We start from the raw sequence: 70096 nt of genomic DNA, 5'->3' as shown, positions 1-70096 counted from the left end.
TGTATTGCATCTAGAGTTGGTAATGGGCCATGACCTAATGCTCTCTTCACAATCCAACTTGACCCTTAATATTTTTAGCTCAAAATTAAATAAGATTAGAGCTTGATTCTTTTATGATCCAGCCTTTAAATTATGTAGGGTAAAAATTAAGGCGATTTGTTATAGGAGGATGAGGAGCTGGGGCTTCTGGTAGGCATGCAATTCTGATCAGTATCGCCGCTCTTGCATTCGCGGTGGCCACGATCCTTCTTCTCATGGCAGGTAATAACAAAAACTAATCTGAATGCAAGGACTTGTATTTCCATGCGTATGTCTACAAAATCACTATGAACTGCTGCTGCACTGCATGCCTGTCTGTCTGTGCGAGTCTCAACAATTGAATTGATCATGAGGATGCTATGCACATTATATTCTGCAGCGCGGATCGGCAATGGGTCTGCTATGACGCTGCCGCTTTCCTCTTGACCTTCTCATCTACCATGCTCTTAATTAGATGCCATGGCAAGAAGGGAGTCCTCTATTTATAGGCCAAGACGGACCGTAGGGTGGTGACTTGTGTCCCCCTTCTAGAGAATTCCTAAATATTAAAGATTTTCTAATTTATTTATTACTAATTCTAGAGTAGTTCATGAAAATATCTTCTTATTGCCTGGTGGAGAATACTCTAGAAGGAAGGTTGCCTTGCATTATTCCAACATGACTTATCTAGATTTGACCGCTATTACGCGAATCTGTACCAAATACTAATGATTCTTATAAGAGTAATTGGAGCTTCCAGTGTGAATGTGATTTTGATCGGTATCACCCTTGTATGTGTGGCGGCCACTAATGTGCTCCTCATGGCATGTTGGACATCGAGGTGGCTAAGAACCTACACCTAAGACACACCAACTTACTATAGAATCTACACCTAATACACACCAACTTCTCTAGAATTGGTTAATCTCTTTGATTTCAGTTACAGTGTACGATGGAGCTGTCTTCTTGGATGATGTCAGTGGCGAGGAGGAGGATCTTATTTGTTACTTCCTTCATTTTGAAAATGTAAAGATGTTTTCATTTTATCCTAAATTAAAAAAATAGGAAAAGCTATCTGTCACTCAGGTGATTTGAAGACTTTGCTCACTCGATTTGCTGTGCGGTCCGATCTCATTCTAATCCAATCTGCGCCCTTTGTTTGTTTTGGTGCCATTTATCTCAGTGATCTGCGGGCCCATGTTGTCAACCTTATTTTTTTTTGATCCTTTCGTCTGCCGCCTGATATTTCTAGCTGCTCTATCCCCATTCTTCTTTTCAGTTCCATTTCGTTTTCTTCTCCCTTGTGAGCTCCGCTCCCTTCCTAGCTCAGCAAGGTGATGCGATTTTCAGGTTGTTGTCGTCTCCTCCCTGATTTCTTTTTGATTTGCTCCCTTGTTTGTGGTTTTTGTTGTTGATTTGATCTGCTGAGGCGTTGCTGCGGGATAGAAGAGATCCCAGCAGGCGGCCGGCGCATGCATCTGATCCGGCCCCTCCCCTTGGATTGGACCCTTCTCTCTCTCTCTCTCTCTCTCTCTCTCTCTCTCTCTCTCTCTCTCTCTCTCTCTGCAGGCATGGCGTGGGCGTGGGTTCCTCCCCAACTGTTGCTGCGTTTGGGGATTGGGATTCCATTGTGCTCGGCCACGGCCAGCTCTAGCTGTTGTCCTCTGAATAGCTAGCCTGCATCTCGCCCTCTCTCAATCGATTTCATTGGCGTCTAAGCTGCATGCGTGTGTTATGTGTTCTCTGCTCTCTCTCTCCACCGAGGCCGCGCGTCCAGCCACCGAGGCCGAGGACGAGGTGGCGCTTGGGAGGGAGCGGTGCCGGGGGGCGTGGTGGTGCTGCTGCTGCTCGCGTCGGCGCCCGCGCCTCTCGTTACTATTTCGTCAGGCTCTATCGCCGCCGTTCTATTTGGTTGTATCTATGACATGTGGACCAGCTCTCCATTTGGTGAATTCCCAGACCGCTTTTGATGTACCTATCGGGTATTCCTGTTTGTTGCTAATCTAATCTATATTAATATGTGACCATATCACTAATATCAGTGCGTTGCTTTGCTGAATCTTCTTTAGCTACTATATGTACCTGATTCAAAGCATCCATGTTTTTCTGTTTATTTCATTTTAATGTGCATTCTGTCACTAACTAATTCAATTTCCTTCGGTACTAAAATATTTTTTTAAGTTACTGACAGTGTTCCTAAGTCTTATTTACAGTGTTCATTACACTGTCATTTCAATGTTAGGTCATTGTAATTGTAGTGGTTGACTTGATTTTAGATGCAGTAACCTCTGCTTCCTGATTTGACTGATTCTATTGCATATATTTACTTTTGTACCTTTGAGAACCATATAAATTTGATTGGTTCCAGTGCATTGATTTACTTTTGTACTTTTGAGAACTATGGAATTATCTGAAATACCTTTTTCATGTTCACGCAATTTGTTAGTCATAATGTATAAATCTAATTCATTTATTTCATCAGTTGATTCAAGTAAAAGGAGTTTGCTGTGACCAAACCAGGGCAAAATTTGAAGTATGGGAGGCCTCGAAAAGGTATTGTGATTTTGCCTTTCCATGCATGTTCTCTTATATTCCTAATAGTTAGCTTGATGTTTAGGTATATGTATTCATGTTGTATTATTAAATTAAATTCCTCTTGGGATGATTCCTATATTGATGTTTATGTGTGCCCTTTCTGAACTGTAAGTTGCAATTTGTATTGACAGCTTTCTGTGAATGTTTACGTGTGTCTTGTATGAACTGTAAGTTACCATCACTTTTAATTATATTGACAGTGCTTTTCTTATAAAATTACAGTGGATATTATACTGTAAGTTACACATGTAGCGGGTGTAATTTTGTAGAATCTGACATTTGTATAATCTGAAAGTTTGCATTTGCATTTGTGGGATTATACAATGTGCCCCATAATTTCTGAAATTATGTATTCCATAGAAATATTTTGAGAACTTTGTATAATCTGACAGTTTGCATTTGCATTTGTGGGATTACACAGTGTGCACCTAATTTCTGAAATTTTGTAATACATAAAAAATATTTGAGAATTTTGTAATTTGGCATCTTTGCATTTGCATATGTGGGATTACACTAGGTGCCCCATAATTTTTGGAATTTTGTAATCCATAGAAATTTTTTGAGAATTTTGTAATCTGACATCTTTGCATTTACATCTATGGGATTACACTGGGTGCCCCCTAATTTTTGAAATTTTGTAATCATATAGAAAATTTTGTACATTTTGTCTTCTTGTTATTTCTTTTTTTTTGTTTAAGTCAAGGTGCCCCATAATATTTTTGTTTTAGCTCTGTTTGAATTTTGTAATTTGGCATCTTTGCATTTGCATATGTGGGATTACACTAGGTGCCCCATAATATTTGAAATTTTGTAATCCGTAGAATTTTTTTTGAGAATTTTGTAATCTGACATCTTTGCATTTACATCTGTGGGATTACACTGGGTGGCCCCTGATTTTTTAAAATTTGTAATCATATAGAAAAATTTGTACATTTTGTCTTCTTGTTATTTCTTTTTTTGTTTAACTTAGGGTGCCCCATAATATTTTTGTTTCAGCTCTGTTCATTCTAGTTCAATGTGATTAGCTGATTGATTATGTTTTGTTTTTTTTTCCAGTTATTTGCACTTAAGCAGAATGCTTTTAGGAGGGATCTTGTTTCCTGTGTCGGCTACATGCCTTTTCATGAAGATGTGAACCAGCATCCAAGAGTTATGAAGATGATATGAAGTTTTTTGCTATATCTTGAAGAAAGAAGCTAGGCCTTTTGCTGTGCAGTCTTTTGGGAGCAAGTTCTAGGTTATCAGATCAAGTTCTTTTGTCTTTTGTTTTACTCCTTGTTTAATATTGGTTTGTTATTCTTTTTAATACAACTTGTAAGGGATATTAACCTGTTAAAACTCTAAATTATCTTATCTCAATGTTCTATTTATTTGTTCCTATAAAGTTTGATATTTCAACTTCTAAAGTATATTAAGTTGAAGTATATTAAGTTGTTAAAACTCTAAATTTGTTCTTTTATGATTATTCAAACTTATTAATTTTTCATGGTTCCCGTTCTGTAAAATATAAATATTTTAGCTCTTTTTGTGCCTTCTATTGGATCAGACTCACATTTTCAAAATGTGGATTCTGGTGCAATTTTGTTGTAGGCTATATTTCTTATTTTGTTGTATTATTTATTTTTTATCAAAATCTTGTTTTTGAGTGTCATCTATACCAAGAATCACTCAGTTGTTGTTTGTCTGCTATATTCGAGTGATTTGATGGGCTTCCTCACTCGGGTGACAGAGTCTTCTGTTTCACTCAGTTTTCTTTTTGGTTTTGATTCGTGTGATTTGCTTTGTCTTTTCACTCGAGTGTAGATGCCCCCCAAATCACCCAAGCAGGCTATAGACAGACCCAAAATGCGTCGACGGCCATCTACGGGATCGACGGCCATGGGCATGGGCAGCTGCGTCGTTCGCGGCGAGAACTCCGGCCACTGCTTCAGCTCCACGACGTGCTCCCTCCTCCACCCCTCCGCGCTATTGCTCCATACCGACAGCGTCTCCGTGTTCGCAGACGTGTGCGCGGCGCACAGCTTCCCCGCGAGCTCCGCTAAGATCACCGCGTCGCCGCCGCCGGCATCTAGCAGGACGGGCGGCGCCGGCAGTACGACCTCGAAGGTCTCGGTGCAGATGTCGAACGCCAAGATAGCAGCGGTCGATCGGAGCCGCGTCTCTCCGGGCCAGTACATCTTGCCGGTTGCCGCCGACGAGCACCGGCGGCAGGCCGGTCGACCGCCGCAGGGACCGGCGGCGTAGACGCGAGCGTTCTCGGGTGCAGATCTCTCAGCGGCCACACCGTGCACGCCATGGCGTACTCTCCGGTGACGGAACACCCCAGCGTGTAGCCGAGGCACACCACGACCACGACCACGACGTGCTCCTCCCTCAACGGGTCGTACCCGAAGCCGGGGCTTCCGCAGCAGTGGCCGGGCAAGTAGAGGCTCCTCATCTCTCGCGTCACGGGGTTCCACAGGGTGTGGTTCACCGTGAGGATGAGGCCCTGGCACGGCTTGCGGCACACCACCCTGCTCGCGGACGGCGGCCAGCACCGACGAGGCCACCGCCGTGGCACGACTCCAGCGATCGAGACGATGTCCCACGGCCACGGGCCGCCGTAGGAGCGCAGGAATATGACGGAGGCGGGACTGGTCCTTGTCGCCCTGGCGCGCGCGTTGTGCGCGGCCACGAAGCGATCGCTCTCGATCCTGGCGCGCCAGCTCCGGCAGCCGGCGCAGCGACACGGAAAGAGCGCGCGCGGCCGGCGGCGCTGCCCGGCGGGCACGGGGCTCTCCTCGTACGGCGCGAGGAGCAGGAGGCATACAAGACCGGCACAACCTCCTCGAGGGGGTACGTTGCCACCTGGGCGTCGCCGGAGCTCGATCGGGACCCGCACAACACGCCTGCACCACCGTACGTATATGTAGTCCAGTGATGAATCAAACCAAAGCAGCCTGCATGCAGGGGCACAAAATTAACCACCTACCAATAACGGATCCGATCGTTTCAAGGTTCGTGCTGTGTTTATGGCCCCGTTTGGGACGGCGGCTGCAGCGCGTCTGAGCGAAAGAAGCAAAAAAATCCCGCCGAACGGTCTGCGTCCAACGCGCGTTTGCCGGCCGCCCACCACGCAAAACGCGGCCAAATGAACTGTGCGGAGCAAAATCGCAGAAGCGGGCCGGGAGCCGTGCTTATCGCGGTCGCGCTCATCCTTATCGCGGTCCCAAACAGGGCCTATGTGTAGTGTGCTCACGTGGACGATGCCCGCTAAACTAGCATATATAATTATGACGCATGGACGGTCAAAGCCAACTCATCTATAGTCAACAGTACTACGTGGCTTGAATTCATGCATGCATCCAGTGTGCTTGAATTCTTCGGGTACGTAGCTTTGTGTGGTAGGTATTTGAAAGCCAACTCCTTGCGTATTTGAAATTAGATTGGTCTCACGAAGCTTAGAGTTGGGCCAAAGGGAAGTCAGCAGATTATTGCTCCATCTCATGCACTGTCTTAATTAGCCAATAATTATACTCATCTGCGTGAATTAGCCGGCCGGTAATAATGAGGAACAATATAATGTTTCAACAAGAGGAAGATGTTGCTGCTAGCTAAAGTCAATAATTAAGTTGTAAAAACTAATGGGCCTGGACAGATAAGTGATAGTGGATTATATTTATTCAGGCATTGGAAGCAATAATGGTACAGGTAGCCAAAGTTATCCTCGGCAGTTTGAAGATAATGGTACAGGAGCTGAGAGGATGTTTACTGGTGGTAGACCAGACCGGCCAGAATCCAAGTGTTGAAAGAAGAAGACCAATCTTTTCAAAAAAAAAAAACAGAAGAAGATCAAGCGCGTGTTTGAGCGAGCGAGATTATTGTGTAATAATACTGCTTTAATTTGTCCAAAATATATATGTTTGCTTCGTTTGTTTTGTATCAACTTACTAGTGAATTATTAGGGTCACCATTTTAAAGCATGCATGTACTTGGATTGGAAAACTGATCTTTATCCTAGCTACGTACCCTATTTTTATGTATTTCTGGCAACTGTAGCTGTTTTAATCCGTCCTTTAGTATGTATATATATATATATATTTATTTCTTAGCAAATCTGCGTTTAAATGCAATGCAAGCAACGTCCAGCCTGTATTTTCACAAGCTCAGACTACACCTGCCTTTGTTTCTTCTCCAGGCAGCCCACCGTCGAGTCACGGAGACCCGGCACCGCGCGTAGCCGTCCTCGTCAACCGTTCGTGCAGCGATGGCTGCGGACGTCGATGGAGCCATCCTTGTAGCGGCGGAGCCAGCACCAGCACCTGGAGGGGCTCATTCCTCTTCCTTCCTCTTCTTCTTCCTCCTTTCCCTTATCTCCTCCTCCTTCCTCTTTGCCTTCAATGAAGTTCTCACACTGGCTCCGCCCCTGCATCCTTGGTGTACGCGTCTTTGTACTTGGCACCTTCCTTTTCTGCCATTTCCATGCAAGGCGACGGTCGACCCGTCGATGCATGCATGCAGGCAATGCAAGTTTTGGCCGTCAACAATCTTGTGGAATATATATATCATCCGGCGGGTGCAGTGGCACGCTCTCGGCTTCCTTCGTTCGTTCATTCGCTGCCGCCTTCCTCCATTCGAGGCGTTTGGGCGGAGAGGGCGACACCGACACGCTGTTGCGAGGCAACACTTTCTTGCGTGAGTGAGTGTACTCTCTACCTCACTGGCTGCTAAAATTTCACTTCGAGGCTTCGGAGCTACATGCCCATTAAACCGCTGTTCGCTCACACCGGGCAAAGGGTTCTGCCAAAGAGCATGATGAGTTTGTTTTGTATAAACAAAATGTGTTAATCTTTCTTTTGTAATTAAGCATTAAATATAGTTACTTAGACATGATACTGTATTAATTGTTTATCCTTTTGAAGTAATTTAGGAATGTTTACCCTTTTTCCATAATGCAATGTCATTTTGCGCCCAATAGCATGTACCAGGGTAACACTGCTCGCATATCCAAACAACTAGCTAGACAGGCTTCCTTATCAGCCACTCTGTTTGGTATTTCTTCTATGGGCACTGTCCCAAACAAAATCTATGCCATGGCACTTTGCCGGGCGGATATCAGCTCCCCCGCATGCAACTCATGCCTTTCTTCAGCCTTTATCGACGCGCAACAGTTGTGCCCCTACTTCATGGATGCAGCTGTCTACTACAAGACATGCTTCGTCCATTTCTCCGATGTCGACTTCACTTCCAACCAGAACGATGACGGAGAGCTTATAGTCCAAGGTGAACATGAGTACAACTTGATCAAGCCGGCAAGTTCTTTTGATGCCACTGTCGGCGTCATTCTCAATGCAACACCGGGCTGCGCATTGGCGAACAAGTCAAGGTTGTTTGCCACAGGCGAGATCGTTGATCACAATATCAATACCTCTACATTTACCTTAATCCAGTGCATATACCGGGTTTACCCCTGCCCGACTGCCGAAACTGCCTTCGAGACCTACTTCAAGTTACCCCGCGGATTCTTAGCGGAAGCCCAAGTGGTTGGATCCAAGGGGCGAGGTGCAATGTGCAGTACGCAGGAACTCAGTTCTTTTCTGGAAGGATAGATGTGCGATTTCAAGTGCCGCTGGCACTCACTCCCGCTCCACTCCCACCAACACGAGGTCAGTACTCACTCATGATCAGCTGATTCTTTTTGGTTCTATTCTATGAAAGTTTGTGCGAGTTGTACTGGCCTTATATCGGTAAAGATGTGTGTGATCTTTTTTGGTTATATATGTCATCACCTAGGATCCATGTAAAAAGATATTAAAACACTAGTACAATTTTGAGAGAGGAAGTCCCAATCCTCTGGTAATCCAGGGAAGATAGCTACCCTAACAAACAAATAATCTCCACTGCTTTCAATCTGAACACGTGTAGCCTGTTTACAGGACCCAAGAATATCAAGTGGCGGGGATTGTAATAGCAGTTATATCTGCTATACTTGTATTATTGATGGGTATCACGTTGGCATACTTCTGTTTCATGAAGAAAAAACCAGGTTAGTTTCATTGACATGGCAATATAGTGTTGACGCAGAATTGGCCAACACACAAGCTCTAAAACGAGCAGGATCGCAACGATCAAAACCTGACGAAGCTCGCCGGCGACCGGTTAGACCGGTCGCGCCAACCGGTCAGACCGGTCGGACGCAGAGAGGCTTCGCGAAGACCTAAAACCACGAGCTCGGGAGGGACCTCGTCGGAGCTCGCAGATCTAGGGTTGTCTTGAGATCGGCAGGCCACTCAAGACGCTCTTGAACACCGTAGAGACGAGCAAAGAACAGCACGAGATTGGAAAAATTAGGGTTTGGAGAAAAATAGAAAAATAATAGATTGATTGATTCGATTGGGTAGAAGGACCTCAATCGGCCGTTGCCTTTATATTTATAGGCCGGAGAAGACGTACCCCTTCCAAATTGAGTTACAAACGGATTCCAAATTACAATCCCTAACTCTACTCGGACTGTACAGGCCCAGACCAGTCTGACCGGTCGGCCTCGGTGTTTGCTAATTTTGGCCTCCAACATATGCCCCCCTGTCTTTTTAGTGAGCTTTGCAAGCCAAAAAGCAAGTATCAAAATCTAGCCTAATTACATAAATTTGAACAGAAAGTACAAGGCTAAAATAATACAAAGGGCGATACTTTATACCGGCCATCTTCATCTTCAAGCGTCTTGCCACACGCTGGGTAGTATTTCTACAAGTATCTTTCATCAAGTGCCCGTGGAAGATGCTCTCCTTGTATCGTCTCCACCATATAAGAATTCCCGAAGATAACCTTGACGATCTTGTACGGTCCTTCCCAACTTGGCGACCACTTGCCGAACTTATTGCTCTTTGTCCTAAGAGACAATATTGTCTTACAAACCAGCTCACCAACCTGAAAAGATTTTGCTCTTACCTTCTTGTTGTAAGCTCTAGCCACCCAAAGCTTGTCCTTCTCAATTTCCTTCAAAACTTACATCCGCTTGTCGCTTACTTCATCAATATTGTCCATCACCAAGTCATAGTAATCAACAGCGGAAAGATCATTTTGTTTAGCTAATCTATAAGCGTCCAGATTCACCTCAACAAGCAAAACGGCCTCTTGACCATAAACAAGCTCAAAATGAGTTACTTTAGTAGCACCATGTCTAGATATACGATGAGCCCACAATGCCTCAGATAAAACCTCATGCCACCTCCTGGGATTCTCCTCCATCTTCTTCTTGATGAGCTTTATCAAGATCTTATTACTAGACTCGGCCTAACCGTTGGCCTGAGCATAATATGGAGATGAATTGAGTATTTTAATCTTGTATGATTCGGCAAAATCACGTACCTCCTTTGAAATAAAAGATGAGCATTGATCCGTTGTCAAAGTTTGAGGAATACCGAATCTATGAATAATATGCTCTGTAATAAACTCAATTATCTCCCGGTGTGTCATATTCTTCAAAGGAACTGCTTCGGTCCACTTAGTAAAGCAATACGTAGCAACCAACACGAAGCGATGTCCCTTTGAAGAAGGGGGATTAATCTGACTAATGAAATCAACCCCCAACCTCTGAACGGCCATGGCTTAATAATAGAATGTAATAACGCAGCAGTCACTAACTGAACATTACCAAATCGATGATATTCTTCACACTCTTTATAATATCTAAAATAATCCGCCATCATAGTTGGCCAATAAAAACCGGCACTCCTAAGTAACCACTTCATTTTAGGAGCCGAATGATGTGTACCACAGATGCCTTCATGAATTTCCCCCCATAGCAACACGGGCCTGATCAGAATCTAATCACTTGAGAAGTACATCTTCGGCGGTTCGACGATAAAGCTCATCGTCGATCAAAATATATTTAAATACCAAACGCCGAATATTTCTCTCCGCACCATGACCAGGGTCCTTTAAATATGTCACAATAGGCACCCTCCAATCAGCAACCTCGGCCTTCTCTTTGGAATTGGAAGTGGCGGCCGACTCGCTGTTTTCAGCAGGGCGACCGGTCTGGGCGGTCAGACCGGTCGAGGCATCCAGTCTGACCGGTCCGTCCAGAACCAGTAACTCGGCTGTCGCTCGCATCGGCTTTCTCATGTTAAAATATTTTTTAGTAACATCATAGCCAGATGCTTGCTGAGCTAGAGCATTTGCCTTCTTATTACTATCTCTTGAAATATGTCGGATTACAAATTCTTCAAAATAAGAGATAATATCAAGGCATCTATCAAGATATGCATTTAAGGAACCGTTATAGCATTGGCATACCTTGGATACTTGCTGCACCACCAGAAGTGAATCACCATAAGCTTCCACATGTTTAACACCCATTGATTCCAAGAATTCCAAGCCAAATATAAGTGCTTCATACTCAACTTGGTTATTCGTGCGCTCTTCCTCCAATTGGTTTGAGAACGGTCTGGGCCGCTGGGCCGCGGGAGGGAGCGGCCCAGCGGCCGGAGCGGACGGTCGGGGCGCTCGTGTGCGACGAGGGGTAGAAGGGAAGTGGAGATGGAGGGCAGCAGTGCTGATGGGGAAGGCAGTGGTAGATGCGGGGAATGAGGCATCGGCGAGGATGGGCGCCGGGGTGGAGGCGGCAGCATTGGACCTCTGCGCTGGTGTGGCCGGGCTGAACCGCCGGACGGCCGGAGGTCAGAGGGGGCACTGAAGAGTGAAGGGGCAGGTGAAGAATCGCGAGGGGTGTGCTGCTGCGCTGTCGTCCGTTGGATTGCGATCGGACGATCTGTTTTAGAGCGACGTGGCCCCACGAGGGAGGGAAAATCTCCCCCCGTTTAGGTCTTGTAAAAGATAATATAGATTGTGAAGATGCACAGGCATGGAAAGGAACGAATGATTGCAAATTGTGTTCTTCCATATGCGTGCGCTACATCCGTGTCACAACAAATGGAGACAGATTCTCCCATCCTCACATCACTGGAGCTTGCAGATGGTATTTTGGGGGCGAAAAAGAAAGCAAAAGAGCAAATTAAAGGGCCGCATATTATATTTTTGTAATTGACAACCGATCATAGGGAAAATGTTATCATTTACAATACATTGCGATTCCTTATTTCCTTATATTACAATACCGAGTCAATAGTCAATCTTTATATTTCCGAATATAGATTAGCAAACGAATTAGTGAATCAAATCAAATATGGGAATCTTTACTGACTTAAACCTGGTCGCAACAGCGATCAGGAATTCAGCCACGTCAGTAAAATATCATTCACCGTCCGATCGAGATCTCATGACAAAATACACCCTGCCCACTTGCTCTTCTCCAATCTACTGACGGCATCCGGCCTTGTGGCATCTGAAGCATGGTTGGCAATAGCTGATAGTAAGATGCTTGTTAGAGAAAAGCTAGGAAAAGAGTTTGTTCATCTCAAAAAGCACAAAGATGCAATATTACACCTCTCTTTCTATATTGGATTTGGGTACTTCAAACTATTTTGGAATTCGACAAACTTGTGCTAAAAATAAGATAGGTCATGGGCAAACGCTTTTAGTTGGGTTCAGCTCAAAACCTGAGCTAAATTTGAATTAAAATTCTCTAAACTTTTTGTTCAGTGCCTAAACTACTTGCAGCAGCAACACCACCGGTATGACAATCACCAACCCAACTGATAACACGGTTAGTGTAAAGAAAAACAATTTCTCATGCATCTTATATATCCACATATAAAACCCTTCAAAGTGCAGCTAGAAATCAGTTTGAAATCGATTTGCAAGGTAATATTTTTTTGCACCTTTTCAATATATCTCATCAGTGCTCTCCAACCTGCTTCATACAAATCTTCATACTCAACTGTCAACATCTCGAGGTCTCCCAGAAGGGCTATTTAGCGCGGCGACCCCACGCGTGATTCTAGTAATGATGAAATACATGGGACATTCATGGAACATATTGACTCAAAATACATGAATATTATTTATTATGTATTGGGTACTAAGTTGGGTAAAAAAAAGGAGTAACAAGGGATGAGACCCCTGCATCACCGTGCGCTCCACTCACTCCATTTTCCACAGTGGTCATCTAATTCACATCCATGAAAACTGGTAACTCAGAGGAAACTGCATGCATGAATACCAGCTAAGCAAATGTGAGTCTATCACAACCTGGTATGTTGTTTAATGCTCCTATGAAAAGATATAGTGTAATATTAATTCAGACATAATCTTTATTGTTCATTATCCAATATAAAAATTGCAGGGAGAGAAAACATATTAACTATTTATGATAAGTTCATGGCGACGTATCAGGTGCAAACCAACCTATTCGCGCACCGTTGCACGAATGGGTTGGTTTGCACATGATATGTTGCCTAAGTTCATAACCCATTCTGAGGTAAAACAAATTCAGTCTTTTGTAAATATTTTTTGCGGCACCAGTTGCAGAGATCCTGAACCGGCATTTGCCACACAAACAATTAGCATGCCAAAGCTTATTTGAACAGACCACATCATTTGACTAAATATACTGAAGAGTCACTCCAAATATCTCAAAAGTTAGATAATGTGTATAGTTCCTAAACTAAATTACTGCATCTTCTTGTACTAATTACATATGCTAGTAAAAGTAAATGCAGTAGGTTTAAGAAATGAGCTCTATCGTTGATTCTTATTATCTAGAGAAGGATTAGTAAGGCTTTAGAAAATAATACTATGTACTATTGTAAATTAGGCTCCAAAAATTCTCAATAAGAACACAGTACCAGAGACTTCTTGTATGTCACTGTAACTCTTGGATTTGCAACCCAATACACGGAATAGAAGCTCGGCCCCAGCCTGCATGAACAAATTCAGTTCATTCATCATCATATTCAACATGTTTTAACATAGAAATTTCATGTGCAAACAATTGGAAGAGGAATGAGCAACAAGAAATCACAGCAGCACCCACCTTAAATTTCTTATATATGAATTCCAACACTTGCTCGAGATTTCCTGCACGGGCTAACACATGGACCACACAAGCATAATGTTTCGTGGATTGTGATGTTGAAATGTTGTGCCATGCTATGAAAATACTTTTTCCATGCAGTGACCATCCCAGTATGGCTGCAAGTGGATAGGATGCTTGTAAATGCTACATCGTTTGGGTGCACACCGTCTTTCAGCATTTCAGTGAAAAAATCAATAGAACCAGCAGAATTGCCTAGCATTCCATAACCCACAATCATAGCACACCAGCAGAATTGGTCACCTTCTATCAATTTGCATCTGTAAACACTAAGACCATCAGATTTCAGTATTCCATGTAAGGAAATCTCAAAGCACAGCAATAGAAAATTACCTGCTAGTTTCATGTTGAATAATGGGAAACAACATCTGAACACTAAGATAGATGTCATCTTAGAAAATTAATAAAGATCAATGGGAAACAACAAAAATGCTCTACAGCCAGCCTACTGAACAGCAGCACCTGTCTTTGACTTTCATGTTGAACAATATTCACTACATACCTGCTAGTTTTCAGGTAACTTATTGACTGAATTATGAACATTCATGAGAATTTTTAGCAGAAGCACGACTGCTTACACAAGGACTGAAATTCCAAGTCCAATTACAATTACAAGATTACTTGAGCAAGCATGCTGAATGCAGAGTATTAGCCAGCATCCAGTCCTCTAACTGAATTCAGTGTGCTCATGATGCAATGATGCAATAAACTCTAAACATGCGCAGGAAATAATTTTGGAAATATTATTGGTAAACAGAGCTGTCAAAGGGCCTCTACCTGAGATGGTTAGAGGAACCCAGCGGCACTCCTCAGGTGTTGGGTTCGACTCCCCGTGGGAGCGAATTTCAGGCTGAGGTTAAAAAAATCCCCTCATCTGTCCCATGGCCAAAGCACAGGTCTAAGGCCCGGCCCCGGTCGTGGTCGTCTCACATGGGCTACGGTGCCGCTGTGTAAGGATGGGGCAGGGGTTCAGGGGTTTTTTTGACCTGCGTGAGAAGGTCTTCTCTTAATGCAATGCCCGGGGGCTGTCTTACCCCTCGCAGGTCAAGTTTTTTTATTGGTAAACAGAGCTACAAATAACCATCTGATCCATTTTGGAAATAATTTTAGATATTATTAGGCTCATAAGAAAAGGAGGAGAATATATCAAAGACTGAAAGAACCACTGCATCATTGATACAGTTGTGTGATGTAACCATATATATGAACAAGAAATTAGAGGAACCTTAAAATAAGATGTCCTACAATTGACAGGGCCGGAATTCACTACTCGAGCAGGAACAGCATATAGGTTTAATCAGCTAAGCAAGAAGGCAATAAAAAGAATGTTACTGCAATAAAAAACATCTTTTTTATTACAGATGATACCTCCACAGCTAATCCTGGTACGGAACAAAGAACATCCTCTGCTGTTGACAAACATGAGGGAGGTAATATCCATTCCCTAAGTATATTAAATAAAAACAATCAGAAAAAACATTGAATTTTTCACAGAACCAACTTTTTCCAGATCATAGAAAACATCCGATGAACCTGGAAATAAAATGAGTGGGGAAAGGATACCTTTCGCATTCCAGCTGGCTTTTGGGATCTTACGAAATGCATCCACAAGTAACTAGGAAATAAACAGAAGCAAGCAAATTATAGTTTCATATAATTCTGTGACAGCTGATTCAACACTTGTTGGGGAGAATGTACCTGATTGTATTGGAACTTCACTGCAATCACATAGCTAGAATGGAGGAAAAGATTTAAAGATATCTCAGGTGAACTTCCCTGACTATTATTCACTTGAAGTGATTATTGTGTCTATTACCCTGTTATTTCCATCTATATTACTCTCAGAGTACCTACAGCTACAATCAAGCCTTCAATATGTAGTAAATTTTAATTTTATAGAATTTTGAAGTGAGATTTTTCATCCCATACCATTTTCAACCTCAACCAAGCAACTTTTTTCAAGCTTTGCACAATTTCTTGGCAGATCAAGGCATTCAACGTTTACAGATGCCAAAAAGTAGTACAGACCTCTACTAAATAGGTTAGTGAAAAGACTATCTATCTTTCACAACATATACCTTTAGCAAAAAGGAGCCTCTGAACTGTGCATAGTTTTATTCAGAAGCACTTAATATACTTACAAATGATTAAGTTAATCAATTATTGACCCAGGAATTGAGAGAGAATCAAGCAGAAACAGAAACTTACAATATCTTCCACGGTCTAATGAAGCCAGTGAAAGGCATATAACCATGCAGGCCATTGCTTGATGAATGCCCTGTCATGTAAAAGAAAAAAGAAATTTAAACATCAAAATAGAGTAAGACCATACAGAACTTATAATTTAGGGAACATAATATAGCTTAAAATGCAAATATCACTATATGGATAAAATACATGGCATAGCTGTAGGCTCCATCTTTGTTCCTAGCATGGCAGTATTGAGCACATCACAACCTAGCTTTTCTACCTGATATATATGATATACATAGTAGTGCAGACATCAGGATGAAAGCAGATATTTGACTTTGCTTTGCAGCAACCAACAATGGAATCTTTGATTTGACAGTAACTTTTAAAAGTAACTTTTTGCAAGGGCCCAATAGCAAACTTTCTATGCATCAGTTGCATCCATTTTGGCAAAACATGAACCATTTATGAAAAACTTATGCTGCAATCTAAGATGTTAATCAGAAAATAGAACCATAGCAATAATCCACTAACCTGCTAATACTAACACGGTGGTCACCTGGTGGTTTATGAATGATCATTTCACAATCGGTATATTTTTACATGAACATGAAAGAAGGCACCTCCTTCACCCAAAATTGTATTAGGGTGGTTCCTTATAGTATAGATTAGTTATTCTAGTGGTTCGGAGAAGAATGAAAGGTTCTCAACCAGTTCCTTGCCCCAATAGTGGTCAGTCCTACAAGATACATTCAGTAGGAAATACTTCATATCATGTGGCACAATCATAAGAGAGTTTGCAAAATCGTTCATCCTTCCACATACTACCTGAATACTGCTCCTTGACCAAGCAATCCTTCAAGGACCTCATCTCATTGATACTCCCTTTCTAAATTCCTGAGTTCAAGACATACCATGTAATTATATGATGGTTGAAATGTTAGTGCATAGACCCATCATTTCAAATGGGGCCTCAAAACATGCTGGTAGTTAATTGTCCAGCAAACATGAGCAGCACTTTCAAACATGCTTTAAACTGGTGTATCTAGCGGGAGGTGATTTTGGCTAGGAGCAGGTGACTTGAAATCAGTGTACTCGTGGAGGTGAATTTGGCTATGGATTGTTGGCACTCCCTCACACACACACACACAACACCCTCTTGCTTGCAGGTGGAGGAAGAAGATGAGGAAGAAGGACTCAGGAAGAGCACACGAAGTGGAGCTGCTTAATCTTGTAAGCTACAGCTACTCTCCTTTTTATAGACACAGCCAGTCAATGTACAGGGTATGGCTACAGTGTAATGCAGCCTCTACTATTACTTGCTACTGCTACAACTATTGCTACCATGCTGCCATATAGTAACTTGCAGCCACTATTATATGCTACAGCCATCTGCCGCCCAAGTCAAAAGACCAGGCATGGCAAGCACAGGAGCAGGAGCTCCCACTACTGTTCAAGCATGATGACAAGCGAGAGCAAGGGTAATTATCTAACAATCATTTCCCTAATTGCACTGCTCTTGCTTGATTTCCTCAACTCCAATCTTGGTCCTCAACTCTGTGAGTCGAACGCGCCCAAGTGGTTTGGTGAGGATGACCCCGAGCTGTCGAACTATCTCGACATACTCGAGCCTGATCTGTCCACCATCGACGCAATCACAGATGAAGTGATACTTGGTGTCGATGTGCTTGCTCCGGTCGTGGTGGACGGGGTTTTTTGCTAAACGATGGCTGACTGGTTGTCCACCATCAGGATGGGTGCCCGAGCTTCTTCTCCGGTGAGCTCTGCCAGCAGCCGCCCCAGCCAAACTCCCTGGCAACATGCTGTCGCCGCCGCAATATACTCTGTCTCGCAAAAAAAATTGAACCAAACCTCAGCTACCCCTTTCACAAAAAAATGTAAGCTTTTATGTTGGAAGTTGAAGCTGTGAAATGCGAAGGTATTAAAGTCGAATATGTGAATACTACTGTTCTTGTGTGTGTTCTCTGTGCGTGAGCTCACACCGAGTACACGAAGCTGATCACGTTCAACACCTCCGAGCACCTGCGCCAAGCAGCAGAATATTGACACCGAGACAAAATCGCCAATCCTAGCTAGAACCCTAATGGCCATGTTTAAACAAGGGGGGATTTTTTTCCCACTGCATACCGGAACTGGGTGTAGTTGCTGTAGGAGTTTCGGGCCCAGCCCTTGCCGGTGTCAGCGGCGAGAACCGCGAGCGCGGCCAGGCAGAAGCCCCATGGCCGCGGCCCTCGCCACCAGCGCAGAGCCGGATCTCGCCCGTGGCGGCGGCGGAGGCGTCGGAGCCGGGGAGGAAGCGCGGAGGGGACCACCATAGATCTCGCCCGCGCGACGGGGACGGCGGAGCTCGCGCTCGCGCGCCCGTGGAGACGGCGGAGCTCGCCCGCGCGGAGCCGGATCTTGCCTGCGGCGCGTGCGCGCGCGGAGAGGGGCGGGCGCCTGCGCCGAGTCGTAGCGGATCGTCCGTGCCACGCCTCGCCGAGCGCCGCCGCTACAGATCCTCGCCGCCGTCGTAGATCCACGCCGAGCGCCGCAGGGGGCAGAGAGAGGTGCGGCCGGCCCGAGCTGCTCCTCTTCCCGCTACTGCCATGGACGCGGCGGCCTCCTCCGACCGTCGTCGCTGCCACGCGCCGGCCCGCCCGCGCGCGTGCCCACCGGGGCAGGGACGGGCGCCCGCCCGCGCGCACGGAGCTCCGCCGCCGGGGGGCAGGGGCGGGCGCAGCGAGCTGCCGGGGAGGAGGGGCGCTCGACCATGGCCGTGGGGTGGGGCAGGCGGGCGGCGGGCGGCGCGGCAGGGGTAGGCGCCTAGGCGCAGGTGGCCGGGGTGATGGCGTTTGACGGGCGGGGGCACAGGGAAAGGTCGCGTGGGGTGAGTCAGGGTTAACCATTTTGTTTCCGATGAAATCCCGGTGTTCAGCGGAAATGTCGATAAATTTCGGTGAATTTTTGTGAATTTTGAATGAAATTTGTTGAATTTGAATTTTAAAAACAAAATATACCGAAAAATACCGAAATTTCTTTTCCCGGTAACTAGCGGAAACAAAAAAAACCGAAATTTCGACGAAAACCCCGAGTGAGAAGCGACACGCCGGAAATTTGGGGTGGGTACAGGTGGGCGGGTAGCAGACGCTTGGTGACAAAAAAAAATTGGATGCCCAGGCGGAATCGTACTGGCGGGGGCGACTAAATGTGTCCGCTCCCATGTTTCATCAAATTTTTTGAGCTTACATGTGGGTTCTAAAAAAATGATTTGTGAGGAGTAAAATTAGATTAGTCTTGGTAATGCTAATTTCAATTTCTTTATATCCTTATAGTATAGATAGATAAAAAAATGATTTGTGAGGAGTAAGATTAGATTAGTCTTGGTAATGCTAATTTCAATTTCTTTAGATCTTTATAGTATAGATAAGCAATGGAAGTCTTATGAACTATATAGCCAGTATGATAATTGGACACAATTTTATGTTGTTAGACAAATTTATATAGAATTACATTTCCATATGATCTGGTTATTTTATATATGACGTCATATCTTCCCATTTCCATTTCTACCTTTCAAGCTGTAGAAATTTTTCATGATACTTTAAAGTTAGATGTATGTCTTGGAACCTCCGACGAACGATAAAAAATAAAAAAAATTGTTAATCACGTTGGAAAAGCTGACAAAATAAATATGACACATGTTGTATATAAGAAATTTAGTATACATAATAGTTATTTGAAAATTCTATTGATTCAGCTTCCATATATAGAACTCTTAATTCTTGTTTAATTTATTATTCCTGCAGATGAATTAAGTGGACTGGAATGGCACACACACTATAAAATATTTTTGGGAATTTGCGAGGGCTTACATTATCTTCACAAGGAAAAACATATATACTCACATGGACCTTAAGCCAGCCAATATACTAATAAATGACCAGATAGTGCCAAAGATTACATATTTTGGCTTAGCGAGATTCAATGTGTCGGTGTTCCATATCACCGACGAGTAAATTTATGTAGCACGTCACTGGTCTGGATGGCAATGCAAATATACGACTTAGGATTTATACTGGTTCGGGCGGAATATCTCTATGTCCAGTTCGAGCTCTTGTGCTCTTGCACTCAATTCGTAACAGGGGTTACAAACGGGCGAGAGAGGGAACGGGGCTCCTGAGTCTCTGGTTGCGCGTGAAAGCGTGTGTGTGTTTGGTTGTTCATTCGATCCCCTTCTTAGGGGCGCCCCCTTCCCCTTTTATAGCCCAAGGGGAAGAAGGGGTCGGATACAAAAGGGACGTGGAGTAAAAAAAGGAAGCCGAGGGGGTCGGACGTAATCCGACCCTTCTCCATTGTGCAGGTCATGGCGAACGGGAATGGGCTCGGCGTACTGTGGATGACGTTCTGTTGATGTCATCACTGTTTGCAGGGGTTGGTATGTCCGGTCCCGTCCTCCGTCCGGACGGTCATCATGTTTCTGGCGCTGACTTCCGGGGGGGTTGAGCAGCTCTCCCTGCCCGGTCTTGTCACGTCCCCGCCCATCCCGTTGCGTACGGGGGTATAGACGATCAGTCACGTCCCCCACATGGGTCCTCCTTTGCTTGTCGCGTCCCCGCCCATCCCGTTGCGTACGGGGGTATAGACGATTGGTCACGTCCCCCCCCCCCCCCACATGGGTCCTCCTTTGATCAGCGACGGTCCCCCGTACCAAGGAGTTGGTGGATTGCCATGTGGCTATTTGTACCTTATCTCGCGAGGGTCGGGCGAGGCGAAGTCCTTCCGCGAGGGTTGGGTGAGGCGAGGACTCCCCGCTTAGGTCGGGCGAGGCAAGTCTTGTCATAAGTGGGACGTGGGCCAATCCTCGACGACCTGGGCCGCACTTGTCGGGTCGATACAGTCCCGGGCCGTCAGGCCTTGGGCTGGCACTCTGTCGGACCGCGCCAGCTTTGCCCCTAACCCTCGGAGGTCTTGGTATTAACGAATGATTAGGGGGTATCTGTTACTTTTACCCCCATTACAATGAAAGATCACAAACTGTCAGTACCCAACGTCTTGGAACTCCGTAAGACATGCTTTCATAAAATACATTGTTATTTGTGAATTACTTTTAATCTTTCTTATGTAACAATAACAATGCATTGAAATGCCATGTTTTCGTGCAGAGGTTATTGTGCTCCAGAATACATTAGCGAAGGAAAAACGTCAATCAAGTCAGACATATATAGTTTGGGTATCATTATCATAGAAATAGTGACGGGATCTAAGGGAAAGCCCAATAAATCTAAAGTAAGAGTTGATCTTTCTCATAATTTGGCCCTTTTAGAATCCACATCAGAGTGAGTTTGATTTTGTCGACCTACATGTATTTTAGTTGTGCATGGATGTCTTTGTCTTGAGTTGTGAGTATGAGACGAACTATTGCAGAGTACTATGTTCACTGTGAGAATCAATATGGGACATGAGAGAATGAACAAAAGAGAAAAAAGGAAATCTAACTATTAAAATTTAATTTGGGGCAATTGCAATTTACCATCCAATTGAAATGTTATTGCAAGCTTTCCACTAGAAACATGTAAAACTCCAATTCCAAAAGTACCTCTTGAACTATTATTTTATTAGTGCCATTCTTCAACCAAAGGCAGTTTTGCAAGCACACCTTCAAATTTCTCGTCGTTTTACTTTCATATATGTTCAAGACTAGTTTTAATTCATGCATAGACAGCTAATTTGAACTTGATATTTCAGTACGCACTAAATGGCCTTTGAGCAAATTGAAGGCAGGGGCGAAGCCAGTGTGGGGGGCAGGGGGCTCAAGCCCCCTCCCCGCAAATTGCAGGCAGGGGCGGAGCCAGCGTGGGAAGCAGGGGGGCTCAAAGCCCCCTACCCCCAAGAACTCCATTGGAGGCAAAGAGGAAGGAGAAGGATGATAGAAGGGAAAGGAGGAGGAAGAAGAAGAGGGAGGAAGAGGAATGGCCCCCTAGGTGCTGGGGCTGGCTCCGCCACTGATTACAGGTACTTAGAAGATGGAGCCACCGGTGGAAACAATCATCGCAGCATACACCATTGTGGGACCAACAAGTGGAAAAGAGAATATGCACGCCCCCTCGTAGTTAGTAGTAGTAGAAAAACAAGACTATATGATTGATTGTATGATCCACAAGGAAGAACTCCCTTAAAGCTGGGCGAATGGTCTCGTAAACATCTGCCTGTACCGGGCCAGAAAGGCCTTCCGGAGGCGCCAAGTTAATTACCTCCAACACCCGAGGGTCTTTGCCCTCCTCCAGGTCCTGCAAATGGTAGTAAAACACATACATATGGCTGGGCAGAATACCCGAAACCCGAACCCCAAACCCAAAAAACCCGAGCCCGAACCGAACGCTAATTCGGGTTCCAACCCACGGTACCTGGAATTATTATGGGTAATTCGGGTTTCAAACCACAATACCCTAATTACCCGAAATACCTGAATAGAAGCCCAACTCAAACATTTTCACTTAGCCCAGCCCACCAAACCTTCAACCCTAGCTGCACACCCCAGCGCCTGGCCCCCCACCGCCCCCAGCACACCCCCTCCCCCAGCCGTCAGTGCCAGCCCCCCCACACTCCACGCGACCACGCCGCTCCCCACCCCATGCTGCTCGGCGCTCAGCCGCTCGCTCATGGATGCCGCCACCGGCCGGCCACCGCGGTACTGCCCCAGCAGCGCGACTCCACCGGCCACCGCGGCTCCCACACGCCACCAGCCCGCCACATCTCTCTGTCTCTCTCTCTCTCTCAAATCCTCTCCATCTCTCCGTCGGAGCAGGAGGCCGAGCTCGAGTCTGCGCCGCCACCTGCCGGATCCGCCTCCTCCACGCCCCCAGGCCCCAGCTTCCGCTCCCGGCTCCCGGAGTCTCGCTGGCGGCGGCGGCGGGTGGGGCTTCGACTTCAAGCCTTCAGCGGCGGTGGCGACGGTCGAGTTCGGGCGCGCCTTCTCCACCACGCGCTAGGAGAGTAGGAGGGGCGGCCGCGAACACTTGGCCGCAGAGCATGTAGGGAAGGATGACATCGAGAGCTCGAGCGGCGGCGTATTGCACAGTGTGTGGTTCGGGTTGTTCGGGTAAACCCGAACCTGAAATGTCGGGTTTTGTTTATTTTGAGCATAAATCGGGTTTAAGTTTTCAAAACCCGAAATATAGAAAACATGAAATATAGAAAACCCGAAAAACCCGACCCGAAATTTTCTGGTAGCCCGAATGCCCAGGCCTGCACATACACCTTGTTGTCCTTTCTGACAGCCTCGGTGTAGTACTACGGGGGAACTGAGCTGTATGCGCATACTCATGCCTGGTGATGCCGTTGCCGAGGGGCCACGTATGAGGATTTGCCAACGGGACGATGGAACCAACCGTCAGTTTGTTGCAGGTGGACATTCAGCACGAAGTCGCGGAGGCAGAAGGCGAAGTGTAGCGGTCGCCGCAGCAGGTCAAGTGGAAAGCGGCGGCGTCATAGCAGATCGAGCAATGGTGTTGTCCTCCAGCTGCCAGCTGCTGCTGTCCTCCTCCTCCTCCTCCGATTGCCAACCTGCTTGCAGAATATAATGTGCATTGCATCCTCATGATCAATTCAACTGTTGAGACACACACATGCAGACAGGCCTGTAGTGCAGCAGCACGGTCAAAACGATTTTGCAGACATACGCATGGAAATAGTAAAAACCGCTGCATTCAGATAAGTTTTTTTTATTACCTGCCTTGAGAAGAAGGATCGTGGCCGCCGCGAATGCAAGAGAGGCGATGCCGATCAGAATCGCATGCCCACCAGAAGCCCCAGCTCCTCCTCCTGTAACAAATCGATTGGAATCAGCATTCGGTGCAGATTCAGAAACTGAAAATCCAACCAAGCACTAATAGCTAGCGGCCAAACCCAAAGGAGCCCCAAAGGAGCTGAAACCCAATAGCTAGCTAGTTTGTAGTAGATTGCAGCATGCAATTGGTTGGTTGGTTGGTTGGTTCTACATGATCTCCGAACTGATGCGATGCATTCTCAGTGCAGGTTCCCGGCCCAATGTTAGAATGTGTGTGAATAAACTGACACGCAAGGACCGAGGATCCCAATCAAACAGCAGTGATTGATGCAATACAATGCAGAGACATTTGATTTCTGCTAGTAAGAGTACCTGAGTCTGCGCTCGACGACGTGCTCTGGGCCCTTCCATTCCCGTCAGGCTTGGGGGCCGCCACGGGAGCAAGTGACGACCGGGTACATGGCTTCGCGGCCGTGCGCACACCGGACGCGGCGAGTGGAGTTGGCATGGCCGCCGTGGCATCTCCAGCGAGCGGTCGCCATGGCGTGGATGCCGTGCTGCTCTCCACCGCGACGGCTGGGGGGCGCATGATAGGCGAGGAAGATGGCATGCTCGACGTCGGAGCATAGAGCGCGGCCGCTACCGCTGCAAACGCGGTGCGCGGCGTGGCCGAGAACGAAGAGGGCGCCGGCCAGACCCCGCCGCTGTCCACGAGTAGGGTGGTGTGCCACAAGTCATGCCACGGGCCCATGGTCTCCTCCTCTTACGCCATGAACACTCGAACGCCGTTTCCCTGTGCAACCCCGTGACAGGAGGCGTCGGAGCCTTCGTCTTTTCCGGCGAAGTCCACGGGTGCGCCGGGCTGGGGTACGATCCGGCGAGGGAGGAGCCCGTCCTGTCCTGGTCCGCCTCTCCTACGCGCCGCGTCGCGTCTTGGAGACCCGCGAGCACGCCATGGAGTGCCAGGTGTGGCCGCTGGGAGACTTGCGCCCGAGAACGCTCGCGTCTCCGCCGCCGGCGGCGGTCAACGTGCCGCCGGTGCACGTCGGCGGCAAGATGTACTGGCCCGGAGAGCCGCGGCTCCGCGCCGTCGCTATCTTGGCGTTCGACATACCCACCGAGACCTTCGACACCAAGCAGCCAAAATTTGTCAACGGCCAAACCAGCAATTGGCAAAAAATTGGTCACAATTTTGTTCCGGATATGTGCATAAAAGGGTGCACTCCGCCACTCCCTCCATCCTGAAATAAAATATAAAGTATATATCTTGGTTTGTTCTAAGTAAAATTAGTGTAAGTTTGTTCAAGTTCATAGAGAAGATTGTTAACATCTAACACATCAAATAAGTTAATTATGAAAAATATAGTTATAATGAATCAAATTATTCTCATTATACATTCAAAATATTATTATTATTTTCAATAAATTTGATCAAATTTAGAACAGTTTGATTTATGAAAAATTAAAAACAAATAATACTTTCAGAAAAATCAAATTTTCTCTTTTCTTTATATTTATGTATAACCAAGGACCAAAATGAAAATCCGACCAGACAAAACCAGCTCAGTACAAAAATCGTTTCACACTAGACTAGACGTCGCCTTCTCCCTGTCCGTCGCCTCCGCCTCCTCTTCCCCGGAGCTTTTCCACCCGAGTCCTCGACCTCCTCCGCATTCCCATTGCCATTCCCAGCCGAGCACGCACGGCCACATCACTCGCCCCGTGCAATTCTCAATTCTCCCAGGGGCCTCTCCGCGAATCCGCTTACCTCCCCTCCTCGCGATCCCATCGCCTCGCCTCGACCCGACCCCAGGCTCGACTCGTCGCGGAGCATCACCACCACGCCTCGCCGCCGCCGGCGAGCGGTGAAGCCTAGGGTTAGCTCGGGGTGATGGCGGCCGCGCCGCCCGCCGCCAGCTCGACCGCCTCCTAGGGCGGCGATTATCCGAGGCTGAGCTCGTGCGCGCGCGTGGGGGGATCCCGTGCGCAGTTCGCGAAACCCTAGGGGGGCAGCAGGAGGCTAGGCGGCTTGGCGGGGCGGGCGGCGATGGACGTGGACGCGCGCATGGCGACGGAGTCGGACTCCGACTCCGACGCGCGGAGCGGCGGCGGCGGCGGGTCAGGGTCTGGGAGCGAGACCCCCTCGGTTTCCCCTTCGGCGCCCGGGACGCCCACGGCAGCAGCCGCGGCTGCGTCACCGGGGCCGGTGGCGGGGCCCAGGCCGGCGCCGGGGTACACGGTGGTGGACGCGGCGATGGACAAAAAGGAGGACGGGCCGGGGTGCCGGTGCGGGCACACGCTCACGGCGGTGCCGGCCGTCGGGGAGGAGGGCTCGCCGGGGTACGTGGGCCCGCGGCTCATACTCTTCGGCGGTGCCACCGCGCTCGAGGGCAACTCCGCGACGCCACCCTCGTCGGCTGGGAGCGCCGGGATCCGTACGCCCCCTTTCAACCTGAACTTCTCTTGTTTCAGATGGTTTCATGGATTGTTTACGGTGTTACTTTGTAGTTTCTTTAGAGCTAGAGTTTGAAGCAAATAGAAAGGAGACGGCAAGTAACGATTTTGATCGTTAATCTCGCTCTGGAGTAGGAGCAGTGGAAAATTGATTTTGGGATAAAATGTTTTAGTGCAAATACTGGAACAGATTGTGGCTTTAGTGCTTCAGTGTCTCATTCTAAGGTGGTATTCAGTTTATTAGCTGTTGGGCTGGCTTGCACGTTTTGGCGGGATTAGGTTAAAAACCAAAACTAACTAGGAATTTGAACTGCTTCCTAATTTGGAGAGTAATTATTACTAGGATGTCAAGATGCTACACTGTTATGTAATTCACGTGCGCAGGCTGTTACTTGGGGGGCCAAGTATGGTGCTTTTGTATGATTTGAAGTGCCAAATCTAGTTCACGAACAATAATGCTCTATTACTCTTTTTTATTGCAGTTACCTATCAATGTAAAATTTTTATTACAGTTGCGGGACATACTTTTGTATTTAGAATAAGTGAGACATTTAATGGTTCTCTTTAATGCCCATTTTTGTTGCCATATTTTTTCCTTTATAATTTGATTGCGTGCTAAAAGAAATATTCAATGCCAGGCTTATATTTAATTTTGATGTGGTCAGACATTATGGAGGTCTATTGAACACTCTAGGGCAAGTTTGAAGCATTTACTGACTAGATGAACTGTGCTGCTTGGCTTCTAAAGCTAAACCTTGTTAGATAATTACCCATGCTCTAGCTTGCCTTTGTTCTATACAGGTAGGAGCTCTAGCTCCTCCTCAGTCATGCTGCCTGCCTTTGAATTTTGGGCGGCAAGTAACTATTGTAATAGTAGCAGCTGCTGGTAGCAGCATGGTAGCAGTAGTTAGCACTAGCAAGTAGTAGTAGTGGCTGCACTTAACTATTGAGGCCATACCTTGTAAAGATCATACCTTGACTGAGTCTTGTATAAAGAGAAGGGCAGCTGCAGCTCTGGAATTCAAGCAGCAACACTTGCCGTGTTTCTTCTCTGCTTCTCTTCATCTCACTTCTTCCACCTCCAGAGTGTGCTTGTGTGTGTGAGCTGAGGGTCCTGCACAAGAGGTGCAGCCTTGAGGGAGAGCCAACAACTGGTATTCAGAGCTTGAGTTGAGAGCCTGGTGGCCATGGCTTCCCTGGAGCGAGGGCGCGGGCGTGGGCGTTCCCCGGAGCGACGTGGTCGTGGCCAGACAACGTACGTTGTGCAGAAGACACTGCGGGACGTCGGCGGCGCGCAGTACCCCATGCTCACCCGCACAAACTATGCCGCGTGGGTGGTGCTGATGAAGGTGATGCTCAAGGCGAGGCGCCTGTGGGCGGCGGTGACCGTGGGTGCCGCTGATGAAGAAGACGACCAGTCCGCCATGGAGGCCATCCTCAAGTCGGTGCCGACCGAGTATGTGGTCACGCTCGGCGCCAAGAACTCCGCCAAGGAGGCGTGGGAGAGCTTGGAGACGATGCGGCTGGGCGGCGACCGGGTGCGCAAGGCGAAGGCGCAGCAGCTCCGGCGGGAGTACGAGGCCATCGCGTTCCGCGACGGCGAGGCCATCGAGGACTTCGCGCTGCGGTTCTCCACGCTAGTGAGCTAGCTCGCGCAGGTCGGCATCGTCATCGGCGAGTTGGAGGCGGTGGCAAAGTACCTGCGCGCCGTGCCGCCCCGTTTTGCGCAGATCGCGCTCTCGATCGAGACGCTGCTCGACATGAGCACGCTCTCGATCGAGGACGTCACCGGGCGGCTGAAGGCGGTCGAGGACCGCGCGGAGGCGCCCGCCCGCACGACCGCCAGCGGCTAGCTGCTGCTCACGGAGGAGCAGTGGGCGGCGTGCGTGCGCGAGAGGAAGCAGGGGGAGGGATCCTCTGCTCCAAGCGGCAGCGGCGGAGGCGGTGCGCGCGGCAGGCAGCGCGGGAAGCCACGGCGAAAGGCGGAGGGCGCCGGCAAGGACGGCGGCGACCGCGTCATCGACAAGGATTGGTGCCGCAACTGCGGCAAAGTCGGGCATTGGGCCCGCGACTGCAAGGAGCCGCGGCGCCAGGAGCGTGCGCGTCTTGCGCACGACGACGAGGAGGAGGAGCCGGCGCTGCTGATGGCCCAGGTGTGCGCCATCAACACCGGAGCAGAGGAGGACCAGAGTGCACGCGTGGTGCTCGACGAGCTGCGCGCGCAGGTCAACCTCGGGCGAGAAGGGGAAGAAACAGAGGAGCTATGGTACCTCGACACCGGCACGAGCAACCACATGACCGGGAACCGCGAAGCCTTCTCCGAGCTCGACACCGGCGTCGTCGGCACGGTGAAGTTCGGCGACAACTCTGGCGTCGACATCCAGGGGCGCGGCACGGTCGTGTTCCAGTACAAACGGCGAGCACAAGGCGCTGATGGATGTGTACTACATCCCCAAGCTCCAGAGCAACATTGTCAGCATCGGCCAGCTCGACGAGCGTGGCTGCCAAGTGCTGATCGACGCCGGTGTGCTCCGGATCAGGGACCGCGAGCGCAAGCTTCTCGCCAAGGTGGAGCGTAGCAAGAACCGACTCTACACCCTGGCGCTGCGCATTGCGCGCCCGGTGTGCCTGGCGGCGAGGTGCAACGACGCGGCGTGGCGCTTGCACGCGCGCTTCGGCCATTTGAGCTTCGATGCTCTGGCCAGGATGGCGCGGCAATGCATGGTGCGCGGGCTGCCGCTGATCGAGCACGCCGGTGAGCTGTGCGACAGCTGTCTTGCCGGCAAGCAGAGGAGGCTGCCGTTCCCCAAGAAGGCGAGCTACTGCGCTGGCGACATCCTCGAGATCGTCCACGGCGACCTCTGCGGGCCAATCACGCCGGCAACGCACGGCGGGCGGCACTACTTCCTGCTCCTGGTGGACGATTGTAGCCGCTACATGTGGCTGCACCTGCTGTCGAGCAAGGACGAGGCGCCGGCGGCGATCATGGCGTTCCAGGCGCAGGTGGAGACGGAGACGGGGAAGAAGCTGTGCGTGCTGCGGACCGATCGCGGCGGCGAGTTCACCTCGGTCGAATTCGGCCTCTACTGCGCGGGACAAGGCGTTGAACGCCACCTCACGGCGCCGTACTCGCCGCAGCAGAATGGCGTCGTCGAGAGGAGGAACCAGACGGTGGTCGGCATGGCTAGGAGCATGCTGAAGGCCATGAAGATGCCGGCGGCGTTTTGGGGCGAGGCGGTGTGCACGACGGTGTTCATCCTGAACCGCGCGCCCACCAAGAGCCTGAAGGGCTCGACGCCATTCGAAGCATGGCACGGGAGGAAGCCAGACGTGTCCTTCCCCAGGACATTCGGCTGCGTCGGGCACGTGAAGAAGACGAAGCCCAACCTCTCCAAGCTGGAAGACAGGAGCACCCCCATGGTGTTCTTGGGGTATGAGCGCGGCAGCAAGGCCTACCGGCTCTATGATCCGCGGGACCGGCGCGTGGTGGTGTCCCGCGACGTCGTCTTTGACGAGGCGGCGTGCTAGGGCTGGGAGTCCGGCGAAGGGGAAGCGGCGCCAGGCATCCTGAGCAGCTCCTTCACCGTCAAGTACACGGTGTACTCCGGTGCCGGGGAGCTGGCTCATGAAGAAGGAGAAGCGCAGAGCCCAGGAGGGGCCTCCCCTGCTTTGGAAGCAGGGGAATCGAGCGCGGCGGCGAATCCAGGCGGAGGATCCCCTGTTTTGGGCTCCCCTGTTTCGGAAACAGGGGAAGTCGCGCCGGAATCGCCCGCGGGGCAGGGGACCCCGATTTCCGCCGCAACGAGCACCACTTTGTCGATTCGCTTCGTCACGCCTCCACCAAGCGCCTCCCCGAACATCGACGCCTATTACTTCGGCGAGCCCCTTCGATTTCGCGCGGTGGACGATCTCGTCGGTGACACAAGTCCGCCCGGGCAGGTGGCCCGGGACCTGGACGACCTCGAGCTGCATCTGGGCAGCGCAGAGGAGCCGCCAAGCTTTGCCGCAGCAGAGCAGGAGGCGTGTTGGCGGGCGGCGATGCTGGAAGAGATGGCGGCGGTGGAGGAAAACCGCACCTGGGAGCTGGTGGATCCGCCGATCGGCTGCCGGCCGATTGGGCTCAAGTGGGTGTTCAAGGTGAAGCGGAACGAGCGCGGCGAGGTGGTATGGCACAAGGCGCGGCTCGTCGCCAAGGGATTCGTGCAGCGCGAGGGCATCGACTTCGAGGAGGTCTTTGCGCCGGTGGCGCGCATGGAGTCCGTGCGCTTGCTGTTGGCACTGGCGGCGGTGAGGAGCTCCAAGGTTCATCACCTGGATGTGAAGTCGGCGTTCCTCAACGGAGAGCTCGCCGAGGAGGTGTACGTGCAGCAGCCGCCGGGATTCGTCATCGCCGGCGAGGAGCACAAGGTGCTCCGCCTACGCAAGGCTCTGTATGGGCTGCGTCAGGCGCCACGCGCGTGGAACATCAAGCTCGGCGGTCACAGGGAGGCCTGGTGATCGTCGGTGTGTACGTCGACGACCTCATCGTCACTGGAGCTGAGCAGCGCGACATCGATGCGTTCAAGGAGAAGATGAAGTCGATGTTCCGCATGTCAGACCTCGGTCTGCTCACCTACTACCTCGGCATTGAGGTGGAGCATACCGGGAATCCCATCACCCTCCGCCAGAGCGCCTACGCGAGGAAGCTGCTGGAGCGGAGCGGGCTGGGTGAGTGCAGGGCGTGTCAGACGCCCATGGAAGAGAAGATGAAGCTGTCAAAGGACAGCACTGCCCCCTTGGTGGACGCCACGAGCTACCGGAGCATCGTCGGCGGGCTGCGCTACCTCACGCACACTCGGCCGGACATTGGGTTCGCTGTGGGGTACGTGAGCCGCTTCATCGCGGAGCCGCGGGAGGATCACCTCGCCGCAGTCAAGCACCTGCTCCGCTATGTGGCAGGGACGCGCAACTACGGGCTCGTCTACCCAAGGAGGAGCAGAGGAGCGCTGGAGCTGGTCGGCTTCAGTGACAGCGACATGGCGGGCGACGTTGATGGGCGGCGGAGCACGACGGCGTGCTCTTCTTCCTTGGAGCGTGCCCCATCTCCTGGCAGTCACAGAAGCAAAGGGTGGTCGCGCTGAGCACATGTGAAGCTGAGTACATTGCGGTGGCGACGGCGTGCTGCCAGGGAGTTTGGCTGAGCAGGTTGCTGCAGGAGGTGATCAAGGAGAAGTCTTGCACGCCTGTGTTGATGGTGGACAAGTCTGCCATTGCTTTGGCAAAGAACCCGGTCCTCCATGACAGAAGCAAGCACATCGACACCAAGTTTCACTACATTCGTGACTGCGTCGATGGAGGACAGATCAAGCTCGAGTATGTCGAGACTGCTCGACAGCTCGGGGAGATCCTCACCAAGCCACTTGGGCGCGTTCGACTCACGGAGTTGAGGACCAAGATTGGAGTTGAGGAAATCAAGCAAGAGCAATGCAATTAGGGGAAGAATTGTTAGATAATTACCCATGCTCTAGCTTGCCTTTGTTCTATACAGGTAGGAGCTCTAGCTCCTCCTCAGTCATGCTGCCTGCCTTTGAATTTTGGGCGGCAAGTAACTATTGTAATAGTAGCAGCTGCTGGTAGCAGCATGGTAGCAGTAGTTAGCACTAGCAAGTTGTAGTAGTGGCTGCACTTAACTATTGAGGCCATACCTTGTAAAGATCATACCTTGACTGAGTCTTGTATAAAGAGAAGGGCAGCTGCAGCTCTGGAATTCAAGCAGCAACACTTGCCGTGTTTCTTCTCTGCTTCTCTTCATCTCACTTCTTCCATCTCCAGAGTGTGCTTGTGTGTGTGAGCTGAGGGTCCTGCACAAGAGGTGCAGCCTTGAGGGAGAGCCAACAAACCTTAACTGAAATCAGATGTCTTCAAGTTCTCCGAGGTGTAAGCGTAACCTTACTACCTTCGACGGTTACACCTTTTGTTGTACCGAAGCACCAAGCACCATATGAATCACTCAAAAGCCAAATTGGAAATGGTGCATGAGCTTAGCAAGTATCGCAATAGAATCTGAACTCCTTTTTAGTGCAAAAGTCGACAAAGTCTTACCATAACCTTGTTTTCTTTATGGATCTCCTTCATCACAGGTCTTGCTGGTGCCACCGCAGATGTCCACTGTTACGACGTGTTATCAAATAAGTGGACCAGGTATAGTGTTTCAGAAATATTCTTAATTCCATGCAATGTGGTGCCTAGATGCTATGTTTTTTTCATTTTCTTTTCCTAAGCTTGTTAGATCTTATGCCCATTCCTGGGCATCATGTTGTTCATCTTTGTAGCACTTATTAGTTCTATTTGACCAAAACACAATGTTGCCAGGCTTACTCCACTTGGTGAACCTCCTTCACCAAGGGCTGCGCATGTAGCCACTGCTGTTGGAACCATGGTGGTCATTCAGGTACCTAGCTTAGCTGTGTCAATTTTGTCGTCAGACTAGTGCTAAACTGCTGATGCAACAGGGTGGAATAGGCCCTGCTGGCTTATCTGCTGAGGACCTTCATGTTCTGGATCTAACACAACAACGGCCACGATGGCATAGGTGGTTGCTATTCTACTGTGATTTATCTTTGGAATTTTAATTTCACTATCTGCTGAGGATTCTCTGTATTGCGCACAGAGTGGTGGTTCAAGGCCCTGGTCCTGGTCCACGGTACGGACATGTGATGGCCTTGGTTGGGCAGCGATTCTTATTGACAATTGGTGGCAATGATGGTAGGAAATTCCTTATGTGTTTCAGTGTTTGCCATTTCTAGATTATAGCTCCCAGCAGATAACTCCAGATAACTGATGTTGATAGCAAGACTGCACCGATATTTCAGGAAAGCGGCCCCTGGCAGATGTATGGGCCCTTGATACTGCAGCTAAGCCCTATGAATGGAGAAAACTTGAGCCGGAAGGTGAAGGGCCACCACCGTGCATGTAAGTTCCCAGATAATAATGGGCAAACATTCGCCCTTTTTGAATTATAGTTAGATCAATGGGCTTGAAAACACTTCCGACATTGACTTCAAACCTTGCAATGCTTTCTTGGCATGATGCTGCCGCATAATTTAATGAGCTGCTTTTTATCCAAACTAACTTGCTTCATAGTTTGCAGTAAAGCTCTCACTGGTTTACTTTTCCTTTTTGTTCCATCATTCTATGTCATGTGCAGCAGCCTGTTCCAGATAATTAGGCCTAGTTTAGTACTGCAGTGCTCTTGGCAATCATGGAAAATCTTGCTCCCATACAGCTGATATTATTGTTATGTCCTATAAAGCTGTGTCCAAATTACAAATAATGTTTTGTTTATTCTAGCTGTATGATAAACACCACATAGATGGAACCTTTTGCTACCTACTATACTCCACATCTAGTTGTTTGATGTAGTGAGATAATGTGCTTGAAGCCTTTAACTACAGTTTTCTTGTAATTTGCTGGATGTAAATATGTTTTTACCTATATACATTCTCCATTAACTGTATTACGTGGTGATGCTCAGGTATGCAACTGCAAGTGCCCGTTCTGATGGCCTCCTTTTGCTTTGTGGTGGAAGGGATGCCAATAGCGTGGTAAGCGCCAGATTTGTTTTTTGTAATTTATTTCTGTAGTGCATCTTTTCCTTTAAGTCTTGTTATGTCCTTGTCTTTCTGACATTGGATGAGTGCCTTTATCATGATCTTCAAGGGGTATGGATTCCATAGTGGTATGCTTGAATCAATTCGCTTGAAAAATAGTATCTTGTAATGATCTTTGGATCAGTCCGGAAAATCCTGTTGATCTGACCTGGAAACGGAATCTGGATCCCCACTTGATTAACATGCTACTGGTGAACTGGAATTAAGACTCCTAAGATGTGCCTTTCTGTAAATGCACTGGATTTTTTGAGCTACACTGTCCCCTGTGTTTACTTTCCTTTATGATTTTACTCGAAGCATGCTTAGTCATAGATATGATATTTTGTCTTTTTTTTTTCTTTTGACTTTGATCATCAGCCCCTATCAAGTGCATACGGGCTTGCAAAACATAGAGATGGGCGTTGGGAGTGGGCAATTGCCCCTGGTGTGTCTCCATCACCGAGATATCAACACGCAGCTGTAAGTTGTCAACATATTATTCCCTAAGTTTCACTTTATTGATTTAATGTTGAGATTGATCCAGTTTTGTTGTTAGTGTAACACTATTTCCTTATGTTGTGTTAGGTTTTTGTCAATGCACGGCTGCATGTCTCAGGAGGGGCTCTTGGAGGTGGTCGCATGGTAGAAGATTCCTCAAGCGTTGCAGGTTCCATCTTTAAAACTTTCTTTGGTCAGCGCATTTCTGTGGCGTTCAATAGAGAATTGTACCACTTCTGTTTCAGGCAAACATGTAGATCTCAGTTTCTTTGAAGTTTTCTAGTAGGAAAGTAATTTAGAAATAGTTGCTATCTTATGCTAAGCTCAATAAGTCAACATTGTATCTTTGTTGTTGGTAAATTGCTCATTTATTGCTATAATTAATCAGTAAATAACAGTATTTATGCCATTACTGCTTACCTGTGATGACATTAACCTTGTTATTAAATTGCATATGGTTTTGTAAAATACCAGAACATGGCCAGTACTTTCAGCATAGACAACTCAATCTTTTATGTTATTATGTAAGAGTATATTTCTATTTCCATGTTTACCTACTTTTTTAGTTTCTGCACAATGCTGCCTTTTCAGTATTGGACACTGCTGCTGGAGTTTGGTGTGATACCAAATCAGTAGTTACAACTCCAAGGACAGGAAGATATAGTGCAGATGCAGCGGGTGGTGATGCTTCTGTAGAGCTTACACGAAGGTGCAGGCATGCAGCTGCCGCAGTTGGTGATTTGATATTTGTTTATGGAGGTTTACGGGGAGGTAACACACTCCAGTCTCTTAGCTCATATAATTTCTACTATAAAGTATATACCCCACCCCCTTTTTTTCACTATGTGATTCCTGTTTTCTTTTACTGAACCTGTTCTATTTTTGTTTAAGAAAAAATAGTTTTCTCCTGTTTGCATTAAAATGATACTGAATTTGATTGCTCAAATTTACCTAGAGCAAATATGTGGAAGAATCAATGGCCCTGTTTGTTTTCAATTAGCTTATAATCTAAGCGTGGCTGAGAGAAGCGAAGATTTTCTCGCTTCTCGATTCTCGCTCCTCGTAGTTCAAATCTTTGAAGCGGATTACCACAGAAGCAAAAATAAGCGAGACGTTTGGTGGGATTATCGCTTATTTCCACCGATAAGCCGATTATAATCGGAAACAAACAGGGCCCCCAATATGTGTCATAGCAAGCAAATAAACAAATTACTGGTCATTTGCTCAAAAAAAAAAAATACTGGTCATCATATGGAACTGCCCTTGCATTATATTTTCCAACTTCAGTGGAGTGGCTATTGTGGTATAGGCTACACATATATAGACATGGTGCTATTCACTTCTTGTTTCATGCACATATCTTTGTTAGTAATTTTTCGGGCAACTGAAGTTATTGATTAATGTTACGCATGGGACATTGCTTGTTTACAGTGCCAAACATTTATTTAGTGATTTTTGTTACTTACAAAATTTGATACTATGATTTTAAGACAACACTACAGATGGTTAACTTTGAACTTAATTTTCTGTAATTATTCCATGTTTGCATTGTTCAATAACCATGACTCTCAGATTGGTTGATTATTCCACTGACATGGATCCTTGGCAGCAATAGTAATTTTTTGAATCAGCCCATGTACTTGACATTGATTCCACTGTTCAATGATATATTTTTGTATAGTTTGTTTTGCATGTGACTTGATTTATTTTGATCACGTAACTGATGTTCTTGTGCATGAAGCTTAAAAAATTGCCAAGTTCCGTTGTTCCTGTGAGGTGTCAAATACATGTACTTCCTTTAAATGATACCCATTGAGATATCTTTACTTGATATGCTGGTTGGATATGCATTCCTTGCAATATTTTTCTTCTTTGCATAGAGATAAGGAATTTAGGACACTAAGTGATTAGCAGTTTAGCACAAACATAGCTATGATTTGGTTATGCTTGCCACTGTGCAAACTCCTCAGAGTTAAACTGCCAAATTGTAGTCTGGTACTCATGTGGAATTGCATTTCTAATATTTCTCATGTCTCAGATACATAGGTTATCTTTGTCAATTGATGCCAAATTTAACACAACTGCTCAACAGGTGTGCTGCTAGATGACCTCCTGGTTGCTGAAGATCTTGCTGCTGCTGAAACAACCAACGCTGCTAATCATGCAGCAGCTGTTGCTGCATCCGCAAATGTACAAAGAGAACCTGGTAGATATGCCTACAACGATGAACAATCAGGACAAACAGTTACAGTTTCAAGTCCTGATGGAGCGGTTGTTCTTGGAACTCCAGTTGCTCCTCCTGTCAATGGGGACATATATACTGACATTAGTCCCGAGAATGCTATTATCCTGGGACAGAGGTTTGAATCATTTATCTCCCAGACCTTAACTGAGTTCTCTTCGAAGTTTCTATGCATTGAGATTTGTGTTCCAAACTTATTTTTGTGCAGGAGATTGAGCAAAGGTGTTGATTATTTGGTTGAAGCATCAGCTGCAGAGGCTGAGGCAATCAGTGCTACCTTGGCTGCTGTAAAGGCTAGGCAAGTTAATGGTGAGATGGAGCATGCACCTGACAGGGAGCAGTCTCCAGATGCCGCATCGAGTGGCAAACAAACTTCAAGCCTCATTAAACCAGATCCTGCTCTTTTGAACAATTCAACACCACCTCCTGGGGTTCGGTTGCACCATAGAGCAGTAAGTTGCAAATGCAGTAAATTTTTGCTGCTTTAATTTATTATTATTATTATTATTATTATTATTATTATTATTATTATTATTATATATTCTTGTTTAGACATTCGATTCGATATGTTTTATCTTAGAACCCATCTCGCAAAAATAGCTCTATTTGTTTTTACAGCAGTCGGACATCTTTTGGTCTTGTAGGTGGTGGTAGCAGCAGAAACTGGAGGTGCCTTAGGTGGCATGGTTAGGCAGCTCTCAATTGACCAGTTTGAGAATGAAGGAAGAAGGGTCATTTATGGCACTCCTGAGAATGCAACTGCAGCAAGGAAATTACTAGATCGGCAAATGTCTATTAATAGTGTGCCTAAAAAGGTATTATAATATGCATAATATTATCTGTCAAAAGCATAAGATGCTAGAAATACTTACTTGAAGCTCAAGAGTTATTCGTAAAATATTCATGGCTTCTGATAAAAAAAACAAGCACTTCAAATGATGGTGTTTCTTAAAGGTGAAGAAATCTATATATTGCGTTGCTGATTTCATATGATCGTATTTTGTGGCCCAATCATCCAGGTTATTGCATCTCTGCTGAAACCTCGTGGTTGGAAGCCCCCTGTGCGACGGCAGTTCTTTCTTGACTGCAATGAGATTGCAGATCTATGTGATAGCGCTGAAAGAATATTTTCAAGTGAACCAAGTGTCTTACAGCTTAAAGCTCCCATTAAGATATTTGGTGATCTGCACGGTCAATTCGGTGACCTCATGCGGTTGTTTGATGAGTACGGTGCTCCTTCAACAGCTGGAGACATTGCGTGAGTATTTTGGTGATTTTGAATAGATCTGATTCGGTTCTTTTTTGTTCTTTCCTATTTCATGGATTTGATTTAACTCATCAACTGATATTATTTTGGATTCCAAAACTCATTAAAAATAATTAATAGGAAACCTGAGGTTCAGCTGAAGTTCTTCATTTATTATGTGATAAACTCTCTTGATATTTATGTAGCTGGCCTTCCTGACTTTGCATGTACTTTCTTTAAATAAAAATGCAGTTACATTGATTATCTCTTCTTGGGGGATTATGTGGATCGTGGTCAGCATAGTCTGGAGACAATCACTCTTCTTCTTGCACTGAAGGTAGTATTACTGGGTTGCGAATATGCATTGAAGCAACACTTTTTTGTCGGGGGTTATTTCTTTTTAAAAACTAAAATCATGGTCACTATATATAATTCAGGTTGAATATCCTCATAATGTACATTTGATTCGAGGGAATCATGAGGCAGCAGATATCAATGCTCTGTTTGGGTTCCGAATAGAGTGCATAGAGCGAATGGTAATGACTTTGTAGTTCAATATTGCTTTCCTCCGCATGCTTCTGCCCTATCTTTTGCTTATGTCATGTGTTATTTTATTTGCAATTAAAGGGTGAGCGGGATGGAATCTGGACCTGGCATCGTGTGAACAGGTTATTTAATTGGCTCCCTTTGGCTGCACTAATAGAAAAGAAAATCATTTGTATGCATGGTGGTATTGGTCGGTCCATCAACCATGTTGAGCAAATTGAGAATCTTCAAAGGCCAATTACAATGGAAGCAGGCTCAGTTGTTCTGATGGATCTTCTATGGTCAGCATTTCAACTGCTACTATTGTTAGATTATTATAGCAAGATCTTGTTTATCATTTGTTGAGGTCATGGATTCATGATTTATCTTTCTGATGCTTATTGAAGGTCTGACCCAACTGAGAATGACAGCGTAGAAGGACTCAGACCAAATGCACGGGGCCCTGGTCTTGTTACCTTTGGGGTCAGTATTATCTGTTCTTCATCCCTTTTTTAACAGCCATTTTCCTTGCTGGTTTCCATGGTTTATGAGATTAACAAGCATTGTCGCCACAGCCTGATAGAGTTATGGAGTTCTGCAACAACAATGACCTGCAGTTGATTGTACGAGCACACGAGTGTGTGATGGATGGCTTTGAGCGTTTCGCTCAAGGTCACCTGATCACTCTTTTCTCAGCAACAAATTACTGTGGTAAGTATATGCTTTCAAATGTGACTCATTTCCGGTCTTCTTGGGCACCTGGATTGTCAAGTTATTTATCATGGTATGCGCACAGGTACGGCAAACAATGCAGGTGCAATCTTAGTTCTGGGAAGGGATCTGGTGGTTGTTCCGAAACTCATCCATCCTTTGCCGCCTGCCATTACGTCATCTGAGACCTCTCCGGAGCATCATATTGAGGACACATGGATGCAGGCAATCTTAGTTTGACATATTAGATTCTGGTGTATTTTTTAGCTGATACTGCTTTCTGTTTCTGACACCATCTTTGATTAAAAATCAGGAGTTAAATGCCAACAGACCAGCAACGCCAACAAGGGGCCGCCCTCAGGCACCCAACAATGACCGAGGCTCTCTTGCCTGGATATAGCAGCCTGGCCATATTCTGAAACAAATTGGTTTCTAGTCTCTAGTGGCTTGAGGCTATACATATCCATCCATTCTGCACACAGGCAGGTGGTCTGTGCTGAGAGCGCATGCTAGCCCAAAAACAATGGTGAAAGCCTGAAAGGAAACTGTTCAAGGAGCGAAACCAAGCGCTCAGAAGATGAAGGCCAGAGAAGATTCACCGATCACCACCGACAGTGCTGTCCAAATCCTTTCCCCAAACATGAGAAGTAGAAGAACAGAACCGAGTGTTGATTAATCGGACGGTCTTGCCTGCGATCGCGCCTGTACATACTCAGATGCCAGCAGATAAGCAGGGTTCGTGTATGTGTTTTTTGGTTGAGCGTCAAAAGGGATAGTGTGTCCATTGTACTAGGTATTCTTTTTGCTGTAGATTTTTCTCATGTTACAGAGTTTGGAATGGGAAAAGTGGTAAAATTATGAGGCGGTGGTCCGTTGTCTGTCAGGTCTTGTATAATAGTGTTTGTCGCCTGTTGATACTAGCAGTCAGTCATCACACCTTCAGGCCACCCTCTCCTGTTGTAATTTCCGTCATCGGTGCTGATGTGTACAAAATTTTTTTCTTTGTCGTCCAAAAGTTTTGGGTTGTGGACGGTGTTGGCGATTTGATTTATTGGAAGCAGCATTATATGGGTTTGATTTTGAGATTATATGTACTCATTTTTGGCAACTTGGGACGTGACAGAATGTGCGCAACCAATCTTATCCGAGTCCTATCATGTGTACCTGTGAATTTGGATGATATTTTGCTTTTGCGATCTATTATGTTCTAATTTACAGTGCATCGTCAAAACTGTATATTGCTACCGAATTCAACCAGAGGTAATCGCCGGGATAGAGTTGTGTAACAATATCACTTCAACACGGTGGCACTTAATTTTATCCTAATCTTTTTTTATCAATGTTGTGATACTTAACTCTAACTTAATCCAATCTTTTTCATCATCAAGTTTGTAGAAAATATATTAAAATTCGTAGGTTTTGGTGTACTTTCGCTAGACACAAAATCAGAGAAGTTTGACTCGTAATAAAATCAAAACGTCTTGCATTTTGAAATTTTGGAACGTGAGGAGGAGAACGGCAGAAGTAGTGCTGGCAAGGAGCAAGCAAGACACAAACTGGTGGCGAGGGTGAGTTTGGGGCGGTGACGGCGACGTCGGCGGCAGCGCGGCGGACAGCGAGAGGCGGACGAGCGCCCGCGCGGCGCACCGCCCGCCTCGACATCTTATCTCTCCGAGCACGCCGCCTCGCCTCCCTCCCCAGCCGGATAAAAAACCACGCGCCCGTGGACGCGACGCGACACGGCCCGCCCAGCTCCTCGCCCCTCCCTCCGGGTCCTCGTACCCCGACGAGCCGCTCTCCTCCGGGTAGCTCTCCGGTTGCACGCGCGCGCACCGCCCGCCTTGGCGCCATGGCGGCTGCCGCGTCGGCGGTGGCGCTGGCGCGGCACCACGCCCTCCTCCCCGCGCCACCCTCCTCCTCCGCCCGGAGCGGTGCGCCGGTCTGCTGCGCCCTGCGCCCGCGCCGGCGCCGCCCGGCGCCCACGCGGCTCGTGACGGCAGGGAGGAGGAGGAGGGGGAGCGGCTTCCGGGCGCCGCGCGCGGGGATGGACATGGACCTCGCTAGCGGCGCCGTGGAGGTGATCAACGACCTGGGCTTCGACACGCTCACCTTCCTCGGCGTCACGGTGCTCGTCATCCCCGCCTTCCGCGTCGTCAGGGCCAGCCCAGTGAAGTATCTCTCCCCCGTCCCGCCTCGCCTCTTCGCCTCCTCCCCTTGCTCCCCCCGTGCTCACACGTCGAAACCCAAATGCCGCCGCAGATTCTCGGCTTCTTCTGCGCCGGCGTCGTGCTCAACCAGTTCGGCCTCATCAGGAACCTCACCGACGTCAAGCTCCTGTCCGAGTGGGGGATCCTTTTCCTGGTAAGATTTCGTGCTCAAATTCCCATTTCGTCGTAATGATTGATTGACGCCAAGGGTTTGGTACACTGGAGTGGCTGATTGGTCGCCGTGCTTTCGCAGTTGTTTGAGATGGGGCTGGAGCTCTCCCTGTCTCGCCTCAAGGCTCTTGCGAGGTTCGCCTTCGGGATGGGCTTGCCTCAGGTACGCTTACTCATCTGTTGCCACTGATTACATCTATGCATGCATGCCTGTTGGCCTGTGATAACGAAAACTGATGCACATGATATGAAGAACCTAATTCGATTCATTTCAGCATCTTGACTGATATGCCACAAACTCAAACTATAAGCCATCATTAGGCTAATGTTCTCTGGATTTGTTATGTGCCTTTCGCGATGTTGCCTTGTTTAGACGAGCATTTGGTTTCCATATGTAATTTTGGAAAGCTTATTTGCTACAACTGTCAATGCCCTGAAGGTTCTTTTGTCAACCCTCGCTTTCACGGCGTTCGAGCTTCCTCCTAACGGTGCCATAGGAACAAAAATCCTGCAGTTCCTATTCAATTCAAGACCTGATCTGGTAAGTTGTATTGTAAATTGAAAACGAAGCATGCTCTTCTGTAGTCCATTCCGATGTTCGATGTTCCATTGTCAGGATCAACTCAGTTGCTCGAATTTGATCTGCAGGTGAACATCAGAAGCATTGACGAAGCAATAGTAATTGGAGCTGCCCTATCACTATCTTCGTCAGCTTTTGTTCTTCAGGTGTGCATTCTATTCAGGAATTACTGAAAGTTTCACATGTGTTTCGACAATTCTACTTCAGCAACCATTCTTTAAAAGTATCCAGTTTGTCCATGCTTCCACATTTGTAGACAGTAATGGCTTGGCTCATGACATGCACACTAACAACTATGCATTCATTGGCATTTTAGTTACACAAATGATTAAAGCAACTTGTCATGCTTACAATTGTTACATTTTGTTTCCTTACTTTTTGCACATGACACTGATGTGAAGTGCTTGTGAATGCCTCCTGCAGCTTCTTGCTGAGAAAGGTGAACTTCCAACAAGATTTGGTTCAGCTACACTGGGAATCCTCCTCCTGCAGGTTTTGATTCTTTATATCCTTTCTGTATCTAATGTTGCCTTTATTCACGAATCTTCCAAGGCTCCAAGGGGAGTAAGGTGTATTGATTCCAGGATGTATTCTGCTGATACTCACAGGACATTGCAGTTGTCCCCCTGTTGGTTATACTCCCTGTGCTAGAGAGTCAGGTACGCGAAAGGTTAGCACTTAGTTTAATAAACTGCATGAAAGCTCTTCTGCAAGCAAAATAAGCACCTGATATATCTTCTCATTATGCTACAATACAACTTTTAAGGATCAGCACTAATTTTACTAAATAAATATGTGTAGTTCTAAAAATTTAGAGTAAAAAATGTATGTTTGCAAATTTGTGTATAAAGTTTGATACTGTAAACAAATGAATAGTCACTAACATATTACTTAATCCTACTTATTCAACTAATGCACAGGTTCCTAAGCGTTAGCGTGCAGCACTGCCTTCACATTACATAGTCATAAAGTAACATTTACTCGCCTTGTTATAGAACATCGTGGAGCAAAGTGTGTGGCCAATTTTACTAGCTGAAAGCTTAAAGGCACTGGGAGGACTTGGCATACTTTCACTTGGTGGGAAATACCTCATGAGACGTGTCTTTGAGGTTTGTTACTTTCTACTTTACATTTTTTTTTAAAATAAACTCTCAGTTTAGTATACAACAGAAACTGAATTACTCTTCTGGCAGTTTGTTGCAGAGTCAAGGAGCTCGGAGGCATTTGTTGCACTCTGTCTTCTAACCGTCGCAGGGACATCACTTATCACCCAACAGTTAGGGTTTAGTGATACAGTATGTCCTTTTTGAAAATTCATTTCAAAATTCAGATCATGCTCTTTCAGTTTTCCTGTTTACTAATTGCTACATTCTCATTTTGTCCTATGTAGTTAGGTGCATTTCTGGCTGGAGCCATTCTCGCAGAAACAAATTTCCGTACACAAATTGAAGCTGACATAAGGCCATTCAGAGGCCTGTTGCTTGGGTTGTTCTTTGTGACTACAGGGACTTCCATTGACATGCAGGTACCAACTGTTTCATTTTTTTTCAATGAGGTTGAACGACCGAGTCACACTTTGTATTCATGAGCATTAATCATGTCTTTCACTAGGCAGTTTATAAGGGTTTACATGCCTTCGTTTCCATTTCCATTCACTGGACTGTTGCTAAGTAATATTTAAAGTGGTGTTGCTGTGATTTTTGTTTGTTAGTTAGATCCTTATTATCCATCTTGACCATTTTCATGTTGTGTAGCTTCTCATCCGGGAGTGGCCTAATGTTCTATCACTGTTGGGAGGTCTTATTGCAATCAAGACATTGATAATTACCGCAATTGGGCCAAGAGTTGGACTGACTCTTCAAGAAAGTGTACGGATAGGATTGCTACTTTCTCAAGGAGGCGAGTTTGGGTTTGTGGTGTTTTCTTTGGCAAACAGGCTCGGTGTCCTACCACTGGAGTTAAACAAACTGCTCATAATTGTTGTTGTGCTGTCAATGGCATTAACTCCACTACTCAATGAAGTTGGAAGACGAGTAGCAGGGATCATTGATGAAAGTGCTGAAGAAAAAGAAGTATGTACTGCAATGATTTTTTACATTCACATTGAACATCAGTAGTTCTCCTGTGAACTCCAAGATTCTCTTTTGTAGAAACCTGCTGAGATGAGGAATTATGGTGCCACCGAACCTATTGTAATTGTTGGTTTTGGAGAGATGGGACAGGTATCTTGCATGCTATTTTTGTTCTTTCATTGCGAGTACAGATTACATATTATCATATTTGTGCAGATCCTTGCAAAATTTTTATCTGCACCATTATCGTTTGGGCTTGATCAAGACGCAGAAGGATGGCCATATGTTGCATTTGATCTAAATCCTGCTGTTGTAAAGGTCAGGAATAAGCGTTTTGGTATCCCAGTTGTGTGTTTTTCTTTCTTTCTGAAAAAGTGGATTGATGTGTATTCATGTGTTTAACTCAGCTTATTTGTTCTCTCCTACCAGTCAGCTAGAAAATCAGGATTTCCTGTGCTATACGGAGATGGTTCACGCCCTGCAGTTCTGCAATCTGCTGGCATAACATTTCCAAAAGCTATCATGGTTATGTATACCGGAAAGGAAAAAACTATTGAGGCCGTAAACAGATTGCGGCAAGCTTTCGCTGCGGTAAGAATCTCCAATATGGAAGAAACACTTCGTTAGAGTTAGGATGGAGACCCCATGATTTCTGATATAGAAACCAAGAGAGACATGCAGAGAAGACTGTTGACATCATCTTTTGTTTTAACAGGTTCCAATATATGCTAGAGCCCAGGACCTTTCACATTTGTTAGATCTTAAGAAATCAGGTGCAACAGATGTTGTCCTAGAAAATGCTGAGGTAATTTTTGAAACAAGTTTTGTGTTTACCGAGCAGCACAGAAGAATTCATTTGGTCATTTTTCTCTTGCCAATCTTTCCCCGCAGACTAGCTTGCAGCTAGGTTCAATACTTTTAAGAGGATTGGGCGTCATGTCTGATGATGTATCCTTCTTGAGTACGCTTGTGAGAAATTCAATGGAGGTACAGGCTCAAGAAGCACTAAAAGACATTGGGAACAAGGAAGTTGATATCATGAAGCCTCTTCAGGTTCTTGAAATCTTAAAATCAATATCAAATTCATAGAATTTTCATTTCCTATATGAATTAAGTACCTTCTTGCAGGTAAGAGTATCAGACTTAGTGGACGGCAATGGGAACAGTTCGAGAATGATAGCCAAGGAGCAGTCACTAAGTTTAAGTAGTCGCCCAGATTTGGAAATAATAAAACCACCTGTGGGGAATTGGATACCTGATATGAATGTGGAAAAGGACCAGCCAGGATATGACTTTGACGGAATAGATTCTGCAGATGGTGTGACATATTGTCTAATGGAATCTGATGACGATAGTGATGAAGCCTCGGGTGCAAGCAAGAAAATGATCGATCAATCTGCGTAATGGTAAGGAATCTTCAGAATGAAGATAGGAAGATAGTCAATTTGAACTTGCTAGGATCAAGTTCATAGTTTACTCCTAGGCCGATCAGAAGCAGCACGTTCTTGTGCAGCACCTGTGGCTTCAGAATCATGCATTGCATCAGCACCTGTGGCTTCAGAATCATGCATTGCATCCAAAGACTGAGTTTGTCAAGACTAAAGTACTGAATTTATGTTGTGACATATGGAGTGTCAATCATAAACTCATCACGGATGAAGAAATTTAGATCTGACATATTGGTGCTGGGAAGCATGCAACTTGCTAATGCGGTTGAGCACCTGCAGGACTATGGCAAATGTCAGAATGGACTATCGATATTTCATAGTTCAGAATAGAATTTTCCACAGGGCAATTATTTGTGAAGATCCAGTGACATTTATGATACACTGTGATCGATAGACACACATTCTTGTACCATATCCGCACCTCATTATGATCCTGTGTATACTAGACCGTACATTCCTGTGTATCATCAGTTTATATACACGAAAAAGAAAAACAGAACCATCATTCAGCAGTTGCTGAATTGTGCCAGGTCAGGCTATCTTTACTGAATAAACAAGGAATCTTTCAAGCCTGCATGATTGAGTTTTTTTTAGCATTGTTGATGATTCCATAATGACTTTCAAGTTTGTTTCATCAGTTGTGCTCGATCGAGATCATCAGTAGTCCATGGATCCGAAGTCCGGCTCCGGCGGCTTGGGCAGCATGATGAAGGTGTCGGCCCTGACGGATCGCTGGCGCGGCCTCCATCATCTCCTCCTCCTCCTGGCGGCGCTGCTCCGCCGCCTTGCGCTTGAGGTGCCTCCTCCAGGCGGCCTGTATGAAGCAGGAGGCCCAGGTCCGCCACTGCTGCGAATAGAACCTGAAGGTCTGCTGCAGCTGCTTGCTGTGCAGGCGGCGGAACTGGCCAGCGACGAACTTGAGCTCCTCGGCGCGGAGGGCGAAGGCCTCGACCTCGGAGAGGACCCTGACGGTGCGCGTGGAGAGCGGGAAGTTGGCGGCGGCCTTGGGGTCGAGCGCCCAGGTGAGCAGCTCCTCCCCGCAGAAGTCCCCCTCCTTGAGCTAGCAGGCCCCGGTTGTAGAAGCCCGTGCGGCCGCCGTCGGTGGTGGAGCTCTCGAGCTGGCCCCGGATGATGAAGAGCATCTCGTCGACGGGGTCCCCCCTCCGCACGATGTAGGTGGCCTCGGTGCAGAGGCTGGGCTTGAGGCGCTCGCAGATGGCGTCGAGGAGGCGCTCGTCCATGTTGGCGAAGAGCGGGACGCGGCGGACGCGGCGGAGGCAGAGGTGGCGTTTGACGTCGCGGCAGAGGTCCTTGGGCAGGCCGCGGACGAGGCTGTCCTCGTCGACGCCGCGCGTCTCGAGCCACCGGTACTGGTTGTGGCGCCAGACGCGGTCGCGGAGGTCGTCGGGGAGGACGCGGTGGTGCATCCACTGGTCCGAGTCCCGGCGCTTGAGGCGCATCTCCTCGAGGCGGAGCGTCATGGACTGGAGGTAGGTCTGCATGTTGCCGATGAGCAGCGCCATGAGGATGAGGCCGACGAGCACGAGGGTGATGGAGAAGAGCTGCTCCCCCTTGTAGTGCGTCGTCTCCAGGCCCTGCCCGACGGTGCTCAGGTTCTGCAGGCCCCACCACAGGCAGAAGAGGATCTTGGCCGTCAGGTTCTCGGTGGAGTAGACGCCCGACTGGATCGCCGTCGTGTAGATGCCGTAGGGGAACCCCGTGCCGGTCCGGTCCACGGGGGCGCACTCCTGCTGCAGCACCTGCCGGATCATGGTGCGCCACTCCAGCCCCTGGCTGCCGCCGCCGCAGTACATGTAGGTCCGGCACTGGTGGAAGTTGAGGTTCAGGCACTTGTCCCGCCAGCTGTCGTCCAGCCGCTCGATGGCCAGCAGGTACCAGAACGCCCCCACCATGTGGCTCGCCAGCATGTAGAGGAGGAGGTAGAAGGCGGCGCCGCCGAAGGCCGTCGCGGCGAAGACGCCGGCGGCGCGCTTGAGATTGGAGGTGATGGGGTAGAAACGCACCAGGCGGGGCACGTACTGCGCCAGCACCGTGAAGAGCAGCACGTTCTTGGTGGGCAGCAGGTCGGCGCCCTTGGGCCGGTTGAGGAAGTTCCAGATGGAGACCTCCGGCAGCGGCAGCACGGCGAGGAGGTCGATGGCGAAGAAGCGGCGGAGGTAGCGGCGCGCGATGGCGGCCGAGTCGATCACCAGCTCAATGCGCCCGAACACGCGCGACGACGGCGCGATGTAGGCCGTCCGGAACTGCAGCGTGATGATGCGGGAGAGGTAGAAGGCGTCCACGGCGGTGCGCACCACGGTGGCCACCGTGGCGAGGCTGCGGTCGAAGCCGATGCAGGCGTTCTTGTCCGTGTACTTGACGGCCAGCAGGTAGAGGAAGAGCGGGTCGATGGCCACGGAGACGATGCAGGCGAAGACGAAGGCGCGGTTCATGCGCGCTAGGAACGCGTCCTGCGGGTCGAGCACCTTCTGGGACATCTTCCGGAAGTCCTCCTGGAACACCAGCCCGATGCTCTCGAGCCGCTCCGACCGGTTCATCACGCCCGTCCCCACGCGCACCGATCGTGCGGCGGCCGGGTTGCCGGAGAAGTAGCTGTCCATGTGGAACCTGCCGCCGTGGCCGTGCCCGTGGCCTCCGTGCCCGCCGTGGTCCATGATGGCCCGCGCAGGGGGGCTCGTCGTCGCCGGCGCCTCCCCCTCGTCGTCGAGCCTCACGAACTTGTCCTTGCGCCCGTTGATGAACTGCGCGCGGTAGCCGCAGCCGAACATAGTTCTGCTCGCGCTACGGGACATCATCCGATGATCGATCGATCCACTGTCAAACCAAAACCAAGAGAGTTGGTCCAACCGGACGCACACCCGGAGGAAGTCCTGCTACACCCCAAAAGCTAGCCCAAGAGCTGAGAGACTCTCCCATTTTTATGTTGGTTCAACTCTCCCCCACAATCAATGTGGGACTAATCCCAACAATCTCCCTCGTCACACATTGGTGTCCCTTAGCACCGACCGGGCCCACACCACAGTCCACTAGTGACCGGCTCCACACACGAGCACATACGGGCCTCATACCCGGGTCCACCACTGACCGGCCCGACACACGAGCACACACGAGTCTCACACACACAGTCCACCGGGCTTCGGGCCTACACCACTCGGGTGTGCACGGGCACAAGAGATTGCGGACCCAGCTCTAATACTAATTGTGGGCATTGCCCAGGAACGCGTGTTCCACAGGCTCGCGCTCACCCTCGCTCGCTGTAGCTCTCTCACTCGCCGACGGACCGAGGTTGGAGATGAATAGTATTTTCAGGCGACGAACGCCGCGGCGACTACCTCGCCTGTATCTTGGCTTATTCTCAACTCAAATGGAACGCACACGGGTTACAGAGAAGAACGGACTACTAATAGGCCCAGGCGCACCCGGAGCTAGCCTCCACGCCCGGCCTTCTCGCCATGACTCCCAGGTCGCGCACGACGTCGTTCCGAGCGACGCGCTCGCCCAAACAATGCGGACGCGCCCAACTGCCAGCGAGACGCATGCCACCCCTCAACTGACACCGACCGAGCCTGCCGCAGCGTTCCTGCACGCACGAGCTCGACCCAAACCACACGAACGTGATACGACCCGCCAAGCCACCATGGCCGCAGCTCTACTGCCGCTCGTGCCCGGCTTGGCGACACACGCCTGACGCACACACATACACGACGCACACAACGCACACATGGTATCAGAGTCAGGTTAGTCCCACATTGATTGTGGGGGAAGAGTTGAACCAATATAAAACTGGGGGGAGTCTCTCACCTCTTGGGCTAGCTTTTGAGGTGTAGCAGGACTTCCTCCAGGTGTGCGCCCGGATGGGCCAACTCTCCTGGTTTTGGGCTGACAATTAGCATCAGAGCCGGTGAAGCCCGGAGGAAGCGATGGCCGGTGATAGCAATCCCCCGCGTCCTTCTTCGCCCAAGAAGCCGATGTTCGATGGCAGCAGCGGCAACAGTGCGCGCGAGGTCGTTGTGGAGGGTATCGTCTCCAACTCCGGCATCGTTGAGGTACCGCAGCTGACAAGGACCAACTACCACGAGTGGTCTTTGGTCACGCAGGTAAACCTCGAGGCGCTGGAGCTTTGGGATGCCGTGGAGGTGGAGTGCAAGGACCGCGCTAAGGATCGGCGAGCGATGGCAGCCATCCTGCGCGGGGTGCCGCCGGACATGAAGTCTCGGCTCACCAAGAAGAAGTCGGCAAAGGAAGTGTGGGCAGCCTTGAAGGAGATGAGGGTCGGCGACAACCGCGTGAAGTCTTCAGTTGTGCAGCGACTCTTGATGGAGTTCGAGAACATCACGCTCCGTGACAGGGAGTCCGTCGACGACTTCGCGGTGCGCATCATCGGGCTCGTCGACAAGCTAGGCGAGCTTGGCGAGGAGATGGAGGACAGCTGCGTGGTGAAGAAGATGTTGCACGTGGTTCGGAAGAGGTACAAGCAGGTAGTGGTGTCGATCGAGATGCACTCCGACCTCAACAAGATGTCAGTGGAGGAGCTTATCGGCCGTCTGCGCGTGGCGGAGGACGCCGATGCTGAGGAAGCCGCGGACAACATCGAGAAGGGCGTCCAAGAGCTACTGCTCACTGAAGAGCAGTGGGAGACGTGTTGGCGCCAGCGCGGCGGCAAGGAGCGGGCACGTGGCGGCGGCAGCGGCCATGGAGGCGAATGTGACGAGGACGACGGCAACAGCACGTGCTCGGGGGCAAGCGGGCGTTCGGGGCGCCGCAACCGAGGGAGGTGCTTCAACTGCAACAAGCGCGGCCACGTCGCCAAGTATTGCCCCAAGGTGCATGACGGCAAGGCGTTGGTGGCGGACGCTGACAAGGAGCCGACATTGCTGTGAGCAGAAGGTCGAGTCACCATGTCAAGTTTAGGGGGGGCGATTGTTAGCAATAATCTTGAGATGGCTGTGTGTGCGTTGTGTGCGTCATGTATGTGTGTGCGTCAGGCGTGTGTCGCCAAGTTGGGCACGAGCGGCAGTAGAGCTGCGGCCATGGTGGCTTGGCGGGTCGTATCACGTTCGTGTGGTTTGGGTCGAGCTCATGCGTGCAGGAACGCTGCGGCAGGCTCGGTCGGTATCAGTTGAGGGGTGTCGTGCGTCTCGTTGGCAGTTGGGCGCGTCCGCGTCGTCCGGGCGAGCGCATCGCTCGGAGCGGCGTTGTGCGCGACCTGGGAGTCATGGCGAGAAGGCCGGACGTGGAGGCTAGCTCCGGGTGCGACTGGGCCTATTAGTAGTCCGTTCCTCTCTGTAACCTGTGTGCGTTCCATTTGAGTTGAGAACAAGCCAAGATACAGCGCGAGGTAGTCACCGCGGCGTTCGACGCCGGAAAATATTGTTCATCTTCAACCTCGGTCCGCCGGCGAGTGAGAGAGCTACAGCGAGCGAGGGTGAGCGCGAGCCTATGGAACACGTGTTCCTGGGCAGTGCCAACATCCACACCTTGGGAGATGGATCATCAATGTTGTGGCCGGAGGAGATTCCTTTCGATCAATCCACACAGTGCATGCGATGCGATGCGATGGTCTCTCGGTCGTTGGAGGGATGATCAGAGGAGGGAGGCGAAAGCCGTGAGCGGAAGTAGCGGCGGCTAATTAATGGACGCGGTCCTCAGGAAGCTACACGAGGCGCCGCATGCCGACACTCACGGTCGCCATTGCTCAATCAATATACCTTTCATTCCTTGATCTATAAGGTCAATTAAGTTGGATCAAGAAACCCTCAAGTTGGATTAATTATGTTTGGCCCAAATAAGAGCAAGTATTATGATTAACTGCAAACCCGCTGAATCCCTGTTGGCGGAGAGAGAAAAGGAGGGAGAGTACGAAGCGGGCGTTTCGTGAAACGTCGGCTTGAAGCGGGCGAACTGGGTTCCTATTTACTGCATGTACGGCTGCGCTCCCGCTGGTTGGTTGTGTGTTTAGTTGGTGAAAAAGTTTGGATTTTGGTACTGTAGCATATTTAGTTATTACTTGACAAATAATATCCAATTATAGACTGATTAGGCGTAAAAGATTCATCTCGTGCTAATCAGTTAGACTGTGTAATTAGTTATTTTTTCAACTGCATTTAATGCTCTATATATGTGTCCGAAGATTCGATGTGACCGGTACTGTAGGAAATTTTTCGGAAACTAAACGGGACCTCAATATACCTTTCTTTCTTTGATCTATAAGATCAATTAAGTTGAATCAAGAAACCCTCAAGTTGGATTAATTATGTTTGGGGCAAATAATAGTTAATCTCAATAGGAGTGTTATGCGAGTGTCATAAGCATAAATTTGCTGATATGTGAGAAAAATGTCTGGCTCGGTTACTTAGTTCACAGTTTTAATTTTAATAACTGTGCAATAATAGCGCTTCCCAGACTGACATAATTGAACCCAACCATTACATTCAATATGTTCAGGGGAAACACGGAATCGACTACTTTAATTGGGTGTCTACAAAAGCGGCAGGTGCCCATGCATTTGGAGGTTCCTCTGTTTTCAGGGTTTCACTGCTCCTCTGTTTTTAACTGTAAGTTTCCCGCCTAGTTTAGTGTTGGAATAGCCATTTTCTTATGTCCCCTATCGTTTTCGTTATTGTCATACTCCCTCCGTTTCAAAAATTAAGTCATCCTAGGATTTAAAATTTGTTCTAAAAAACTAAGTCACCCTAGGATTATAGAAAGTGCGTGCATGTGCATGCAAAAATCGATTAGTGACAAATATATGTAATAAATAGGGGCAAACATAGTCATTTTAATTTGTTGATTTGTCCTATAATTTTTAGGACAACTAATTTTTTGGGATGGAGCCGGAGGGAGTACTTTGAACGCGCAGGGAGCCAATCGATAGGTCGTCCGATAAGGGGTGTAGGTACCCCATGGCGTAGAGAATTCGCGTCCCAATAATCCAACACGTTGGTATGTTATTTCTTAGTGTTTCTTCGTGTGGCCTCGCAACTAGGGATATAATTATTTTTTCTACTATATCAATAAAAACGTGCTCATAGACTCTTATTCGTTCAAAAAAAAACAAAGCGTTCATAAACAGCCAACACAACCAGAAGTATGCGAGGCATTGCTCCTGGTTTCTGGTAAACACTATACGGAACGTTCTTGGAGCTACGTACAGCCAATTGAGATTAGCGAAGCATCCACGATGGCGTATGCAAACGGCCATCCAGCTGAAGAACCGAGAATACCCTCAATCTAATAAAGAAGTAATCAAACAAACTTCGGTGTTGACGTACGGCAGCATCATATCATGCTAAGGAATCGAATGATGTTCGTCGTCGTGATCGCCGCCGCAAATACCATCGGTTTGCTCGTCCGCGGCGGTTGGTGGTTGGAAGCTAGCGGCTAGCCTACAAAGTAATAAGCTGCTGGAATGTAGCTAGCAGCAGCATGCCCGTAACCGTAGGCCAAACTGTTTGAACCATGCGTGAGCGCCGCAGAGCGACGATCACCGTGACATGGAAGCTGCTGCTGATGCTCGCCGCGGCGGCGCTGGCATCGCCGTCGCAGCAGCTCTCGGCGGCGGTTGGCCAGCAGGGCCCGCCGGTTGGGCTGTACGGGAACTGCCCGACCATCTGCGGGGGCGTGATCGTGCCGTACCCGTTCGGCATCACCGCCGGGTGCTCCCTGCCTGGGGGGTACGACCTCACCTGCGACACGAGCCACACGCCGCCGCGCCTCTTCCTCGGCGACGGCACCCTCCAGGTCGTGGGCATCTCGCTCGAAAACTCCACCGTGCGCGTCGTCGGCCCCAGCATACCCATCCTCGAGTCCCTCCGGGACGGGTACATGGCCAACGGCACCTGGGGCGGCCGGGGGTGGGGCCTCCACAATGGGCCGTTCGTCCTGTCGGAGGAGGACAACGAGCTCGTCGTCCTGGGCTGCCAGCTCTCGGCGGAGCTGGTGGTAACCGATCCGTACAACGGCGACCAGGTCATCAACACCTGCGGGTCGATCTGCGGCGCGGGGCTCGACCTCGACAAGGAGTGCCAGGCGCCGGCGAAGAAGCAGAGCCGCCGGTGCCAGAGGTGCTCCGGACTCGGCTGCTGCCAGGTGCCGGTCCCCATCGGCCGGGCGGCGTACAACGTGCGGCTGCTGTCTCTCAACGGAGACGTGAACATGCCCAGTTCGGTGTTCATCTCCGAGGAAGGCTGGTTCCAGCAACCGTACAACTATTCCAACAAGCCGTCGTCTGGGATCCCGGCGATCCTGGCATGGGCGATCGTCTCCGACGTGCTGCCCTTCAAGTCCGACCCGCGCGAGGGGAACGCGACGTGCCCCACGGACGTGGGCAGCACCTCATGCCACAGCAGCTACAGCACCTGCAGATACCTGGACCGCCGGTACGACAAGACCACTGGCACTTGGCCCGCTTGGAGTTCCAGCTTCAGTTACACCTGCAGCTGCTGGGACGGCTATCAAGGGAACCCTTACATCCCTCACGGATGCCAAGGCATGCACATCTTCTCTCTCTCTCTCTCTGTGAATTATTACTAGTATGGGTCAATTTTAAGTCTTTTGAATTAAGCAGTTAAACTTCGACCAACTTTAATTTATTAGAAAAAGCTAGGCATAACACTACTTACGACATTGAAGCAGTTTCTTTCAATCAACCGTGAATAAATATATAAATTTTAGTAGTACATTTATATTTATTTTGTACTATAGGTGTTCATATTTTTCCTAAAAAGACAAGTGATGAACTGCAATTTGGAACAAAAAAAAAAGAGTTCGTAGTCGGTCTGTGAATAAATAAAACTTTCTACTTTTAATTTTGTTTCTTGTTAGATATTGATGAGTGCAAGCTTCCGGGTAAATGCTATGGCACTTGCACGAATATGCCTGGAAAGTATTTATGCGAATGCCCGCAAGGAAGCAGCGGGGATCCACATATTCCAAATGGGTGCGTAAAACCTCATGCATCACGTACAGGTAACTATTATGTGAATAGTTTCCTGCAGCAGTATGCAGGAAACTATTCAGCCGTATCCTGCTTCAAATTAATGACAAAACTTCATTTGTTTTTTTTCTTATGTAATTTTCCAATAATTGACATTTTTCTATCTATATACACGCACCCAGGCCTCATCCTTGCTCTAGGAGCCGGAATTGGAGCTGCGCTTCTCTTTGTAGTCCTAGGAACCATATTTTTAATCCGTAAACTCAAGGAACGAAGGAAGAGGATCCAAAGGGAAAGATTCTTTAAGCAAAATCGTGGGCAGCTACTACAACAATTGGTATGCCACAGGACAGATATAGCTGAAAGAATGATTGTTACTTTGGAAGAGCTAGAGAAAGCCACTAACAACTTTGATAAATCTCGTGAGCTTGGTGGTGGAGGACATGGTATAGTATACAAGGGAATTTTGTCAAGTCTACATGTTGTGGCCATTAAAAAGTCCAAGATTGTGATACAAAGAGAAATCAATGATTTCATAAATGAGGTTGCTATCCTTTCTCAGATGAACCATAGAAACATTGTGAAGCTTCTTGGATGTTGCCTAGAAACAGAAGTTCCTTTGCTTGTTTACGAGTTTATTTCCAATGGCACCCTCCACAATCATCTTCATGTTGAGGCTCCATTGTCATTATCTTGGAAGGATAGATTGAGAATCGCAGTTGAAACTGCTAGGGCTCTCGCATATCTCCACTCTTTTGCTTCAATGCCAGTAATCCATAGAGATATCAAGTCTCCTAACATTCTTCTCGATGATAATTTGACAGTGAAGTTGTCAGATTTTGGTGCTTCAAGATATGTTCCAATTGATCAAACAGGTGTGGATACAGCGGTTCAAGGAACATATGGATACTTGGACCCTATGTACAATATCACAAGACACCTCACTGAGAAAAGCGATGTCTATAGTTTTGGTGTTGTTCTTATAGAGCTGCTTACTCGAAAGAAACCAGTTTCTTACAGATCCCCAGAGGGTTATGATCTCGTAAACCATTTTGGAACTCTTTTATCGGAGAGAAACTTAGCTGACATACTAGATCCACAAGTATCCAGGGAGGGAGGTGGAGAAGTTATTGACATTGCTCTTTTGGCAGCAATATGTGTGAAGTTTGTAAGTGCAGAGCGGCCAACGATGAGACATGTGGAGATGGCGCTTGAAGGTATCTATGAGGCAAAAGTGTATATCTCGAGTGACATGTCCGATGATGAATCTGAAGAGAACTACCAATTGCATGATGTATCTATTGGTGTGACAAACTTGGATACTATGAGTCAAGGGTTGCGACGACGCACAGGTGGCAAACCGATTGGTAACATAATGGCAACAAAATTATCAGGCCACGCAGGGGCTGCCCCTCCCTATTCTGCTCCATCACCAAACAACTTGCACTCGCATCGGCTCGCCGATGCTAGAGATGCTAGAGTGCTTATATCTCACCAGGGAGGCCGTAGGGAGGTTCTAATGCATGGGCAGGGGATGTGGTCTTCGTGGTGAACCTCACACATCCCAGATGGCTCATCAAGATCTTTTGCATCATGAGCAGAGAAGCAATCAAGCTAGTGGTGCTTCCTGCGAGCACTGGCTGCGCTTCCATTAGCACTACTGAACTTCCGGAAAATACCATGTGCGCATATGGGCAGGTGCCCCCCACTTGACGGTGTTAGCCTCCATTTGTCAGGGTACCTATCTTCTGTTGTCTTCTTCTTCATGTTGCATTACTTTCTCCATTCAGGTTTACATATTTCTTATTTCTTTTCTCTCATTCATTCCTATATAAAGCTATTGTGGTTTCACTTCTATTAGCGAAATAGCTTCTGTCCAAATTTATTTCTAGCAATTGTCCAGGAGATAGGTTCTATCCAAATTGTTTTATAGCATTTGACTAGAAAAATAAGTACCGGCAACATTGATTTCTAGAATGATTTTTTTTATCCAATCTAGACTTAAAAATCAAGTCTGGCACAATCTAAGTCTAAACTCTTGGTGCACACATGGAACCTGAATGATTTCTAGCCTTATTTCTAGAAAAAATGACTTCTAAGATGAAAGCATGAATGCTTTATAGTATTTTTCAGAAAGTAGTGTGGAAACTGAATGTTTTCTAGCGTCAGTAAATTGCTTGCAGCCCGATGAAAAATCTGATCTGAAATAAACTGATAGAAAGATGTGGAAATAGGTTTGGACTTGAATGATTTCTTGATTTTTTTAATCATGAAAATAGCCACCAGAGGTGATCCTAACTCTGGTGCTCTTTGGAATTTTATGAAAAAAAAAGTTCCACATTAAGACAGATTATGACCGGGGTGACTAATAGCATTTTTTCTATAAAGTATGTACCAATGAAGTTTTTTTTTGATAAGTTACAGACAAAGTATGTGAAAAGCTAGCCGTTGATCGATTTCTGACATGAATAGGTCCATCCAAAGTGATTCGTCAATTTAGAATTTGAACATGAATCAATCTGACAACAAGAGGAGCTGATTGCTGCTCTTGTCAGATGCAACTGGGAATTAGATGATAAAGTATTAAAAAACTGAACCACAAATCTAGCAGCTGAACGTCCTTGCACAAGAACAAGATCCAGATTACTAGGTGAGTCAGCTGCATCTTTCATTCTTTCTTAGTGTCTTTTTCAACAAGCACTAGTTACTGTGCCATACCTTACGTCCATACCCTGCCAAAATGTGCTTTTTGTCCAACTCCGTTAACTTTTATTAGCCTCTCCCAATCAATCTCCACCGCTATCATCCTATCGTATGGCTAAGCATCTCGGTGGGCACATGCCTATGCGCGCACAGAAACTGCTCTCCTGAACTTTTTACTCAGACTTTGATCCAGATTTTTTCAAATAATTAGTGAATAATTAAATAAAGTGAAATGAGCACCAACCGCTTCAACTACCGCACTGCACACCCCCACCTCCTTCCAGTCTTGTCTTGATTCCACGATCCTCTCCTCCATGACCCCTCCTACAAGCACTGAGGACAGTACCGTGAAGGCATGTTCCTCCCTCAGATGAATTTTTGTTCTGTTTAGATGAAGATCACCTGGTTCTTTGCATCCAGCAAGAGATAGATACTATGAGGAGGCATACATGTATGCCTCCTGATAGTATCTATCTCTTGCATTTGTTACTGTGCTTAGTGTTTTACATGACAGAACATGCACAATAACAAAGCTTTTCATCTCCTAAAGCTTAGTGTTTTGCATTTGTTACTGTACATGTTCTGTCATGTAAAACCCTTTTCGGTATTCTGGAGAGTCTTTAGGCGGTGTTCCCCTTTGTTCCATGCAGGCTACGTTGGCCGGGATTCTACCGGGTGAAGCAGAGATCAAGGGAAAAGGGAAAGCTCCCTATTGGCCGTTCGACAAGAGGAAGAAGTCCATAGCAGAGGAGCCGGTGCTAGAACACAAGTCCGTGTGGGAGCCGCCCCCTCCAGGGTGGGTTAAATTCAACATCGATGGCTCCTTTGTCCAGCAATCTAGTGAAGCAGGAGTTGGAGTCATTGCCCGGGATAGAGGAGGACAGATTACCCTCTCGGCCTGGCATGTGCTCTCTTCAGGTGCCAGGATGCAGCTGAAGCGGAGGCCCGAGCTTGTCTAGAGGGTTTTCGGCTAGCTACACGGTGGACTCAAGAGCCGGTCATTGTGGAATCATATTGCACAGGAGTAATTCAAGCCATGCAAGATAAGGAAGACCGCTCCATGCATGATCAGCTTCACTGTGAAGGAGGTGAAGGATCAGGCAAGCATGTTACCCGATTGGCGTGTTGCCAAAGTGAGAAGAGAGTGTAACCTAGTTGTTCATGAGTTAGCTCATCTAGCAAGAAGAACAATGCATACCGCGGTTTGGCTGGGTCGTGCGCCTGCGTGCGTAGTTGATCTTGTCAACAATGATTATAATCCTTCTAACTAGTAAATAAAGCTCTCTTTCACTCGCAAAAAAAAAGTAATTAGACTTTGGTATGGATGCAAAATACGTCCATGTCAGCAACCACTTAATTATTGGCACGAATCTTGAAATATATATTGATCATAGATATAAATGTGCTGCTTTTTGTTTGTCAATAAGTGCATCGTCAAGCTAATAATTTTATGGCATCTTTTCTTTTGCGCACTTCGTGTATTTGAAATGTTGATTTTGTAATGTTGTGTAGTGTTTGTTATGCTGGTAACCTCATGATTCAAGTTTACTTGGTATCTATTTGATGGTGCTGCATGCAAATATATGGGTTCCATATTTGAAGCTGACAGGTCCTACGCGTGCTGTTGTATTGGTAGATCCTGTTCATGTGACCTTTGAGGTTTATCTGAAAGTTAAGGGCGGCACTACCCATGCTGAGGATGAATGTTTGAGCTTTCTAGCAGTACCTCACATGCATCAACTTTACATCACTTCAGTCAAAACTCATTAAAAATGATTACGCCAGCAAGCTTAGCACTTTGGAGTTAGAAATTGGCCATATTGTTCATTCGGTGGAGGCAACTATATTCGTGCGAGTCAGGACGGGGTCATGGCCAGATGGTTGCCGTGCCCAGTTTGCTGCCCGCACAGCCAGCATAAGTATCCAACTGCTGAAAAAACAAAAACTGGAAAAACATTCTTTGCTAAACATGACGAGACTGGCATAAAAAAAAACAAAGTACAACTTATCCTTCGGTTGAGAGGGTCTATAAATTGTCTTCATTTTCGCACTGCGCACATCTAAAAAAGAAGCGGGTATAGTAAGATACACAGAAGTATACCTTTTTACTTTGATTCCTAAATGTGTGACTGATACCAATCCCTATGTTGCACACTCTTCCACTAACTAGAGTGAATAAGGAGGCCAGCGGCCTTGCTCGCGAATTCCAGCACATATCAATTTGGTTCACTCAGCTCGTCCAGCACAATAGATTCAGCTTATCAACAGATCAATAGAGGGAGATCAATGCATCAGAGCTGCCCTTGGACTTGGGACTTGCCACAGGCATCAGGCAGGGAGAAAAGGAAAGGATTGGAGTACCTTGAATGCCGCAGGGGCTGACCAAGTGGAACTGGGGCCGGGAGCTACCCGGCGCGGCGACCAACTGTGGCGCAGAGGAGGGGCGCCGGCGACAAGCCGATCCGCAAGCCGTCGTAGGCAGGCGGTAAAGTGAGAGCGGCGAGCTGAGGACGGCGGCGGTTGAGAGCCAGCCAACAATGGGTCTCCTCGCACTCCTGAAATAACAATGAGCGTCAACACTCAACAATGGGCTGAAAGAACAAATGGGCTGGGCTGTAAACATATATGCCGATCGATTGGGCCTTCCAAGCCCAATATTCAGCCCACCGTACCTAACTTGATTGACTGTGTTGCTGTTTTCGTCGTTGTGGCCTGGTGCGGTGCCCCCCTCCCCCCCTTGTTGTCTGCGTACATCGGTACATGCCACTCAGTTATAACTTACAACACAGTCAAATGTCACACTCATTCCAGCTTCACGTTCAACAAATGCAGAACATGATAACCTAGATTATTATTAGGGCCTATATGCCCATCACATCTATGGCTGGGCAAAATACCCGAAACCCGAAGCCCGAACCCGAAAAACCCAAGCCCGAACTCGAAAAACCCGAACCCGAAAAACCCGAACCCCAATTCGGGTTCTAACCCACGGTACCCGAAATTATTACGGGTAGTTCGGGTATTGAGCTACGGTACCCGAATTACCCGAAATCAGCCCAGCCCATAGATGTGTTTACTCATTGTATGAAATCAGCCCAGCCCAGCCCATGAATACTCTTAACCCTAACCCTAACCCCACCCCGGCACCCCCAGTCGGCCAGTCAGTCCCCCCCGCCCCCACCCCAGTCACGCCGCCACAAGCCACAGCGCCCCTCGCGAGTCGCCCGTCCCGTCCGCCCCTCGCGCGCCGACCGCCGTCAACCCGTCACCGGCTCACGCCGCCCGTCTGCAGGGTGCAGGCCCCCTCCCGGCCTCCCCCCAAGGCGCCGCAGCGAGGCGCCGAGGAGGCCCCTTCTCCCCGTCCCTGACATCGAGTCCTCCGTCCTCGACTGCAGTCTGTAGACCAGCGGCGCTTCTGAGTTCTGACCCCCGGCGCTTGATGCTAGGTCCTCTCGAGGTTGCTGGTTGATTTTTGATGCTACTGGGAAAAGTGTACTTGCTGGTTGATGCTTGATGCTAGGTCCTCTCGAGGGAATCGACGATGCTGGGATCTGATGGAGGATTCAATGGATCTGTTATTTCTTTCCCTTTTTTCCCTTTCATCTGCTTCTTTCTTTTCCGTTTCAGCTAGCAGGCAATCTTGACGTGGATGCAAAGATAGGAGCAGGCAATAGATTTTAGGAGAAGCTATTGAGTTTACTTTGCTGTTCTACCCTAATTTATCTTCTCAGAATTTCCTTGGTCGCTGATTTTTTTACCGGGTATTTCGGGTAAACCCGAACCCGAACCCGAATTTTCGGGTACCCGAAATGTCGGGTATTGATTTTTCAGAGTAAACTTCGGGTAGCATTTTTGAAAACCCGAATTTCAAAAAACCCGAAATACCCGACCCGAATTTTTCGGGTAACCCGAACGCCCACCCATAATCACATCAAATACCACAGCACAGCTAGCCATGCATTCAGCTCAAGGAACATTTGCAATCTCTCAGCTCTCAATCTACTAGCTCATGTGATGGCATGCGATCTATGTTAGGTCCATGAAAAAAGGGATCCTGCCTGCCGCATGGTGTAGCATCCATGTGCCGGCCGGCCGCTAGCTCACACACACAACACTAGCACACTAGAAGTCTGAACTGACCTAATAACAGTCTAACAATCCCTGGGAATGTGAGAGCATGCAGACCAAAAACAAATGAATGAACCCCACACACAAATTAAACAAAAACAATGCCTTGGTTCTCATGGCTGGTATTGCTTCCAACAGGATGCTAGAGATCCATGGATGGAGATGGATAGGGTTTCTGTTGCATATAAACATCCATCATTGCACTACATGCATTATTCCTGCTAGTTTGTGTTGCACATGCACATGCATGTTTTACTACTATGGGTGTGTTTAGATGCCCCAAAACCCCCCAAAATCCAAACTTTCCATCACATCTCCATCACATCAAAACATTAAATATAACAAATGACCCATGCATGGAGTACTAAATGTAGGTAAATAAAAAAAACTAATTGCATAGTTTTGATGTACGTTGCGAGACGAATCTTTTGAGCCTAGTTAGGTCATGGTAGGACAATATTTACCACAAACAAACGAAAAGTGCTATATTACATAAGATCAATCGATGGATCGAGAAGTCCTATAGTAGTATAGCTGACCAGCTACATCTAGGCACTAAAGAATCAGAGCCTTGGTTCCTGCCATCCGGTGTGCCTGGAGAAAGCAGTTTCAGCTTCAAACTGGTGGCTGCCAACACTTGAGAAGACAAGGCATGCATAGCAAAAGAAGCTTCTTCAGACATGTAGAAATTAAATTGCCTAAGCTACTATATGTGTCACCCGCACATGCATGGTACCTCATGAATTGAAGGCCGCATTTTCGCGTAGAACAAGCCATGCAATCGATCGATCATCCTCGCTCCACATGTAAGTCAGAGTACTATATATGTTCTTGGCCACATGCTTGTATGTATACATATATACTAACCAATTCGAGCATGACGTTTTTATTTGCTTGGACAGAAGCTGCCCACGCACGGGCAGCAGCAGGATCACCAAGGATCCATGATAAGATTTAACAAGAGATCGATGAAACAAACGAGAGGCTGGGCAAGTCTAGTACGTAGCAGTGTAGTGGTAGTGTGCTGCTCTTGCTTTTGTTCTTGACTGTACTGACTGCCGTGGACAACAGATAACTAGGAATTCGATCGTGGCCATTGGCGACAAGAACAGAGTTACTCGATTCAAGCTGATCTCTCTCTCTCTCTCTCTCCCTGTTTTTTTTTTGCTGTCATCTTCTTTCACTACTAACTCCTATGCAAAAGCGCTGCGCTGTTGGGACTTGCATCCTCCTGCATCTGCATGCTACGTGTCACTTAGCCGCCTGTGACGCGTGTGTGGTTGGGACTGGGTGTTAGCCCATGCATTTTCGCACTGTTCTTGTAAAAGGCAACGGCCGGGTTGATAGTGTGGTGGATGCTGACCTTATTAGTAGTTTATCAGGCCACTTAGTGCTCCTTGTACATGCTGATTCTGGTATGTGAGATGATCTTGCTTTACACAATAAACAAAGTTAACAAGCGATCGATAGTACTAGTTAATTCTCCTCTCTGCGTGATGGCATCACTCCATACGCATACACACATCTGAGCAGAGCGTGCAGCTGCGTGCTACTTCTTTTTTCATTGCTCTTGTTACCTTTTTTTTCTTTTCCTTTTTCCTTTTGAGCAATGCAAAATGTTACTCTTGAGGATACACAGCTAGGTGCATATACAGTCCTTTTCATTCTAACATATCGTCCTTTTCTTTTCGTTAGTGTCCCACATGCTTTATTAAAAGTTCATTTATTTTTTCTTCATAGCTGTAAGATTACCCTTTTAATATAATGCAGCTATTTATATTGATCTAGCTATATGGTACCATGATTCACGCAGCGTGGCAGCTGTTCATTTGTAGCCGGGCCCTTTAGATTTGGTCCTTGCTTAGTGGAAATGCAGTGGAGCAGAACAAGTATAGATGTGCCATTGCTTCCTTAAAAATGTCTTGCTGCTTTGTTTGATCCGTCAACTCTTTTTCGTTCACCTTAACAAGGTTGACATGCGCATGCATGGTCAATGCCACCCACTAAGATTACAGGTCAGTTTAGAGTGAGGTGGCCTGTTAAGTTTGATTAAAAGATTGTTAATCTTATCCTAGATAGGGGATATAGTGCCCAGTGGGACACTAATCTTTCTACTTTTCTAGTGATGGGTGTATATGACCATGTATATATAGTAGCTGCATGAGTGGTATGTGTATATTTCTTTGCAACTAACTGTACATCATCATGGAGGTGGACTCATTACTCAACAGCATGGCCATTTGGTTGACAACGATCCTTTTTGAAGGTTCCCTTGACATGTAGGGAGAGAAGATTAGACATCCTGATTAGAATAGGCTTGGTAAACAATATATAGTCGACATTTCGGCCAGAACTTTCTGTGTTGTCTGACTCCTTTTTAAGTTGATTATTTGATTAAGTGCTTTAGGTAATGGAGCTAAGATGGATAATTAATAAAGTTGTGATAACTTATGCGGTTCTCAGATGATCAAATTTCTAATTTACTATTCATTAGGTACGAGGATTGTCAGATATAGGCAGCTATAGAGTAAATATTTACAAATTATTCATACTACATTTGGAAAAAGCTAATATTGCAGAATTACACATTTTAGAACTGGTTTCACGAAACTAACCTCACTTGCCGCTTCATCACAGAACTACACACATCTATTACCGTGATGTCTGTGCTATTATTATTTTGTGATTTGAACAAAATTATTTTTTTAAGATAAGCTACAATAATAGAAATGCTTCATGCTTTTGTGGTATTAATTTTTCATATCGCAATGTTATGATGAAAAAAAGTCTAAACAAGTGTAGTAGTGTGTTGTGTTGCGAGACAAATTCCTGAAAGTGTATTATTGCCACAGATTTTCCAATCATAGTATATTTGTATATTTCTTTTGAAATTTACTCTAGTATTGATTAGTTATTACATCATTACTACAGAGAGAGAGAGAGGAGGGAGTTGTATATTAATTTGTAGGGATATATATGATCGAATCATGGATGGGGGCTGGTTCGACAACCATATGGGACGGAGTAAGGCCCACATGTCAATAACAAAGGATGAACCAAACCAAAAATTTAGATGGACACCTGAGTTGCTTTAGAAATAGGTATATATAAATTGATTACAGCAGTGTTGTGGTTCAATAATTCAGGTCCCAAAGTTATCCAAAAAAAAATCACCAATGCACGTAGTATAGTCCTGAATTAATAATAACCATGCATGGTACGTAGCTTCAATTGGTTTAATTTGGCCCATGCGTGCACACACTATTATTGGTGTTGTGTACAGTGAAGTCTGTTTAGGTCGTTGGGTATCCGGTAGCCGGTGGCCATATGTTTCTGGAGACTACGAACATTATTATCAGAAGGCCCCCAACTAGGAGCCATAGCTAGGCATGTGCATCTTGGTCATATGGAGGTCTCGTGGCTGCCCCGTGTAGTCTAAGCTATGGATGCATCTTGCCAAACCCCCCACATTCCACATGCCTGCTAGAGTATGTGGCAATGCAAAGAAACAAAGGGTTTATGATCTACATTTTGTTACAACCATGCTGTACGTGCATGGTTCCACAACTTGAATAAGCATCTATCGGACGTCAAAAGGACTGAGATCCTAATTACCGTTCGTACTGTCTATGTTTTCCTTACTTTATTTGTAGCTAGCTGATCATATCACAAGTTAGCACCAGTAGCTGCATGCATCTTGACTAGACAGTAGTATCACTGATCAGCACTGTATCACCTGATCTTGCCCCAGGTTAATTGTTAGTAATTTTGAACCAAGTGCTAACTAGTGATAATTAAAGCAACGCATGCCCCTTCCAATATACCCTACTCCCTCCTTTCCAGATTGTACGTCGTTTTGGTGAATCTAGATATATAATTTTTACTACGCATCTATCTACATACTAAACATAATATATTATATCTTAATGCATAGCAAAAATAAACTACGTATCTATATTTGCCAAAATAACCTACAATTTGCAGAAACTTCTATAGTCCAGCAACCTAAAGCAAGCATTTTATTGGTACCTTCATATCTGCTGCTGTCTGTACATTTTTGACCCATCAACAGTTTAACGTCACCCCTACTCCTTTGCCATAAGTGATTCACACTATGTAAGAAAGCATCAAAGGAGACACATCAATAGGAGACGCGGAGTTCCGACGCGTCTCCTTTGACATATAGGAGACGAGGGTTGAAATGAAGCGTCTCCTATGAGTTCTCTCCCAGCTAGAAGGGACAACCCGCGTCTCCTATGTACCTTAATAGGAGACGCATGTAGGAAAGCCGCGTCTCCAAGAGTTTAGGAGACGCGTTTTCTAAACACTCGTCTCCTATTTGTAAAACAATAGGAGACACGTTTTTATGATACGCGTCTCCAATAGAAACCCGCGTCTCCTATATCTCCTGTAAAAGGAGACGCTTGTTGTCTATCCGCGTCTCCTTTGTTATACTATCAAAGGAGACGTTGTTCTATAATCCGCGGCTCCTACAAATTTGTTCAAAGGAGACTCTTGCTTATCTTTACGCGTCTCCTATAGCTTTCTTCAGACATTCAGACAACCTTCTGCTTTTGTCGCGCCCCTGCCTGCTCTCATGTACGCCGCTGCTCGCTGACCGGCCGGCCGGTAGCAGAGCCTAGCGCCACCCCTCGAGGGCCGTACGCGTCCTTGAGGTTGATGCGCGCTGTGCCGGCCGGCCACCGCACACAATTCCACGGCCTGCGCCCCACCATACGTGCCGCATGCGCATACGTACGCGCGCCTCCTCCTCCCCGCCGGGGCTGTGGGTGGCGAGCTGATCGGCAAGCGCCATGTACGTGCTGGGCCACTGCAAGCCACCATATGCGGCCGTCGTCGTCCCCGGCAAGCGCCACCGCCGCTTGAAGAAGCACCACGCCGCCGCCGGCATCCCTGCCCGCGCGCCCGGCCATCGCGAGCTGACCAGGCTCGTCCTGGGCCACTACAGGCCACCATACGCGGTCGTCGTCCCCGGCAAGCGCCACCGCGCGCCGCTTGAAGAAGCACCACACCGTCGGCCCGCACCCGGCCATGTCTCGCGCCATCTCGCTTGGTACTCGCCAGGGGTTTTCAAGAAGTGAGTTTTTCTGCTTGCTACAGCTCTATGATACTTGACAATGCATCCCTTTTGTGTATGGTGGCTTAATTTAATTCGTTTATGTGTGTGCAGAGAGATGATGATGACACTTAATTCAAGAACCATCCTTGTGGACTAGTGGTTCATCAATCTCGTGTGTGCAAAGGTGCTCTGGAGGCCAAAGGTGAGGCTTTTCTTATCATTGAGCTCAAGGCATTGTTAGATTTGCTAAGGGACTTGCTACCGGAGGAGAATGAGATACCCATGACCACTTATGAGGCGAAGCAAACTATTTGCCCTTTGGGGATGGAAGTAGAAAAAATCCAAGCTTGTAAGAATGATTGCATCCTGTTCCGTGGTGGGCATGCAGATCTCACTGAGTGCCCAGAGTGTGGTGCCCCTCGATACAACCGACGGAATGATGGGGGTGATGAGAAAAGGGTGCACGGAGCTCCTCAGAAGGTGGCATGGTATTTTCCATTAATACCTCATCTGAGGCATTTGTTTGCATCAAGCAAGGATGCAAAGCTCATGTGTTGGCACATGGAAGGTCGCAAGATAGATAATTATATACGCCACCCGGCAGATTCAACACAGTGGCACCTTATTGATTGGAAGTATAAAAAGTTTTCAAATGACCTGAGGAGTCTTCGGTTTGCACTAAGCACGGATGGGATGAATCCGTTTGGTCAGATGAGCAGCTCGCATAGTGTTTGACCGGTGTTGTTATCGATCTACAATCTTCCGCCTTGGCTGTGTAACAAGAGGAAATACATGATGATGTCGATTCTCATCTCAGGTCCACATCAGCCAGGCATTGACATTGATGTGTATCTAAGACCTCTTGTGGATGATCTCAAAACACTCTGGAATGATGGTATTGATGCTTATGACGGGTACAAGAGGCAACCCTTCACACTACATGGCTTGTTGTTTTGCACGATTACTGATCTACCGGGTGGCCGTTCCGTGTCCGGACAATGTAAAGGGGAAAAGGATTGTGCTCATTGCCTAGATGACACGGAGACAATTTGGTTGAACAATTCAAGGAAATGGGTGTATGTGCATCATCGGCGTTTTCTGCCCAAGTCCCATGCTTATAGAAACATGAAACGCCAATTTGACGGCACAAGGGAGACATGAGATGCTCCAAGACATTTCAATGGTGAACATGTGTACAACCAGGTCAAGGATCTCCCCGCCGCCCATGGGAAGAATGGAAAGAATCTCCCCACCTCCCTTGGAAAGCGAAAGCGCAAGGAAAAAAAAGATGAGCCAAAGGAAAGGTGGAAAAAGAAGTTGATTCTTTGGGAGCTACCTTACTGGAAATACTTAGCCGTCCGCCACAGTATCGACGCCATGCATGTGAAAAAGAATGTTTGTGGTAGCTTACTTGGTACACTCATGAACGACAAGCATAAAACCAAAGACCATGAAAATGCTCGAAAAGATCTAGAAGAGTTGGGCATAAGACTTGAGCTTCGTCGTGACGACACGAGTACCAAGCTTCCAGCATCTGCCATAGCTTTAACCACCAAAGAGAAGAAGGAATTGTGTGATTTTCTTCGTAGCGTGAAAGTTCGTTCTGGCTATTCATCAAACATCTAAAAACTTGTTTACGCGAAGGAGCAGAAATTTCTTCCCATTAAAGCTCATGACTGTGATATCATGCTAACCTCAATGCTTGCTGTTGGTATCAGGAACATACTGCCGGAAAAAGTACGGATGACTATCATGAGCTTGTGTTTCTTTTTCAATGCAATATCTCAGAAGGTGATTGATGAGGAGTCACTTGATGAGCTAGAGAAGAGACTATTCGAGACAATTGTTCTCCTTGAAGCATACTTCCCACCATCATTCTTTGACCCCATCAGTGCATCTCAGGGCCCACCTGATTACGGAGATAAGATATCTTGGACCGGTGTTCCTACATCATATGTATCCATATGAGAGATTTATGAGCACTCTGAACAAGTAAACAAAGAGTCGGGTTCATCCCGAGGGTAGCATGGTTCAAGGGTACTCTGATGAGGAGGTGGTTGACTGGTGCCTAGATTTCATTGCCCCTACAAATCCGATAGGCATATCGAAGGCTCGTCACGAGGGAAGGTTAACAGGGATGGGTATACTTGGGGAGAAGACACTCAACCCAGATGTGGATGCATTCCGACAAGCACATTTTCTTGTGTTGCAACACACAACGGAGGTGTCCCCATACATTGACGAGCATAAAGTGCAGCTGCGAAGACAGTATCCGGACAGGAGCGAAGCTTGGCTAGCGAGGGCACATATGAAAGGATTCAATATTTGGTTCAGAGACCGAATACAAGTCAGACACATGCTATGATATAAATGGTTACACATTCTATACCACCACCCAAGACAAGAAAAGCACATACCAAAATAGCGGTGTGCGTATAGAGGCCGTTGACAACGAGGAAGAGAAGACATCATACTATGGACAGATAGAGGATATATGGGAGCTTAATTATTTGGCCTTTAAAGTGCCAGTTTTAGGTGCTGCTGGGTTAAGGGTGCAAAGGGTGTCATGAAAGACCCGTATGGTTTCACAACGGTCGACCTGGAGAATGTTGGGTACAAGGAAGAACCATTTGTTCTTGCGGATCAAGTTTCCCAAGTCTTTTATGTGCCCGACACGAGAAACAAGAAACAACATATGGTGCTCCCGAGAAAAAGACGGGTAGTGGGTGTCGAAAATGTTGTAGATGAGGAGTACAATCAATTTGATGAAGTATCTCCATTTGGTTCTTGCAACCTCCCTGTGATCCTGGAAAGCGAGACAACTCCTTACTTGCGAAGCGGCTACAATGTTAGAGGGGTCACCAGGACGCAAAACAAGGCGAAAACGTCAAGCTGAAAGAGGATGATGCATGTATTTGTGAAATTTGTAAGATATGTGTAGGTCTGAAATTTGTAAGATATGTGTAGGTTTGAAATTTGTAAGATATGTGTAGGTCTGAAATTTGTAAGATATATATAGGTTGATATGAAATTTGTAAAATAATTTATGAATAAATTAATTATATGTAAGATAATTTATGTATAAACAATATGATTTATGTGTGAATTATGTCTCAATTCTTTGTGGAATATATGTTATAGTGATTTGAAGATCACATAAGATGCATAGATAGATTCGGAGTAAATTCTGTAATTCAGACATAGGAGACGCGGTTTTGTTGACCCGCGTCTCCTATGGTGTTGAGCTAAACATCAAGTAAATAACATCTTTTAGTCATGAAAACATTCAGAAAGCTAAGGTGCTGAGGAACACATATAACACATCACACGTATATAAACATTCAGATAACTTCATTCATTCATATGAAAACATTCAGAAAGCTAAGGCAAATCCACACATATAACACATCACACATATATATACACATAACACATAGGTTCAGAACATATGTTCATTCAGCCAAGGTGGCAGATCCATAGGTTCAGATCCACAAGATCCACACAGATACATAAGTTCATTGATGACAAATATATACATAGCTAAGTGGGCACACAGAACATGGACAAAATTTGTGTGCCCTGTCAGCTGTCAACCTCCTTCCCCCCCAAACCAAAAGCTTCAAGTGCACTCCCTAAATTCTTGGTGCTGCCAAGGCGGCTGCACGGTCAAGTGCAAGCTTAAGTGCCTTCTTCTTTTTCGTCTCTTTGGCAAGCTCTTCTTCAAGTTCCTCCTCTCACTGCTGTGATGCTGCCAGGTTGTTGTGCAGTTCCCAGAAGCTCATCCTGTCAATTGGGATCTGCAAGATTACAAAAAAGCAACTTAAATATCAGCTAATCAGCTACTCTAGAATTGACTGTGACAATTTCAGCTTTTAACAGC

General features: G+C 47.3%; 4 protein-coding genes and 1 pseudogene across 25 annotated transcripts; 3 read left to right on the top strand and 2 right to left on the bottom strand.

The window, feature by feature from the left end:
• Positions 1-11608: 11608 nt before the first annotated feature.
• LOC120666971 (pentatricopeptide repeat-containing protein At2g03380, mitochondrial-like) lies at positions 11609-18655 on the bottom strand. 22 transcript variants are annotated; one of them, XM_039946964.1, is made up of 9 exons: positions 16607-16908; positions 16313-16517; positions 15986-16058; positions 15797-15866; positions 15152-15203; positions 14957-15032; positions 13529-13686; positions 13341-13413; positions 11609-11959 (listed from the first exon to the last, which is right to left on the bottom strand). In XM_039946964.1, the coding sequence occupies exons 3-9, from the start codon at positions 16020-16022 to the stop codon at positions 11871-11873; spliced, it is 555 nt and encodes a 184-aa protein (XP_039802898.1). In that variant the 5' UTR covers positions 16023-16058; positions 16313-16517; positions 16607-16908; the 3' UTR covers positions 11609-11870. The 22 variants fall into 22 exon arrangements, 4 of the variants coding, with proteins under 4 accessions (XP_039802898.1, XP_039802897.1, XP_039802899.1 ...); XR_005671985.1 differs by lacking the exon at positions 15986-16058 and adding an exon at positions 17927-18654 and having other exon boundaries at positions 11638-11959; positions 12375-13413; positions 13529-13857; positions 16607-17821; XR_005671974.1 differs by lacking the exons at positions 15986-16058; positions 16313-16517 and adding an exon at positions 12375-12718.
• Positions 18656-25614: 6959 nt separating this feature from the next.
• LOC120666970 (serine/threonine-protein phosphatase BSL2 homolog) lies at positions 25615-39937 on the top strand. The gene is made up of 21 exons (XM_039946961.1): positions 25615-26002; positions 32141-32201; positions 32373-32451; positions 32513-32592; positions 32671-32765; positions 32873-32972; positions 33535-33604; positions 34028-34129; positions 34235-34316; positions 34739-34918; positions 36240-36507; positions 36598-36841; positions 37034-37204; positions 37409-37647; positions 37888-37972; positions 38073-38171; positions 38263-38462; positions 38568-38643; positions 38736-38871; positions 38957-39096; positions 39185-39937. Exons 1-21 carry the CDS (start codon positions 25615-25617, stop codon positions 39269-39271), a joined length of 2982 nt encoding a protein of 993 aa, XP_039802895.1. The 3' UTR covers positions 39272-39937.
• Positions 39938-40561: 624 nt separating this feature from the next.
• LOC120666968 (K(+) efflux antiporter 3, chloroplastic-like) lies at positions 40562-45925 on the top strand. The gene is made up of 17 exons (XM_039946960.1): positions 40562-41038; positions 41131-41232; positions 41332-41412; positions 41689-41790; positions 41898-41975; positions 42253-42321; positions 42438-42488; positions 42825-42938; positions 43023-43124; positions 43220-43354; positions 43584-43901; positions 43980-44051; positions 44118-44219; positions 44331-44492; positions 44617-44706; positions 44793-44954; positions 45030-45925. The coding sequence occupies exons 1-17, from the start codon at positions 40721-40723 to the stop codon at positions 45303-45305; spliced, it is 2334 nt and encodes a 777-aa protein (XP_039802894.1). The 5' UTR covers positions 40562-40720; the 3' UTR covers positions 45306-45925.
• LOC120666969 lies at positions 45682-48138 on the bottom strand (annotated as a pseudogene).
• A 4690-nt stretch (positions 48139-52828) lies between these two features.
• LOC120668062 (wall-associated receptor kinase-like 6) lies at positions 52829-56081 on the top strand. Its single transcript, XM_039948013.1, has 4 exons — positions 52829-53629; positions 53669-53858; positions 54194-54337; positions 54488-56081. Exons 1-4 carry the CDS (start codon positions 52829-52831, stop codon positions 55855-55857), a joined length of 2505 nt encoding a protein of 834 aa, XP_039803947.1. The 3' UTR covers positions 55858-56081.
• The last annotated feature ends 14015 nt before the right edge of the window (positions 56082-70096 follow it).

This window comes from Panicum virgatum, chromosome 3N, assembly GCF_016808335.1.
Source record: "Panicum virgatum strain AP13 chromosome 3N, P.virgatum_v5, whole genome shotgun sequence".
NCBI lineage: Eukaryota > Viridiplantae > Streptophyta > Magnoliopsida > Poales > Poaceae > Panicum > Panicum virgatum.
This window is presented reverse-complemented; position numbering and strand designations above follow the sequence as displayed.

Excerpts from the sequence above, each read along its gene's own strand:
- LOC120666971 (XM_039946963.1), bottom strand. The coding sequence starts at position 16,649 with ATGAGGTCCTTGAAGGATTGCTTGGTCAAGGAGCAGTATTCAG. Across the intron at positions 13,687-14,956 it reads TACCAGGATTAGCTGTGGAG|CCATACTGGGATGGTCACTG; the intron begins GTATCATCTGTA and ends ATCCACTTGCAG. Across the intron at positions 13,414-13,528 it reads TCATATATAAGAAATTTAAG|GCTGGGGCCGAGCTTCTATT; the intron begins GTGGGTGCTGCT and ends TTGTTCATGCAG.
- LOC120666968 (XM_039946960.1), top strand. The coding sequence starts at position 40,721 with ATGGCGGCTGCCGCGTCGGCGGTGGCGCTGGCGCGGCACCACGCCCTC. Across the intron at positions 41,039-41,130 it reads GCGTCGTCAGGGCCAGCCCA|ATTCTCGGCTTCTTCTGCGC; the intron begins GTGAAGTATCTC and ends ATGCCGCCGCAG. Across the intron at positions 41,233-41,331 it reads AGTGGGGGATCCTTTTCCTG|TTGTTTGAGATGGGGCTGGA; the intron begins GTAAGATTTCGT and ends GTGCTTTCGCAG.
- LOC120668062 (XM_039948013.1), top strand. The coding sequence starts at position 52,829 with ATGCGTGAGCGCCGCAGAGCGACGATCACCGTGACATGGAAGCTGCTG. Across the intron at positions 53,630-53,668 it reads CGATCCTGGCATGGGCGATC|GGGAACGCGACGTGCCCCAC; the intron begins GTCTCCGACGTG and ends GACCCGCGCGAG. Across the intron at positions 54,338-54,487 it reads ACCTCATGCATCACGTACAG|GCCTCATCCTTGCTCTAGGA; the intron begins GTAACTATTATG and ends ACACGCACCCAG.
- LOC120666970 (XM_039946961.1), top strand. The coding sequence starts at position 25,615 with ATGGACGTGGACGCGCGCATGGCGACGGAGTCGGACTCCGACTCCGAC. Across the intron at positions 37,973-38,072 it reads CTCTTCTTCTTGCACTGAAG|GTTGAATATCCTCATAATGT; the intron begins GTAGTATTACTG and ends TATATAATTCAG. Across the intron at positions 38,463-38,567 it reads GTTCTGATGGATCTTCTATG|GTCTGACCCAACTGAGAATG; the intron begins GTCAGCATTTCA and ends TGCTTATTGAAG.